Genomic DNA, 72,089 nt, shown 5'->3' with positions numbered 1-72,089 from the left:
AGCATTTACAACCATTACTTTACTATATATTAATAAACGAATTAAAATAAATAATGATTTTAATATTATAATATAATAATATATAATTTTTAGAATACTTTTATTATTTTAATATTATAATAATAGTTATTTTCTTTACCTTTTAACTTTAATCATTTTCTTAATATCAGGGGTTGGGATAAGCTTGGTGTCAACCGGTATCGAACCAGTAATGGTATCGAAAATATCGGTACGGTCCTGTTCAGTATCAGTACAAGAAGGTAAAAACCGGCACTAATACAGAAAACGCCAAAAGTTGGTGCCGAATTGATATTGGAAATCTTTTGGTTCCGGAAATTCAGTGCGGCTACCCGGTACCATTTGCTCATCCCTGATCACGGTTACCGTACGAACAACGGTATCATACAACTATTTTTCTTGATTTTCTTCAACTTTTAATTTTTTTCTTTTGTAGTTTCAGGGGTAGGGATGAGCTCGGTGCCAACCGATACAGAATCGGTACTGATACCGAAAATACCAGTTACGGTACCTGTACATGAAGGTAAAAAACGGTAGTGAACCGGTACCAGGAACGCCAAAAATGGTACCGAATTGGTACTTAAGATCTTTCGGTTTGGTAAATTTGTTACCGGTACCCAAAACAATTTGCTCATCTCTGCCTAAGGGTTTCATACGAACAACATCGTTACCATACAACTTTTTTGGTTGATTTTCTTTCGATTATCTTTTAGTGTTTTTTTCTACATTTTCTTTTTATTCTTGTCAGCAGTTCTGTTCGCAACACGCTCGTAGTGATTTCAAAACACATGTAAACACAGACTAAATAACAAAAAAATTCGCCGCAAAGCGGGGAACTTTTATAAAGCTAGTTGACATAATCACTAAGTTGAATGTATGCCATGGTGGAATGTTCATGGATGCCAAGTTAGATCATAACATCTTTTCCTTTATACAGTAGAAAAAATGTACGTCTTTCTTCTAAGAACCCATAAAAGATGGTCCACAATGTTACTTCAATCCATGTTTCATTAATTGCTGGATCTAAAAACACTGATATATTGGATCTATTCAGACAGTTAGTGGACTATGATAAGTATATCCACTCCTTGGGTCCGGTCCAATGGGCTAAGGCCATCATTGATTAAGCTCATTATGGTTTGGGCGAAGTTCATACTTCCTCACACTCTTCGCAATATATAGGACACCATTTATATATTCATAATTTCATACGATACTATTATATATTCATATGTTTAACGTTTAAAATCATCAAAACAACGATAGCAAAATTCGGTACACAATCTCTTCCATCTACATTCTCGGGTCCAAAACCTTAACTTTGCTTTAAACAAATAGGTTTTGCAGGACCATCGACCAATGGTAAGAGCCCCTTGTATAACGTAGCTAGAACCATATCATATAAGACTGGAGAACTTGTAGAGTATACAACTTCCTTGGGCCTGTTCCAACAGGCTCGGGCCAGTGCTAGTCTAGTCCGCATCTATCAAGCCCCCTGATCAAGCTTATTATGATATATTTTAACAAAGGAGAGTATTTTTATGTAAGGGAGGTTATACACACCGTTACAACTATATGATATTTATACTAGAGGAAGACAACACTTAAAGGCTGAGCCTAGCCAAGACTAGTTATATATATACATATTAAATTTTGAAGTTAATAAATAGTAAAGAACAGTGCTAGGTGCTTGTCTGGCACCTATTCATTGGGTAATAATGTGGTGCTTAGGTCAGATTGGTCCATTTAGGTGGTGGTGACCAGATAACCCCATGCCCTCTATTTGGCATACCCGACAATACCCACAAAAAAACCACCGCCTCTAATGTTTTCACATGGAGAATACATATACCAACCCTAGATTTGCACAAAAGATATATGAGTGACACAGATCTCGTTGGTGGCACTTCTGACAGTGTCTTTCACTTCGGCGACGGCGGTTTGGACCTGAACCAGGGACAACGTCTCCTCCTTCCACTGTCGCTGCTTTTGAAGGAGATGAGTGAGGACGGTGGGTGGGTGCAGATTTTAGAGAGCGCACGAAGGAACAAGTTCTGGTGGCTGCTGATGACGACGATGATGGTGGATGCGGGGTAACAGTCAAGGTTTACAACTGAGACCAACCGACGACAGGCATAAACACAGATCTGGAATGCCGGAAACGAGGGAGATGAACGGCGGTGGGTTTTGCCGCCGATTGCCACTCCAATCGCAGGCCTGGTTAGGGCTCCAATCGAAGGTAGGCGTCTAATTAGGGCTCCAATTTCTGTTCACAACGACCAGGTAACACTTGTTTAATGAATAAGTGACAAAAGAGTTAAATGACTTTATTATGTACAAATTAATAAAACATTCCGTTAGTGGTTAACGATTTGGATTTTGGTTGTAATCGTGTTAATGCAGCTCATCACTTTATAACCAAGTGGCATCTTAGGGGTGGGATAAGACTTTGGGATCAATTGGTCCTGGGTTCGATTCCCACAAGGGGGTTTTTCCCATATTTATTGAGTTTCCTCCTGATTTGTTTATAGGCATTATGTCTAGTGGAGATGGATATGATCGAGTGATTCCGCTGGTGGGACGATGATACTCCAATGGTTCGTCAGTGATCCAAATTTGCCATTAAAAAATCGTGTTAATGCAGTTTATGGTTGTTGTATTTATGTCTATTATTTCTCTGTCTCAAGTTGTATTTATGTTTGTTGTAAGCAGTGTATCCCATCTTCGTAGCTCTTTTTTCAATAAATGTTAGGCTACTTGGTGTGGGGGTTGTCCAGGCCCGGTGACGCCCCCTAACACCATTTCCATAGGGGCGCCGACGTGCTGAGCGGCAGGGAGGAGACGTTGAAGACGGGCCGAGTAATGACAAAATAATGTCGTTGTCAAACGGCTATATTTTTAAAAAAAATCAATTCCCCATTTTTTAAACTGCTACTTTTATAAAAAAAATAATAATTATTTTACCTATAAATACATATCTTTCACCCCATTTTTTAAACACTACAACCAATACTCTCTCTCAACTTTATAAAATTCTTCAACTTTTTATAACTTTTGCCATAGATCCATACAATCCGAACAACCCGAACCCAAACCCAAACATTTTCTCGGTACCCAGCTACTATCCTACGATGGATCCGAGTTGGTCATCCTCACAATTTTCTCTCAACACTTTCTCGGGTTTCCAACAAACCCCAACGCTTTCTCTCAAATGAGCCAAAACCAATCCATGTAATAAATGCAATCGTTGCAACAAACAATGATGCGAAACACGTTCAACTCGTAATTTCAATCGCAACCACAACCTTTGCCAACACCGGTAGATTCGTCTCCCCAACCACAACCCTTAGAGGATGACGTTGAAGAATGTGTTCCGGAGACGCAACCCCAATCCTCGAAAAGGAAAAAAAGGGAAGCAAGTTGCGCGTGAAGCCGGTGACAAAGATCAACCTTCGAGAGCCAAGGAAAAACCTTGGACAAAGATCGAGGAGGAGGCGTTAGCGAAGGCGTGGGTTAACACGTCAAAAAGCCCCATTGTCGGTATTTAAAAATATATAAATTTTATACTAAAAATATATATTACATTTTTTAATATATAGTTTTGTTACATTCTAAAAATATACATAACAACCAAACAGGCGATGGGTTTTAGAAAGAAATATTATCAAAGTTACTTGCAATTATGGAACAAGATCATAATCGCGATCTCGATTCCATCTATTCGAAGTGGCGAAAGATGCATCCGGTCGTGAATGATTTGCCGCGATATATAATAATTTATATACTAGTAATCGTCGTAGTGGGATGAGTGACGAAGATGTTTCTAAAGAGGCGATGCGTAAATACGAAGATTCGCATCGGGTCGTTTTCTCACACGTACAAGCATAGGATGTTTTAAGAACCAATAACAAGTGGGAGCCGATTCCAAACGAGGTTGCAATGGCAAACGAACAAAAACCTCGGAGACCGGAAGTTATAGTGTAGGGGGCTCGGACGCACGATGCCAAATAAATATAAATGACGAGCCCGACAGGGACAAAGCACTAAGTTATGTAATGTTTATTTTGTATCTTGTTAAATGTTACAAAAACTTGATGAATTTAAAAAAATAATAATATTATGTGGGGTAGGGTTATCAACCATTTCCTTGGTTCCATTCTTGGAGGGGCATCCTCCTTGGATGGTCACATGGCACTGAGGTGGAGGGGCATCCTCCAAGGACTTGCCTCCTCCCACACCGAGTAGCCTTATGTGATGTATCTGCAGTTTACGATTGTTATAATTATATGAATTTCGGCACTAAATCTTTAGATATGTGGTATATCTGAAGCGTGGTGGAGCATGACCAAAAGTTTTCGCGGGGGTTGAAAATCTCATACCCGTCACCCTTGACATTGAAACCGGCCACTATACCACGTGGTCAGAGATGTTCAAAATTCAATGCAAAGCACATCTCGTTTTTATCATCTTCAACCTAAGTCGGCTACTACAACTGCTTCTTCGTCTTATAAGGACAAAGAAACGGAGAAAGACAAGTCTTCACCGACCGAGACATGGGAGCGTCTGGATTCCATTGTTCTATAATGGATTTATAGAACTATCTCAATCGATCTTCTACACACTGTTCTAAAACCCGATACCACTGCGTACGAGGTATGGACTACCATTGCAAACATCTTTCAAGACAATAAAGCCACCCGAACAATCGATCTCAACAACAAATTTGCCAACACCTATCTGGACCAGTTCCCGAATATGTCCGCTTATTGCCAAGCCCTTAAGGTAATTTTCGACCAACTGACCAATCTTGGCTCCCCTGTTACCGATGAACAACTCGTGTTGCAACTCTTAATGGGTCTGAATGAACAATACAAGAACACAGCCTCTATCATACAACAGATGAAGCCTCTCCCAGATTTCTATGACAACCGTTCACGGTTGTGTATGGCCGAATCCCGAAAAATCAATCAAGCCCGACACTCTGCTCAGTCGGCTGGTATGACACTCAACACCACTGTTGAGTCGCAATACCGAGACAACCGGGACAAGTCCGATCAGCGGGTTGAAAATTCTGATTGGGGACGCGGTCGCGGCCCTGGACGAGGAAGAAATGGCGGTGGCCGTGGCAGGGGTGGCTCCGGCTCTCAATTTAGTGGTAGGGGTAATTATCCTTCTCTTGGTAATACACAATTTGGTGGTTTTTACTGTCACACCCCAACCGATGACGAAAATATCGGGGCACGACACTGAGCGAAATAGATTGTACAAGAGATTCCATAACAACTACGATTACCAATTATTTAAACATCACGTCCGATACCATGACATAATAAGTAACACAGTTATTACAGACAATTAGTTCTCAAAGACAAATAAAACTGTTCCGACAACTCAGATTTAAATTGTCTGTTTCTAGACTCTCACTCCTACTTGATTCCACAAAAGCAAGGAAAGCACAGCATCCTAGACACCTGTCACATACGTTAACATAGAGGTCAGTACACATAGTGTAAAGGTGAGCATACAAGTTTAATAGTATAATAGATAGCGAAATCGTTTACGCATAACCAACATGTAACATGTAGCAAAGTGAAGCTAGTAGGTTATCGACAATGAAATATGCACAGACATGACTGCGAGTTGTAGAATGCGCAACACATATCACCACTGTGACACGTGAAGAAATAACCTTAACAACCCCTGTCCATGACAGGTGCTGAGTCCAAACTATAGTACTATCGTTGCTAAGGCGCCAGGCAACAATCACTGTGTAAACATAACATACAAGCATTCATCGAGTAACACGTATAACATGAAGAGCGGTTAGCGTATAAAAGTGTTTGCGTTGTGTGATCAATGTGATTTGAATAAGTGACGTATGTAATACCAAAAAGTGCGTAAAGCAAAAAGGGATCGAGTATACTCACAGATAGCGTTTAACAAGTAAACACTCTCTTGGATTGAAGGGAGCGCTGAGAGATTAGCCTGAACAGTTAACGATAGCATAAGCGATTGAACGGCTCGTTAAACGGTGCGAAAAGAACCAAGTGACGAATGGTAATCCGATCAGATGACAATCCGAACGGATGGTCATTCGATCGGATGTCAATCCGTTTGGATGGTCATCCGTTCGGATGGCCATTCGGTCGGATTGACATTCGTTTGGGATGGATGTGTTTGTGTATGATGACTTTGAAGTTTTCGTTGTAGCATTTTGAAAATAGAGAAGTATCTCTACCTTTCAGGTCGTCGATTGAACGGTCGTTCGATTGGAAGGCGATCCGATCGGCGAGACATTTCTAGTGAGAACAAGTTCACAGCAGGATGGTCATTCGTTAGGATGGTCTTCTGATCGGATGGCAATCCGTTAGAAACTAATGATCTTTGAAAATTATAAAAATGTTAAGTGTTGAAGTTTAGGTGCAATCCGATCGGATTGTCGTTCGATCGGATGGCAATAGGATCAGACGGTAATCCGTCCCACAATCGGATCGTTTTGAACTTGAAAAATTTGTTAAGTTTTGGAAGTTTTGCGGTTTACTCGAGACGGTATGACAACGTGTTTAAACAACGGGAACTCCATCAGGCCCAAGTCGTCCGATCGAACATGAATCACCCTAATCCGATCAGTTAATTGTTCGTGACGGTTGTTCATGTTCAACCGAAATCGGTTGTCTCGTTGATAGGAATCAAATCTCAAACCGACACATCACTAGAGAAGAGTGGAAGGCCTGAATGAGCTCCGATTCTATCAGTTTTGAGTGCATTGAGTGTAAAAGAGTTGAAAGAAAGTTGGAATAACATCTTTCAATCCTTTTAACGTTGAAAACGTTTAGATCTATGCGAAAACAATGTTTAATCATGTGGAAATCCTTCAGATCTGAGTTGTCCTTGGTGGAATGAAGCCAAATCTTGAAGTTCGTCAGAACTCCAGGATGACATCACCCTAAAACTCCTCAAATCCGCTGATTTCACGGTTAAAAGTTAAGATTTAAAGGTGAAACTGATGAAGAAGTGCGTGTAGATCATAGAAGTACACGATTCGAGGTAGAAACTTACAAGAATCGCAAGAAATCGAAGGAAAATTGGGCTGGAGGAGCTGGTCGAACGAGAGAGCTGTCACATCACTGTTGGTGATGTGACATGGGCTATTTATAGGTTGCTAAAAGAGGAAAGAGGAGCACAGTGCCGGATCGGATGGCACATCGATCGGATGGCCATCCGATCAGATGGCACATCGATCGGATGGCCATCCGATCAGATGGTCATCCGTTCGGAGTTATTGAGGCAGAACCATCAAACGAAATATTTTCAAACATTCGAAGTAAACCGAAGTCCATCATAATTTGCTAAAATTTTATACCGTTATCTTGAGCAGAAACAGCCAAAAGAGCACCGTCTTTGTTAAAACGGATTCGTGGGCTTGCCTAATTAAGAACAATGATTGGTTGTTAGCGAGTTAAACAGTTTTGATTCTGTTTTTGTTATGAAATGAAGGTATTACCGGAAGACCTCCATCAGCATCAACACTTGTCAAAAGCTGAACGCTATCCATATCCCAATATTTAATTAAAAACTCATCACCAGCTGCTATAAGTCTGTTTTTTTGTTGTATCAGACTGTACGACACCTAAAGATCGTTTACGGAAACCAAGATACGTTCTTTTAACCGCCCCTTCACTCTTGTTCCATTCGACAATGTTTGATTCCCCGTCTTTGCTTGTCCCACATGACAAAAGCCTGAAATAATCCCAAAGCGTTTAAACTTGTTAAAAACCTTTAATAACAGCGAGAACGTGTTGATTAACCTTGTTTCGTCAGCACTGTATGCCATCGTAGTGCACCAATGCCGCCCGGGTGCTTCATAATCGACACGCGATCCCATGTTATGGTATAACCATGCTTTTATCTTTCCATCAAGAGCCGTTGAAAATATAAACTGAATATTATCTTTATAGTGAGGGCATACAGAGTAAACCAGAGCTTCATGGCCTTCAAAAGTGTACTTTTTTACGCCAGTTGTTGCATCCCAAACCTAACTGATTACAGTGATTAAGTAGTAAGTAGATACCTTCTTGCCACTACCTCATTGTTGTCTATACAAGATCCTTGTCAACAAAGGAGGTAGTGAATCCAAGAAATTTGACAGCTCATCAATCTTGCATCCAAACGATCAACAACCAACGTACGATTCATGCTTGGTGATAAAAGATTGCTTTTTTATGAATTAATATAGATTCCCAATTTTAAAATTTTAACCTAAAATCAGAACAGTTTTTAAACTTTGTGATGGGTTTAGCTTTGTTTGACAAAATAGATTCTTTTCACATTTCAATATACTAGTGAATAATTGATAAATAATAATAATACACCTTTTGCTGAAGAGCGAGAAATCGACCGGAATGTATCGGATTTGATGAGAAGGGTCTGCTTCTTGAATGAAATAGCTTCTTTTTCACACTTCAATATACAAATGAATAGGGTTGCTAATGCTAGGGTTTCAGCTTTGAGACATACTTGCTTTGCTTTGTTGTTGTGGAGCAGATTGTTGATTGAAAGATCCAGTTGAGAGGAAATCAATTTAGGATTAAGATAAAAAGTAAAAACTAAACAACTTTAGGGAAGAAAATAAATGGAGAGGAATACTAAAAATTTTGGGGGGAGTTTGAAATTTGGAAGCGGAATTGGGTTGGAGTTTTTAAGGTGTGAAAATGTTAGGAGGGAAACCATTTTCTAATTCTAAAATTTTAACAAACTACTAGGTTTTTCACGCTTCGCGATGTTTTTCGCTAATATTGGTTCGGTTCAACACTTAATGACTCAGACATTTGTCTCTAAACGATTAAGCGTTATAATAAATTCAACACTTAATGATTCAGACATTTGACTCTATACGATCTACTATTGTTCATCGTGATCCATTAAGGCTCAATATGGTTCATTAACACATATGATCCACTATTTGTCATTGTGATCCATTAAGGCCTAATATGGTCCATTAACACATGTATGACCTACTATAATTCATCGAGATCCATTAACACGTGTATGATCTAGTATTGTCCACTGTGATCCATTACGGCCCAATCTAGTTCATTAGAAATATATGATTCACTATTGTCCACATCCATTAAGGCCTAATATGGTACATCAACACATATATGATTAGGGATACGCTCGGTACCTGCACAAAAAATGTTCGATACGGTACAGGTACTGAGATGGTATGAGTATTTGAAAGTAAAATTCGGTAAAATACCGGTACCGTATCGAACTAAAACTACCCGTACTGAAAACACCAAAAACTGGGTACTGAATCGGTACCAAAAACAATTTTGTAGGGGAAATTCAGTACGGGTACTAATATGCATATTAACGTATTATTTAGAAGAAAATGAGTAATAAAAAAGTTGGTTTAAAATATATAATATTTAATAATAGTTTGAATTTTTAAATACGTAGTAAGAATTTTTTTGTTTTTTAATACTAAATAATTTAATTTTTTAAATGATAATATTATTTGAGAGGGAAATTTTTGTATGAGATATTTTAGGGGAAATTCTAGTATGAAATATTTTGGGGAATTTTTAGGATGAAATATTTTAGGGGGGAAGTTTAAATTTTAGGATGAAATATTCTGGTGGAAATTTTTAAAGATGTAGTAAGTTTAACATTTGGTCACACTTTTTTTCCGTGTCATTTGATATCATTTCGTCACACATAATAAACAAAGTGATTATGGTGTGATGAATATCTATGTAAAGCCACATGAAATTTTGTAATTTTAAGTGTGGCTATTGTCTATCTTTGGTCACACAAAATAATATATGTGGTCATTTGTATTAGCTTTTAACAACATTTTCGAACATGTAATGTGGCCATAGATTATATTTGGCCACACTTTTCTAGTGTGACTGTTGTTTATTAACATGTGGCTAAAGGTCTCGAATATATCTGTTTTTAGTCACATGAAACAAATATTGTAGCTGTAGATCATATTTGGCCACACGTTGCTATTGTGGCTAATAAAAGTCATTGTTTCTTTCTTAAAGTGTGGCTAAATGTTTTGAATACATGTGTTATTGGTCACATGAAAACAAATATTGTGGTCGTAAATCACATTTGGCCACACTTTGCTAGCGTGGCTAACAATTGTCATAATTTTTTTCTTAAAGTGTGGCTAAAAGAGTCAAATACATGTACTTTTGGTCACATGAAGCAAAATATGAGGCTATATATCACCTTTGCCCACACATTTCGAGTTGTGGCTAATATTGTCACATAATTTTCTGAAAGTGTGGCTAAATGTTCTGAACTGGTATACAATTGTCACATTAATAATATAATGTGTGGCTAAAAGTGTTTTAAAATGATATGAATGACCTTTAGCCACATAGATTTTCAAATGTGTGACTGGGCGGTTTAGCCAAAAGTGTGGCCGTAGCCTACTTTTGACGTAGTGCAAAACAAACAGTTCTGCCCCAGGAATTTTAGGCCCTCGCCCAGCTCAGTCCTACGTTGCCACTCACACGCCCACTGATGTCAATTATGCCATGTATGCAATGTCACTTAATGATCCTTCTTGGAGCATGGATACGGGCGCTATAGGTCACATGAGTTCTAACTCTAAACTCTCGTCTTTATTTAATAATAGCATTATTCGAAATATAATTGTGGGAAATGGTCAAACCATTCTCGTGTATGGACAAGGCGACCTAACCTTACCGCCTCCCCTCCCACCGTTTAAATTGAACCAAGTTCTTTACGCACCATCTCTAATTAAGAACTTACTTTCTGTTCGTCGTTTTACTACCGATAATCAATTATCTATTGAATTTGACCCGTATGGTTTTTTGGTGAAGGATCTCAAGACTCGGACCCCTATCCTACGATGCAATAGCTCAGGGGATCTCTACACCTTTGATCCATCTCAAGTCACCAAGATCACCTCTCCCACCACCCTCACTGCTATTTCTCAAGACACGTGGCATCAACGTCTCGGTCATCCGGGATCTTTTTTATTACATTCTCTTAAAAATTCCAGTTCTATTAATTATGGACCATTGAAAAACAATGTTTGTCAATCCTGTTTGTTTGGTAAACATATTAAACTACCCTTTCTTGATTATAATAATATTACGATAATGCCGTTTGATATCATCCATCTTTGGACTTCCCCGATTCTGAGTACGGGGTGTAACATCTGTGCTTATAATCATTGTGAACAGTTCAATTATCAATAAAACAATGTATTTGATCCCAATGATTGTTTGGTTGTGTTTTACCTTTTTCATGTTTTGACTTTTGTTCGATTTTAAACTCTACGTCGCTTTCTGGAGAATTATACGCAAACTGGTGCGTAAACGTACTCAGTTTAATGTGACAAATACTCTGGAACATCAACATATACTCAACATACCTTAAATAACCTTTACATAACTTAGAAATAAGTTTTAAAGGCTTTGATATGGCAAAAACAAGTTAATTCGCTTACAGGGACTAAACTTGACAAACTACGAAAGTATGCCAATTTGAACTGTAACAAACATTCCGGAGCATGACCATAAGTTAAACACACCTTAAATATCCTTTACATAGCTTAGAAATAGGCTTTGAGAGGTTCGGTGTGCTAAAATAAACTTTTGGATCATTCAGGGACTAAAAGTGTCAAAAAGTGCATAAGTTTGCACTTTCGCGCATAACTTACGTTCTGAATACATCCGGACATCCAAAAATTCATGTAAGCATTATAATATTATGCCTTAGTGTTTGGCATGAGAAAAATCCATTCGTCGCGCAATTTGGATCGTTTTTCGCACTTATGCGCATTCCGTCGGAATTAAGCGAACATCGCGATCGTACGGCCAAACGAACCAACATCCGGCATATTTTTGAGCATGTTTCATGTCCTCAATGTTTAGGCATCATTTTAGGGCCTTAAAGATGGCTTAACGGGCCTTGAATGTGTCGGAAATGGCCTTAAACCATAACAGGGACCTAAACTGTCATTTCTGAAACTTGGGTTCTTATCTGGACTCCCAGGCGGGGCGCGTAAGACCATGTTGTAGGTCCCTCGGAGGTTGAGGTTAAACCTTATCCTTGTTATGTTTAACACTCTAGCAAGTGCGGAATCCAAGCTAGAGTGCAAACCGATAGTTTAGATGAAAGCACAAGTTACAAAGAGAAAGAGTAGACACGCAATATATCAAAGTTTTCTCTTGTATTTCAGTGGACACGGTTACAGCCCTTGACCAAACTGAAATGCTCTCTGCAAGACCTTGGTTCACTCACACACATATAATTCACTGCTTTCGGATGTCTCTCTGAGAACTGAACCATACATGGGATATATATACCCATAACAGATTGCATGCTCGAAGGATATGATAATCTGGTCGAAGGATCATCTATCGACCAGAATATCTACCGAAGGATTCCGAAGGATCCATACATACCTTGAAGGATGATATATCCTTCGAGGTCCATATGTATCCATCGAAGGCTATCTTTCGAGGTCATCGAAGGATACAAAACATCCTTCGATGACATCCTTCGAAGCACACATAACTTACCACTAAGTGTTGACTGTTTGGCCAAGTCAAACTAGGAGGATGGTTGACTTGGTCAAACATACAGTCAAACACATATACACACCAAACACAAGACGTAAACAAGACTAACAAAAGACATCGTTTTATACATTACAAAATACAGACAAAGTACAGACACAAGTGCACCAACAAACTCCCCCTTGGCTGTAGCTTTGTCTCGGTCTTCGTGTCTTTAAGTCTCGGACGTCCTTTCCACTGTCAAATGATGCGATGACCATGCACTTCCTGCGTTGACCAGGAGATTGAAGCAGTACAAGGCCATCTTTTGAAACTTCATTGCCTGTTCCCGATCCCGAACCAAGTAGTTTATCTCATGATCCTTCAGAACAATAATATCCGATCTGGACATGTTAGTAATCCACATCGGATCTATTATTCTAAAGTTCTCCTGACTATCTCTGAATAGGATCACGGCTTCACCAGTATCCGCGTCATAGACCCAGCAACGAAAATTTCCTAGAAAGTCAGTCTTCATCTTCAGCAAAGGTATCTTCTTCATCACTTTTGGAGGATCATACACCAAACGATAGCGAGCAGTGTTTGTTTCTGGATCAAGTGTAAATCTGATCTGCTCGTATCTGGGAAACTGTGGCTTGTATAGAGGATCCTTCCAACCCCTTCTCCTTTCCAACCTGATTTTCTTAGCAAACAGATCCACCATCTTTTCTTCGTCTCGATTGATAACGTCTAGTTGAGCTAACACTGCAACATCATAGTACGGAAGTGAGAGAATACTGAGAAGAGTTCTGAAATACTGAAGACCATTTTCTCGTTTCACGGCCATGCAGTGAAGGTCCTTAACGAACATCCAACTAATAATGCGACCTCGAGCCCGATTCTTTTCCAGACTCATATAGTTAACCTGATCCAACGGAGCGAGCGGAGGAGGATTCCTAGCAAGGAAATCCACTCGCCATTCATTCACTGTCTTCTCACGGTTTTCTTGAGCTGTAGGAGAATCTGAAGAGAGATTGGCAAACTCTGCAGTCTTTTCTGCCACAAAATCATCATCAAGAGCATTAACCTCCGCATTGTCTTTCCCAACATATACAGGACGTTCAGGATCCGAACCGATGAAGATTTCATCAATGGAAGAGAAATCGGTTTGGTCCTGTTCCAACGGAGTAGCATCAATCATACTCACAACAACATCATCTAATTCTGTCAAAGCCAGTATCTGTTCATCAGACATTTCAGTAACATGTTCTCCCTCTTCTAACAGTTCACCCGTAACTGGATGATACTGAAGAACACCTGAGGATTCAGGGAGATCTGGAAACATTTCTGCTTCCAGACTAACATGCTCAAGCCCTGTAGAAGTTCCCAGAGTTTCTGTCTGCTTAGATGGGCCAGTAGTAGCTGTGGAAGGAGCAGTAGGAGCATCTTGAGATGTACCAGACCCACCTGCAGCCCCGGATGCAGTTGCACCGGAACATGAGGCAGCTGGTTGATCTGGATTTGCTGCATCATCATCCTTGTCATCCTCACGTCTTGAGGGAACAATACCTAAGGCATTGCACCTTTCACTCCACAGCGTACCCACTTTCTGATTAGTCTTCTTGAAGTTTGCGAACACAGGCTTGAAGCTTTCTATTAATCGATCATCGCGATTTCTATAGCGCTCTGACAGCTCTTCATGCTTCTGCCTTAGTGCTTTAGCCTCATTCTCCAACACAGTACTATGCCTTTTCATTATTTCAACCTCCCTGTCTCGAGCCCTGTTCGCTTCCTTTAACCTTTCAATTTCCTCAGCCTGTTCCTTGATCTTAATATTCTGAGCATTAACAATTGAACACAGCATGTTGTGTGCCACCACATCCTGTTTTCGCTGCACACGATACTCTTCAATTGTTCTTGTATGCCGACCAACTATGGAACCCAATTCACTCATTTGTTCAATCAGGAATTGAATCTTTTCAGATTCAGATAAACCAGACAAAGTCTCAGCCAGAGTCGGTCGTGAAGGCTCAGGTCCTGAGGAGCCAGACTGACCAGCCTGACCAGGAGCACCTGTAGGACCAGCAATAACGAGAGGGGGTCGGACATGTGTACCTGAGGCGGGAGTTGCAGGCGGCTGTTGATCAACAGTCACCGTGCGCGTCCCAGAAGACCTCTGAGGAGAAGACATAAGCTCCAGCGTCTCTGATGCAGTCAGTTGATCACTAACAGGAGGAAGCTGTTGCTCAGGAGCAGATGAAGGCTGAATAGAAACAGGAACAGAGGAATCACCAGCAGTTTTCTTTGACGCACGAATACCCTGTCGTTTTGCTTTCCTCTTTCTGATAAAACCCGGAGAAGTAAGGATATAATCCTCATCCCTGTCAGATTCTCCAGTTCTAGCCGTCTTCTCTATTCGCTCAAAACGAGGATTCCCGCGACTATCATAGACCTTTTTCATCCCTGGAGGAGGAGGATTATCATCCTCAGAAGACGAACCATCGTCACCAGAACCTCCTTCCTCTTCAGAAGACGAACTACTATCATCCGCTTGTCTCCTCGGCTCATCTACCTTTCCTTTGCCTTTGTCAGTCGCAACAGTACCTGACTGACTCGCAGGATCACCATCTCCACCTGCACTACCACCTGTTTCAACAACTACAGCACCACCAGTACCAACATGAGCATCAGGGTCGACAAACTCTCCCTGAACTTCTTCAGCAGCAACATTAACGTTAACCTCAACACGTGCTGCAGCACTAGAACTGCCAGCAGACTTCCTTGTTGCTTTGATTCCATGTTTAGCCCCGAGCTGCGTATCAGCCAAAGCGATTAACTTTGGCTCTTCATTATCAGAATCGCTCGCGTCTCGACGCCATCTGTTGTTCTGCGGTGCCTCGTAGTCAGGAATATCAAGATGACCAATAAGTTTCCTAATTGGGTCCGATTCCTTATAGGTGGACATAGACTTGAATATCAGCAGAGTACGCTCATCCATTGGATTAACAGGTAGAACATCTGCTTCAGCCTTTGGAAGATCAGGAATCTGATCATTAATCATCATCTGCAGAAATCTGGGATATAGCCAGAATTTGGTAGATGTTCACTGTGTTGCTGATGGGAGTGGCCTTCGAGCGTTTTCCTTCAGATTGTCGAAGATATAGCGAGATATGTTGAACGGCTTGTTCAGAATCAGAGCCGTAAACAATCCAGTCAAATCGATCGGTGACAGATCATATCCAGAACGCTTGTTGCTCAGGCAATGAATAAGGATATGCAACAAGAGTTTGTATCGAAGCGGCATATACTTCTTGTTGATCTGATTGGCAAGAACGTCGTCGCTGTACCGCAGCCTCATCAGTAACCCCCGCTGACATTGTAAATCTATAGAAGTAGGATCTTCTGGTTGATCTCCAAGCTGTAGACGTTCTCTGATAGTGTTTTCTGTAATAACCACGGGTTTTTCAGCAACTGATGCCCTGATCACTTCCTTATTCTCCACCGTTTCAATCACAGCTGAACTCCAAAACTCCTTGATGTGCGACTGATAGGCAATGTGCTGTGTTGTGATAGCATAATTGATACGAGCACGATGAAGGTACTCCATAATTCCAGTAAACTCCGGACTGATCTTGCCTTCCGGTTGTAAATAAGCAGCCATGTTATGTCTAGATTCAGACATAGATTCAACCTCAGTTTTCTCCTTCTTTGTTGGCTTTGCCCGTTCCTTTCTCACTTTCGGTGCCATTTCTGTTCATCAAACATAGACACGTAATAAGAAAAAGGTCAAACAGTCAACAAGAATTCCACACTTAGAAAAATTTCAATTTCTTGAAAAATTACTAAGTGTTGAACTCTCGAAGGATCCAAATTATCCATCGAAGGATTGAACATGGCTCGAAGGATTGCAGATTGTTCGAAGGATGTCAGTCTGTTCGAAAGATGTCACTTTTCTCGAAGGATGACAACCTAATCGAAGGATCATCTTTCGAAGAATCAAGAATTTTGAAAGATAACTTGATCATTCGAAGGTTTGATCAATCGAAGGATGATCCTTCGACAAATCTAACATCTTTCGAGTCTCAGATCGAAAGATGTTGTCTCAGTTCGAAAGATGTTGTACAGCACATCTATCGAGGTGAGAGTCAACATCCTTCGTGTTGACCTCCGGCATCACTGTTAAACGGCGTATTTTCCGGTGGGTTTTAAGTTTAATTCCGGTGATAATTTTTAGTGGATTTCAAGTTGTTTTTATATCAGATACAAACAACATCAATAACCATTTAAAACATCAACATTTAGACCCAAACCGGACACTAATCCACCCCGGATACACTGATTTAAACCAAAAACCACACACCATGACTCTGTTTTAACCCAACCCAAACCCTAGACAACAAAATTCAACCAAAACCTGTTATGTACATTATACTCATCAAACAAACTTAACATTAACATCTTTATAACATTTTCACATTACACTCATCATATGTCATTCAGTTTTTCAAGAGTTCAAGAACAAAAGAAAAAAGGAATTAAGAACACATGATCAAAGAGGATTTCACAATGTTATTTGTTAAAAGAATCAGGTTTATCCTACCGAATGTTGTTATAAGAATTCTGATCTTAACAAGTTTTGAAAAATTTTGGCAGAGGTTCGGAATGATGAGAGGGTTTTTGTGTGATGAATTTTGAGACTGTTATGAACAAATGAAGAAGATGACCCTTTATATACCCTGACCTCGAAAGTCCAACCGTCTCGAAAGATACATGACCTTTCGAAAGATGTAAAAGTGTCTCGAAAGATCACCCTTGGATCGAAGGATCCATATTTGGCTTGAAAGATCCAGATATTTGAAGGATCTGGATCGAAGGATACCAGATATTTTTGGAATCCTTGAAAGATATCTTTCGACCATTACCATCTTTCAACAAGGTCTGATCAGCTCGAAAGATCAATTTGGTCAAATCCTTCGTTGACCAAATCATCTTTCGACTGAGATGATTGACTTTCATTGACTTTCCTGACCATCTGATCTTTCGAGGGCCATTGCTTCCTCGAAGGATCAGATTTCCACCAACACTTTGGATTTTTTGGGAATTTTCAATTCAAATCCTTCAAATTTTGGAGGTTTTTCAGAAATGACCATTTTGAAAAGTTGTCCGTTATGAAGTTCTGCAAAGGTTAGTTTTATGAAGTATCTCGGCTTGTCAGGTATCGGATCGAGCACCAGCATCAGTTAATCAAAGATAACATTAAATTGAAAATCTTTTTGGATTTTGTGGTTTGATAAAGTAAAAAGGCAACAATTTTAATATCCTTTGAATGTTATCAAACGACATCACCGCTAATGTCGTGCTGATATGCACCAAACGACAAAACTGTTTAAAAATAAAGAAGTAAATAAATATGTACAAACACAACAATATTTTTGCAAGTTTCTGGCGAAGAGAATCATATCAGCTTGCGGTCTTTTGTCAAAACACATTTCCTTTTAAAAATTCTTTTACAGAAGTTGATAAGTATTCTACCACAATTACCGATATTGTTATCCACTTAAACTCAACAATCAAGTGTAATCATAATACAATGAGATACGTTTAAGGTATGATTTATACTTACCGACCGGTGTTCATCCACTCACGACACATTCCCGTATCAAGGTATGCACGAGAGTTCATCATACTGGGGAGTATACCATTTATCATCCGTTTTTAACATATATATATACAATGTGAACAAGTCACTTATTTGAGTTTGAAAACAAGCCCTATGTGATAGAATCACTTATTGATGAGGAACTTGATTTTCGATGCATGAGGGCAGTACTTCCGTACAGCAGAGAGACGAACTTGACTCCCGGATAAATGTGATATTTTATCACTTATTTTGTATGGACATGTGATTGTTTATCACTTATTGAGGTCGAATGCAGTATGAATTATGTACACGTATGTATGGTATCATGGAAGAACTTAGACTTTGTCTTTTATAGAAACAACCATGATACCCAGATGATAAACAGCATAAACCCCGAATATCTCAGAACCTCGGCAATCTATCAAACGAAATTTCGGTACCAAGACCATATGCCAATGAGCGGTTCCCACGCGGTTTTCAGTCTGTTATGTTTATATCTCCTGCATATTTTAAAATGATCGTGAGTCTACCGGTACATCATTAGTAGAGCTACTTATCATTTTCTTTTTCTTTTGATATCTGTAAACATGTTTCAACCGACCTCTGATGTAATATCATTTTCTCTTATATTACCAAGAAACTCACTTTTGTTTTTCTATTGTTTTTGTGTTTTTCTGAATTTTCTCCCCCTTAAATGCAGAAAGTAAATAAATTAAAGACATATTTTTGTATTTTTGTGGTTTTTCAATGTTTTTGTATTTTTCTTGAAACTTTCTCCCCCTAAAATTCAAAAATAAAGTAAAATGAAAATATTTTTGGATTTTTGGTTTTTAGAAAAATATTTACAAAAACGATTTCCTGATGTCGGTTACTCTTGCTTCACCTTAATGCCGTTTACCAAAAGTAAATAATCGAATCTAGATTTATCAAATGCTTTGGTAAAAAGGTCGGCACGTTGGTGATCGGTATGAATGTGAACCACATCGATAAGTCTCTTTTCAAAGCAATCACGTATGAAGTGATATTTAATATCGATGTGCTTCGTTTTCGAGTGCCGTACAGGATTTCTAGTGATCTGTAAGGCAGCCTCATTATCAACATAAATAGGAGTAGTTAGGAATTCAAAACCGTAGTCCCGCATCTGTTGTTGGATCCATAGAACCTGGGAGCAGCAACTAGACGCAACAATGTATTCCGCTTCACATGTAGACGTAGCCACACATGTCTGCTTCTTGCACTGCCAAGTGACTAGGCGATTGCCTAAGAACTGACATCCTGCTGTAGTTGATTTTCCATCTTTCTTGCAGCCGCCGAAATCAGAATCACTGTAAGCCTTGAGATCGAAGTTATCATCCTTAGGGTACCATAACCCGGTGTCAGGGCAACCCTTCAGATAACGAAAAATCCTTTTGACAGCAGCATAGTGAGAGACCTTCGGATTCGCTTGGTACCTAGCGAGAAGACAAGTTGGATACATAATGTCGGGTCTTGATGCGGTGAGATACATTAAGGATCCAATCATAGCACGATAAAGTGAAGAATCCACAGCATCCCCTTCTTCTTCCGGAGTAATCCCGTGATTCTGCGGAAGAGGAGTAGAAATTGGCTTCGAATCGGACATCTGGAACCGGCTCAAGATGTCCCCGACGTACTTGGTTTGATGAATAAAAATTCCAGATTCGGACTGATTAACTTGCAAACCCAAGAAGAACGTCATTTCACCCATCGCACTCATCTCGAATCGATCTTGCATCACCTTTTCAAATTCCTTGCATAACTTATCATCGGTAGAACCAAAGATAATATCATCGACATACACCTGTACCAACAGAAGATCTTCACCTTTTTCCTTGATGAAGAGGGTACAATCGATCAAACCCCGTCTAAACCCATTGCTCAGCAAGTAGGTAGACAGTGTTTCATACCAGGCCCGAGGTGCTTGATGAAGACCATATAATGCCTTGTTAAGTAGTAAAACCCTGTCAGGATGTAATGGATCTTCAAACCCCGGTGGTTGCTCGACATATACTTCCTCTTCGACTACTCCGTGTAGAAAAGCACTTTTAACATCCATCTGGTACACCTTGAATTTCTTAAAGGATGCGTAGGCTAGAAATATTCTAATAGCCTCCAGACGAGCAACAGGTGCATACACTTCATTGTAGTCAATACCTTCAATCTGACTGAAGCCTTGAACAACTAACCTTGCTTTGTTTCGGACAACAATCCCACGGTCGTCCTTTTTGCACTTAAACACCCAGCGAGTTCCGATCTTCTTGTAGTTGTCGGGCCTATCAACCAATTTCCATACGCCCAACTTCTCGAACTGCTGAAGTTCTTCTTGCATGGCTTCCACCCAGGAATCATCTTTCAATGCCTCCTTCCAAGATCTAGGCTCTTCTTGGCTAACATAGCAGGCGAAAGACCAATCATTTTGTTGTCCCGATTCTCGTATCTCAGCATACAAGCCAGCATTTTCGTTATTTCTGATTTGATTCCTTGTCCTTACACCACTGAGAACATCACCTATAATATTCTGCTGAGGATGAATGTTATGAATTCGGGTTTCAGAAACTGGAGGAACTTCAACATTTGACCTCAAGTTATTGATATTTAAATTCCCAATATCATTCTGAAGCTGTTGAGTTGTAGAAGATGATGCATTTTCTTCTTGGATAATTGGCGCAGACACTGGATCCGTTGCTTCTGAAGTACCTTGAACCGGACGCAGTGCTTCACCATCATTTGCATCAACATACTCCTCATCTTCCGATGACAAATTGTAATCGACAGCATCATTAAACACCTCATTTGAAACGAGATTGTTGACAGAAGAAGATGCTTGTGAGTCAACAATGATTGGACGAGCTAACTGAGAGCCAGTCGCGTTCTCGCTTTCAGACAACATTTGAGCAATTGCATTGTCATTATCAAATGTCGGCAGATTGAATGAGTCGAAAAGACCATCATAATCGAACATCCATGGATCTCCAGAAGGCTTCGGAGGATTAGAATATCTTTGAACTCTTACTTCACCCCATTCTTCAATCCTTTTGGTAGTCAGGTTCCATACTCGCAGATTAGGAGTAGCATATCCAAGGAAGTAACCTTCGATAGCTTTGGCACCAAACTTCCCGTCAGGCTCAATCATTGTACATGGTGCACCAAAAGGTTCTAGATATTCCAAGTCAGGAGTCTTCTTATGTAGGAGTTCGAAGCACGTTTTGCCATGTCTTTTCACTGTGAGAACCCTGTTTAACGTGTAGCAAGCCGAGGCAACAGCTTCAGTCCAGAATCGAACTGGAAGCTGAGACTCAACCAACATGGTTCTTGCAGTCTCAATTAAGGTTCTGTTCTTTCTTTCAGCGACTCCATTTTGTTGTGGTGTATACCGAGAGCTGTATTCATGAAGGATTCCTTTTGCAGTGCAAAATTCATCCATAACCCTGTTTTTGAACTCGGTTCCATTGTCGCTTCGAATTCGCCTCACCTTTAGATTATAAAGATTTTCCAACAAGGTGATCAAATTCTTCAGAATTTCTGGAGTCTCACTCTTGTGAACCATGAAGTCAACCCATGAAAATCTTTCATAGTCATCAGTAACTACCAAGCAGAAAACTTCCCCATGCACACTCTTGTGTTTGACAGGGCCAAAAAGGTCCATATGCAGACGTTTAAGTGGCATGTTGACAGTGTTAACCTTCTTCAATGGATGTGATTTCTTGATCTGCTTCCCTTTCTGACACGGCACACAGACATCTTGAAGTTGAAAGTTCTTCACATTGACACCTCTCACCAAATTGTTTTTGACAAGGTGATTCATTTTTCTGAGGTGAATATGACCCATCCGTCTGTGCCAAGAGATCGTCTCCTTTTCAGTGGCTTTTGAAATAAAGCAAGTAACTTGTTTTGACTGAGTTATTGCTTGGCTCATATCAAGGACATACAAATCATTGACTCTTGGTGCTGATAAGAGAATCCATTCAGCGGGAATCTTGAATCCTGGCTTCAGCACATAACAACCGGCATCATCAAAATGCACGGTGAACTTCTTGTCGCAGATTTGAGAAACACTCAGGAGATTGTGATCCAACTGTTGCACATAATTGATTTTGTCGAAACTCACAATTCCATTTGAGATCATTCCCTCGCCGGTGATATACCCTCCTTTGTCTCCAGCAAACGCAACATATCCTCCTCTTATACTTCGCACATCGAAAAGAGGACGATAGTCGCCCGTCATGTGCCTGGAAGCCCCACTATCAACAATCCAAAGACTATTAATAGTTCCTCCTGGAGCTGCCTGCACATGCAACTAACATATCAGTTTGAGAGGGGGACCCAAGCCTTTATGGACTTGGGTCGTCCTTGATCATCAAGGAAAGTGATCTCAATCACTTGATGATTAGGAAATAGAACCTGTGGTGCTCCCCCTGACTGAATTACCTGTTTTTGTTTCCAAGCTGTTTGTCCTTTACCAGTATTTGTATTAATTGTTTTTGCATTTACTGGTTTTACAGTTGTAGATTTTGCTTGTACAGGTTTTTCTTCTTTGACCTCTGATTTTAAGGCCTTCTCAATTACCTTTTGATTCTTTTGTTTTAACTTCTTTTCCCTTTCTTTCAAGACACGTGGGTCTTGTTTCGGGGAAACAGGTCGTTTTTGGTAATTGGTTTCTTGGGGAGCACTCGTTTTTCCCTTCAACTTTTGCAGGTATGGGCAGTATCTTACAATATGCCCAACTGTGCCACACTCAAAACACATTCTCCGCTCTACAAACCTCGGAGAAACATGTTGATGACCAGACGGAGAACCAGACAATGAACTTTGTGATCTAGATGTACTTGGACCTAAATCACATCCGTTTGTGTGTTGGGTGTAATTATTCTGATCATTTCGTTTTAAAATTCTAACTTGTTTTATAAAATCAATGTTAGATTTATCCTGAAATGTTTCAAGTTTATCTGTACCCTTGGATCCAACAAAGTTCACTTTTGGTTCTCTTTTCTTAACAGGAGCTCTTTTGTTTTGCACCTTTTGAACCTTAGGTTGCTCAACCTTAGATTGTTGAATTTTAGGTTGTGCAGCCTTAGGTTGAGGAGCCTTAGACTGTTCAGCTTTAGGTTGTTGAACCTTTGGTTGTTCAGTCTTAGGCTGCTGAGCTTTAGGTGCTTGAACATTCTTGTTCTGAGCCTTCTTTCCCTGTACCTTACCCTTTCCGGAGTTGACTTGTTGTTTTCGCTCAATTGGTAGTTTTTGGTTTCCGTATTGTTTTCTAATTTGTTCACACGGAATTGGATCACATTGAGTGACTGTTACTTTTCCACCTTTGTTCCCCAAAAACTTATCAGTGCATCCTTCAAAAATTTGCTCAATTAAATCTTGATTTACATTTTTAATTGGAAAATCTTTGTTAGAATAGATTTTGCTATCTCCTTTGAGCGTATACAACAAGTTATTCCCTTCTGAGCTAACTACAAGGGATTCCATTGTTTTTGACATTTCAGTCTTACTCGGTTCACTGGTGGATCACACAGAATGTGATTCTCGATAGGAATATCTGTTGTAACTGAGTCAGACTGTTGTTTCACAATTTCTTCAGATTCATCATCCGAAGAATCAGCATCCTCAATAATGGGAGGACTCTGTTCCTTAACACATGATGAATCTGTCACATTCTCAGATTCTGATTGACCCGAGGATGATGTACCAGTTGTGAACCCAAGGCCTGCTGCAAAGTCATCTAGACCGAGTGGCATAGTAGGTTCAAAACGGGGCATATCCTCATCATCAGGCAACTTGGAGTAATTGTGATTCATCGGGGGAGGGCATGATTTGTAACCAATACATTTTGCATCCCCCTTTTTCCTTTGAACATCAATAATGTGATCCAAAACATAGCGGGAATTGGAATAGCTTTCCAATTTCTGCTTGATTGTTTCACATTCGCATCGAACTGTAGCTAACTCTACCATTTGTTTTTCAATTGTGTCAATTAGATTATTGTTTGCATGTTGTTTTCTCAAAACAGCCTTTTGTAGTTCAGAAACATCATGTTTTAATGACGCAATTGTTGCTTTAAACTCCTTTTCATTTCTGGTTAAAAACAAGTTAGCTTCAGTTGCTTTAGAAAGATCTACAATCAATTCTTGATTGTGTTTGTGTGTGATTTCAAACTGAATTTCCTTTTCTGCATATTCTAAACATTTAGCACATTCAACAGAAGCAGAATTAGAGTCAGAGTTAGAATCACATACCTGAGAGGTTTGACCTCTACATGAGCCATAAAGGCTGTATGAAAAGAAAAAGATCCGTCTTCAGAGAAAAATTGAGAAAGCTTCTCGGAAGTTCTAGCAGATTTCTGGCAAAGAATAGATCTTCTCTTGCATAATGCTTCAGCGTCAGCCAAGCGCTCATCAACCTCCAAATCTAAGGCATCACTTGATAAATCACCAGCATCAAGTGATTCCCCATCCATGCTCCCACTATAACCCGAGCTATCTTCATCTTCCGAAGATTCACCAGCAGACACGGGTTCAACTACCTTTTCAACCACTTTAGCATAACACGCTGTTCCACCACCATTTCCTCCTTCTCCAAGCTGAAGATTCCAGTTGCAAATCTCATCAGCTTGAACCACTAACCCTCTGTGGGGATTAGTGTTTGTGGATCCAGATGTATTTCCTCTCACGGGAACTATTTGTCTGTCAGAATTGTTGTTCTGTTGTTGTTGAGGCTGTCTTTGATTCCTGAAAGGATTCTGATTGCCTTGCTTAGATGGCTTCTGACATTCCCGCTTGAAATGACCCTTTTCACCACAGTTGAAGCAGGTGACAGCATTCTTATCAAAACCATACTTGGTGTTGTTGTTGCTTTCCAAGTTGGTTCTCCCCGTCCTTTCCATGAACTCTTTTGCTCTTCGAATAGCACTAGCAAGAGCCCATTTGATATCCATCATCTCAAACTCTTCTTTATCCACTTGCTGATAATCTTCATTGGTTAGATTGATATTCCCAATCTGACCTGCAACTAATCCACAATAAGCACTAACCAAGGTATTCAACATCTCCATATGCTCCTTGGCTATTTCAACAGTGACTTTGGAAAAGTTGGAAGTGTCTAATCTGACTGTGTTCGGATTAGAAGTGGCTTGAAAGTTTGAAGAGTTTCCATAAAACCCTTGCTGTTGCGGTTGTTGCTGCTGAGCTCTGCTTGGGTCTAAGAATGGCGGTGGTGTGAATTGCTGAGCTGTCTGTTGTTGTTGTTGTTGAGAAGAAGAATCTAGTCTTGAATACATCATCGTGTATGCTGAAGGATCAAACTGATTCGTTGTGGAAGATCCTGTGTTTGAGATGAAAGCTGTTTGAAGCTTAGCATGCTGAGAGGCTGGCTTTTCTCCACTAATACCACCTGCAATCCCAAAATACATCTCTGGATTCTGAGGAGTTATTGTTCTTTTTGCCTTTAGCTTTTCTTCTACATCTTTGTTCTCCAATTTCTGAATTAGCTCATAAACGGTGATTGTGTCCAGAACACCGTTTTCTTTGAGAATCTCAAGATAACCGCTCCATTTTGCTGGTAAGCCATCAGCAAATCTCTTCACCATTTCTTGTGGAGTGGCAGTGACTCTAAAGGCAAACATTTCACTCAACAGATGATGGAATCTTGTAGATAATTCTGCCAAACCCTCGTTCTCCATACACGTGAAACCTTCAAACTCTTTCTTCAGCAGCTCTTGCTTGATCTTCCTCGATTGAGCGTTTCCTTCACACCGTAACGTGAGCATATCCCACAAGCTTTTAGTAGTTGTACAGTAAACGAACTGGTGGTACATGTCTCTGTGAAGAGCTTGTGTGAGAATCATGAATGCTTTCTTTTCCAATTCAAACTTCTTCTTATCATCATCAGACATTGTGCTGTAAGTTTCTAGATTTGATCCTGCAACTTCCAACTCATTTTCAAATGGAGTGAAGAAACACATCCATAGATCTTGACCTTGCCCCTGAACATAAGTTCTCAGCCTTTCTTTCCACCATCCCCAATCATTGATGTGATTTAGCTTTGGCGGTTTTGTGCTTGTACCAGTTTCACTGTCGTTCTGCATCATTGCTTGAATGCTGCTGCTTTGATTTGTGACCAATGCCCATTGATTTGCAGTTATCATCGCAGCTTGAGGTGGGGCAATAGCCTGCATCCATGCAGTCTTGTTGAACTCTGGCGCAGATTGCGTGGCTGATGATTGCGTAGCTGATGATTGTGGAGTCAAAGTTGTTGTAGTCCACGCGGATGGATCCCACTGACCGTTTGTTCCCATTTTATAAAAATTAATATATTAAGTGAAAATTGATTTAAAATTTGAAAAATTAATTTTCACAAACTATGTTAAAATGTTGAAGAGAAACAAACAGCCGAAAGATCAAGGATCGAAAGACCTGAAAAACACAACTGAAAAACACAACTGTTAATCTTAAACAAATAAGGATCGAAGGATAAACACTTGTTCGAAGGATCAACAATGTTCGAAAGATCACTGTTGAGTTTCGAACAATGACTTCGAAAGATTCTCCTACACGAAGGATCCTTATCTTTCGAAATGTAACAGTAGCTCGAACGATGTATCTTTCGAAAATATTCCTTGGCTCGAAAGATTACTCACTGACTTCGAAAGATGTTCGAAGGATGGGTATCTGTCGAACCTCCTTGATCGAAAGATAATCTTTCGACTTCGAAGGATATCTTTCGATGAAATCTGACACACTGACACAAAGTTGACAGGTTGGTGAGAAAGGTGATGGGTTGGTGCACAACTTTCGGCAGAAGGTATGTTCAGACCCAACTTTTCACCAACTCAGATTTGACCTTCAAAATATTTCCCAAAAAGGAAGGCTTCTTATCCAGAAACCAGTACCGGAGTTAGCCGGAATATTGGCCGGAAATAACCAAACTTTTTAGAACACGATTTTTAAGTTACCCAAACCTTCCCTTAACACACCCGGTTAGTTTAGAACACGTTTTTAAGGCTAAAAATACAAGAAACACACTAAAAACGGGTGCTAAACCAAGTGAGTTTTGTCCAAACACTTCCAAAGTCTTGCACAAACCCGGTTTTTAACAAGGAAAAGAGCCACGGCTCTGATACCACTTGTAGGTCCCTCGGAGGTTGAGGTTAAACCTTATCCTTGTTATGTTTAACACTCTAGCAAGTGCGGAATCCAAGCTAGAGTGCAAACCGATAGTTTAGATGAAAGCACAAGTTACAAAGAGAAAGAGTAGACACGCAATATATCAAAGTTTTCTCTTGTATTTCAGTGGACACGGTTACAGCCCTTGACCAAACTGAAATGCTCTCTGCAAGACCTTGGTTCACTCACACACATATAACTCACTGCTTTCGGATGTCTCTCTGAGAACTGAACCATACATGGGATATATATACCCATAACAGATTGCATGCTCGAAGGATATGATAATCTGGTCGAAGGATCATCTATCGACCAGAATATCTACCGAAGGATTCCGAAGGATCCATACATACCTCGAAGGATAATATATCCTTCGAGGTCCATATGTATCCATCGAAGGCTATCTTTCGAGGTCATCGAAGGATACAAAACATCCTTCGATGACATCCTTCGAAGCATACATAACTTACCACTAAGTGTTGACTGTTTGGCCAAGTCAAACCAGGAGGATGGTTGACTTGGTCAAACATACAGTCAAACACATATACACACCAAACACAAGACGTAAACAAGACTAACAAAAGACATCGTTTTATACATTACAAAATACAGACAAAGTACAGACACAAGTGCACCAACACATGTCCAAGTCTTACGCGGGCCGCGTCAGCCCTGCAGATGCAGAAACTTGTTTTTTTGCTGTTTTTGGCCATTCAATCACTCCATAGAGCAATGCCCCTTCACAATCTCTGGAGTTAGGGTCATAATGTGATACCACAACATCTTGACAAGTGTACGAATGAGATCATGGCACGAAATTCAAGAAACGATCCTAACGGTTTTGCTTTTCCTATAAATACCCCCCATTTGGTGTAAAACCCACAAAACTGATCAAAGAGCTCTAAGTTGATGCCATTGCTTCATACCTGAGCTCCTGGATCAAGTTTAGCTTTTGGGGACCCTTCGTAAGTGTTCTTTCGTTCTTTTAATCGCTTTCTAGTGCTAAAGTCAAACTTTGTTTGACTTTCTGCGTTGACCAGCTTATGGTCCACGCGAAGTTCGTTGGAACTTCATAACGTGAGCGTGATCACGATGGTTATAGTCTGTAGTGACTATACCTACTGATTACCACGTTATCTAGGCTTAGTGACGAGTCGTAGTTTTGGCCAAAATGCGCATTCTTGCGTATTTTGTAACCAAACTACTCGTGAGTCTCAAAACCGTTTGTTTTGATACCAAACCCGTTTTCTAAACTTAGTTAAGCATGTTCTAACATGCTTAGCTCGTCACTTTTAGTTTAGTGCTTATATAGAGTCGTAAGGTAAGCGATCTAAACAATCGCTTACACTTTCGAACCCGACCCATTTGGTCGATCATTAGGATCCGACCAAACACATTAGGTGACCATAGCTGTAACCTTCTGAGGTTATACCTTATGGTCATGATGTTAGGCGTTCCAAACGCGTTCTACGCGAACGACACGTTAAGGTAGTATAAGCTACCTAAACGGGTCGTAATGGGTCATAAGCACTTAGGTTAGGTTTCATTTTAGTATGTAGGCTTTGTTAAACCATATTACACGAGTCTCCATACTCGTTTGGTTTACGAACCCGCATACTATCCGATCCTCCGAATTTGGTCTGGTATATTAATATAGCTACCTATTAGGTGCCGTTTGATATTCCGTGATCTCTAGCATTGTGTGATTATTACACAAGGACTTCAAAGCAATCTCAGGTGAGTACATAGTCCCCTCTTTTACTGTTTTCCATACCGTTTTGGGGAGAAACACATGTGCCTACTTGTTACTTTCGTGCTTTCCTGTTTTCACATCATATACTTGCTATGCTCATTAGTACACTATTAGTACATGATTTACATTACATTGTTTCGCTATGTATGTTTACTTAGCATACTTAGTACATTGATTTACGTTACATTTCCGCTATGTGTGTTGACTGATAGCATGCTAGCACATCGATTTACATGACTTTTATGCTATGTATGCCCATTGTGTGCGTACTTAGTACATCATTTTACACTACATTTTATGCTATGTATGCCCATTGTGTGCATACTTAGTACACCATTTTACACTACATTTTATGCTATGTATGCCCATTGTGTGCGTACTTAGTACATTTATTCATCACATGCTCACATTTTGGTATGACATTTGGTTTGTTCAAATTATACAATGTACATTCATTAACACCGATCATGCCGCCCGTTAGTAGGTAATGGTACCATAGGACTTGACAACTCCCATTCCTGAAATCTCGGGTTTGTTTGGATTGGAAGGAATGACCGAATACGATAAACATAACACATATAGACCTTTAATTTGTTTAAAGGTCTATCACCACAGTCACAAAGGCTTGAATGTATGCATTTTCACAATACCGCATAAATGTTTGTATCAGTATAGCATGCATTTGTTCCACAAAACATAACTTTGACTTAAACTATGTTTAATTCAATACCCTGTTTTTGTGCATTTTTACCTATAGCCTAGTTGATATATTTCACATGCCATACATGATATTTTGGATACACATTATATGATTTACAGTAAACATAAACAATTTGACAATTATATACACACTTGGTGGTTTACATTAGACATGGACATTTTGATATGGTTTACACAATAACACTTGACAATTGATTCATACATGAACAATTTACATGGTGGTTGGTTTGGGTAAATGGTTTGAGTAATGTGGCGTATGTAATATGATACAAACATGGTGGATACGTCGCTGGTACTTCCTATATATAAATGTTTGTATAATATTACCTATCGTAGCATTATGTAAATCATTTCAGTTTAGACATATTACGTTCTACACAAATATCATATTCTTCACAAGACATTATTTTTACAAACAGCTTATCTTATACAAACTCATTTTACTAGGTTATTCATTTAACCTTACATTTTATCTATACATATCATCTGATCTTATCGTTTTTCATGTGATTTACAAAACAAAACAATTTACAAGGTTCATGACTGACTGTTATTAAAAGTTTTCTTTAAACTTAAGTCATGAATCCCATTTTCACAAAACCTATGTATCTCACAGGCATTTTTATGCTGACGTACCTACTTTCACATGTGTTTTCAGGAGCTGTCGCTTAGGACGATGATTGTGATACTAGGGCGGACCTGTGCCTTAGAGACAAAAAACGAAGATAGACTTAGTTTGAATATGTTCTGAACACTTTATTTCCTGTTTTGAAACAATGTAACACCCGTGTTTGATAAATAAAATATAACTTTGTATGCCATGGTTGTGAAACAATTAATTCTGTCCCAACACTCCCCGATGTTTCCGCCGCGGTTGCATGTTATACGCGGTCGGGGTGTGACAGAAGAGTTGGTATCAGAGCCAATGGTTATAGGGAATTAGGTTATTAGTAATGCTTTGACCTAGACTATAACTTTCTAGGACCCTAACACAATTTATCTTGTGTTTAGATTTTGAAACATGCACTTCACCTATCCTTAGGTGATAACCACAACGAGAATTTCGATTCCGAATCCGCTTTGAAAACTAATCATCTGTTCTAGGATGATTGATTACTAGGTTTTGAACCCTCTGTTATATGGTTTTGAACCCTTTTGAATTTTCAAAAGTCTCGTCAAGGTTTTCGGGTTTTAATAGTATGAACACGTGCGAACTGGAAGAGTGAATGCCTGTACCCTGGGTTTTCTGTCTAAGGCTAGAGTGTTCGTACAAATCCACATAATCGGACCAGTCACTCTTACCTGGGAACTCTTGGGGTGAGTGTTCACTTATAGGCGAGCATGTCTTCGCAATACATTATTTTCGACCCATTTACTTTGATTAGACATTGTGTATCGCTTGTTTGCTTAGTGATGCATAACCATCATCTTTGCTTTTGTTGACTTTGTTTCATCTCATTCTCTTCATCCAATCATCTCACTCGTTTCCTTTCATGTTTTCCTCTTCTAGAATGCCTCCTCGACGCGACAATCAAGTAGCAAATGCCGATCTGGCAGAAATTATTGCACAACAAATGGCTGCTGCACTTCCAAACCTCTTTGCTCAATGGAACCAAGCCAACAACAATAAAAATGCTCCATGCAATTTCAAGAATTTTAACTCGGCTAAACCACTCAAGTTTAGTGGTTCTGAGGGAGCAACTGGGCTTCTTCAATGGTTCGAGAGCATTGAGAATACCTTCCATCACGTGCAGTGTCCCGACAATCGCAAGGTCGAGTTTTCTTCAAGTGTGTTTCAGAAGAGGGCTCTTACGTGGTGGAACGGGGTAATGAGGGATCGCGGTGCAGAAGTTGCTCTAGCTCAGACATGGGCTGAACTTAGGGCACTAATGATGAGGGAGTTCTGTCCTCGTCATGAGCAGCGAGCTTTGGAGAAAGAGTTTGACGACTTAAAGCAATACAGTGGCGAGCACCGGGCATATACTGATAGGTTTGAGGAGTTGAGTCTGCTTTGCCCGACAATGGTTGCCCCACTCGACAAGGCAATCGAAAGGTACACCGACGGCCTACCTGACTCGGTACAAGACATTATTACTGGTAGCAACCCTACCACACTCCGTCAGGCAATCGAGTTATCAGCGACACTGACTGAGTCGCAGATTCGAAAGGGAAAACTGCACAAGAAGGGTGACAAGGGAAAGAAGCAGGCGTCTGACAACGAGGATAGCAAGAAAGGTCAAAACAAGAAGGGAAAGGATTCTGGTTCTACTAGGGGGTCAAGGAAGCGTAAGGCTTCCCAAAACTTTGCTGTCACTGCCCAGGTTAACCAGGCAGCTCCCAACCAACCCGCACAGCCTCCAGCCAAGAAGCCTTATCTTGGCAATACACCTTTGTGCAACAAGTGTAACAGCCATCACCCACCACAGGTTCAGTGTCGTCAATGCACCAACTGTGGAAGAAATGGTCATTTTGCTGCCACCTGCCGCATTCCTGCTAACCAGAACCAAGCTCAGCCTCTTGCTCAGCAACAAGGTCAAGCTGCACGACCTCATTTTCCTCCTGGTTCGTGCTACAATTATGGGGATCTGACCCACTACAGAAATCGGTGCCCAAGGCTAGCCAACCAGAATCAAAATGCCAATCAGAATCAGGCTCAGGCTCGAGGTCGAGTTTTCAACATGAACGCACAAGAGGCATAAGCAGATGATAATGTGGTGAACGGTACGTTCTTTATTAATAATCAGCCAGCATCTGTTCTTTTTGATTCGGGTGCCGATAAGAGTTTCGTGTCGTTATCTTTTGAGCCATTGCTTCGTGTGCCTAGAACGAAACTAGGTAAGCCTTTGACAGTAGAAGTTGCTAATGGAGAACCCATTGTTCTTGATTCGGTTCTCCGCAACTGCCATTTGAACCTTAACAACCATCTTTTTCCTATTGACCTCACGCCTATGCAACTTGGAAGCTTCGACATTATTGTGGGTATGGATTGGTTAGCCAAGTATCACGCAGAGATAGTTTGTTTTGAGAAGATCATTCGCATGCCGCTTTCGTCAGGCGAGATCCTACAGGTTCGTGGTGAGAAACCTGCTGGTGGTCTCAAACTCATGTCTTGTTTTAAAGCTCGGAAGTATCTGCGGAAGAACTATGTGGCCTTTTTGGCACATGTTGTAGCAGATAAGGGCAAAGGTAAATCTATTCAAGATATTCCTGTTGTTCGGGATTATTCTGAAGTATTCCCTAAAGATTTACCTGGTCTACCCCCAGCACGCCAAGTCGAGTTCCGTATTGATCTCGTACCTGGTGCAAATCCCATTGCCAGAGCTCCATATCGTCTTGCACCATCCGAGATGCAAGAGTTGTCTAAGCAGCTGCAGGAACTCTCCAACAAAGGTTTTATCCGTCCTAGCTTTTCACCTTGGGGTGCTCCCGTTCTTTTTGTCAAGAAGAAGGATGGATCTTTTAGGATGTGTATCGATTATCGTGAGCTTAACAAGCTTACCATCAAGAATCGATATCCCCTACCTCGCATCGATGATCTATTTGATCAATTGCAAGGCGCTTCTTATTTTTCAAAGATTGATCTGCGATCTGGATATCATCAACTCCGTGTGCATGAAGAAGATATTCCAAAGACAGCATTCCGCACTCGTTACGGGCATTATGAGTTCACAGTCATGCCATTCGGTTTGACTAATGCTCCTGCTGTTTTCATGGACTTGATGAATAGGGTCTGCAAGCCTTATTTAGATAAGTTCATCATCGTTTTCATTGATGACATTTTGATATATTCTAAGACGCGAGCTGATCATGAGCAACATCTTCGTCTTACTTTAGAACTCCTAAAGAAAGAGCAACTTTTCGCCAAATTCTCCAAGTGTGAATTCTGGCTTAAAGAGGTTCAATTCTTAGGACATATTGTCAACGAACAAGGTATTCATGTAGATCCCTCCAAGATCAGTGCGATTAAGGACTGGGATACACCTACTACTCCTACTGAAGTTCGTTCTTTTCTTGGTCTAGCGGGTTATTATCGCCGCTTCATTGAAAATTTCTCGAAGATTGCAGTTCCTCTAACTGCTCTAACTAAGAAGAACAAGCCATTTGATTGGGGATTCAAGCAAGAGGAAGCGTTTCTGACTTTAAAACAAAAACTTTGTGACGCGCCTGTCCTAACTTTGCCTGAGGGCAATGATGATTTTGTCGTTTATTGCGATGCATCTAAACTAGGTCTTGGCTGCGTCCTGATGCAAAGAAACAAAGTCATAGCATACGCATCAAGGCAATTGAAGATACATGAGAAGAACTACACCACTCATGATCTTGAGTTGGGCACAGTTGTCTTCGCTCTTAAGATTTGGAGACACTATTTGTACGGTACAAAATGTGTGGTTTTCACAGACCACAAAAGTCTCCAGCATATCTTCAATCAGAAAGAACTCAACATGAGGCAACGACGTTGGGTGGAACTTCTAAACGACTATGACTGCGAAATTCTCTACCATCCTGGTAAGGCGAATGTCGTGGCCGATGCTTTGAGTCGCAAGGAACGTACTAAGCTTCATTGTGTTCGTGTCCAATCTGTTATTCAAGCTCAATCCGATATCCAAGCCCGTATTTCTCAGGCTCAACAAGCTTGTGTTTCACAAGGTTTAATGGATAAGGAATTTCCTTATCACAGAACACCTGCTCTAGAATTGAAGGACAATGGATCGTATTACTTCATGGACCGTTTGTGGGTCCCGAGCCAAGATAATCTTCGTACCTTGCTTATGGATGAAGCCCATAAGTCTCGTTATTCTATTCATCCTAGCTCAGATAAGATGTATAAGGATCTTCGTATTCCGTATTGGTGGCCTGGTATGACGAAAGACATTGCCTTATACGTATCAAAATGCCTTACTTGTCTTAAGGTTAAGGCTGAACATCAGCGTCCTTCTGGTTTATTGGAGCAACCAGAGATCCTAGTTTGGAAATGGGAAAACATTACTATGGATCTCATTACTAAACTCCCGCGCACAAAGAAAGGTCACGATGCCATCTGGGTAGTTGTTGATCGTCTTACTAAATCAGCGCATTTCTTGCCAATCCGTGAGGATTTTTCTGCTGACAAACTTGCTAAAATCTATGTGGATGAAATTGTAGCTCGACATGGTGTTCCTTTGAACATCATTTCTGACAGAGATGCTCGTTTCACTTCTCATTTTTGGAGAACCATGCAATCTGCTATGGGGTCCCAACTTAATCTGAGCACAGCTTATCATCCGCAAACGGATGGTCAATCTGAAAGAACAATCCAGACACTGGAGGATATGCTTAGAGCTTGTGTGATCGATTTTGGTGGTAGTTGGGATTCACATCTTCCGTTGATTGAATTCTCCTACAACAACAGTTATCACTCCAGCATTAACATGGCTCCTTTCGAGGCTCTCTATGGTCGAAAATGTCGTTCACCAGTCTGCTGGAATGAGATTGGTGAGGCTCAACTTACTGGACATGCCCTCATTTTAGAGACAACTGATAAGGTAAAGAGAGTTCGTGATAACCTTCAGACAGCTAGAAGCCGTCAAAGGAGTTACGCGGACCTAAAACGCAAGCCCTTGGATTTTCATGTCGGTGATCGTGTATTACTTAAGGTCTCACCTTGGAAAGGTGTGATCAGATTTGGAAAGAAAGGAAAACTTGCACCTAGATACGTTGGACCATTCAAGATCGTCGAAAGAATCGGTAAGGTAGCCTACAGACTTGAGTTACCTCCTGAACTTGGAAATGTTCATCCAACCTTTCAAGTGTCCAATCTCAAGAGGTGTTTAGCTGATGAGAACCTCCACATACCGCTTAACGAAATTCGTGTTGATAAAACACTGAAATTTGTTGAGAAACCGGTGGAAATCATGGAACGTGAAGTCAAGTGGCTTAAACGCAAGCGCATTCCTTTGGTCAAGGTTCGCTGGGAATCTAAGCGTGGACCCGAGTTTACTTGTGAACGCGAAGATCAAATGAAGGCAAAATATCCGCATCTTTTTCCACGAGTTTCCTCTAAATAAATTTCGGGACGAAATTTCCACAAGTAGGGGAGACTGTAATATCTGTGCTTGTAATCATTGTGAACAGTTCAATTATCAATAAAACAATGTATTTGATCCCAATGATTGTTTGGTTGTGTTTTACCTTTTTCATGTTTTGACTTTTGTTCGATTTTAAACTCTACATCGCTTTCTGGAGAATTAAACGCAAACTGGTGCGTAAACGTACTCAGTTTAATGCGACAAATACTCTGGAACATCAACATATACTCAACATACCTTAAATAACCTTTACATAACTTAGAAATAAGTTTTAAAGGCTTTGGTATGGCAAAAACAAGTTAATTCGCTTACAGGGACTAAACTTGACAAACTGCGAAAGTATGCCAATTTGAACTGTAACAAACATTCCGGAGCATGACCATAAGTTAAACACACCTTAAATATCCTTTACATAGCTTAGAAATAGGCTTTGAGAGGTTCGGTGTGCTAAAATAAACTTTTGGATCATTCAAGGACTAAAAGTGTCAAAAAGTGCATAAGTTTGCACTTTCGCGCATAACTTACGTTCTGAATACATCCGGACATCCAAAAATTTATGTAAGCATTATAATATTATGCCTTAGTGTTTGGCATGAGAAAAATCCATTTGTCGCGCAATTTGGATCGTTTTTCGCACTTATGCGCATTCCGTCGTAATTAAGCGAACATCGCGATCGTACGGCCAAACGAACCAACATCCGGAATATTTTTGAGCATGTTTCATGTCCTCAATGTTTAGGCATCATTTTAGGTCCTTAAAGATGGCTTAACGGGCCTTGAATGTGTCGGAAATGGCCTTAAACCATAACAGGGACCTAAACTGTCATTTCTGAAACTTGGGTTCTTATCTGGATCCCCAGGCGGGGCGCGTAAGACCATGTCCAAGTCTTACGCGGGCCGCGTCATCCCTGCAGATGCAGAAACTAGTTTTTTTTGCTGTTTTTGGCCTTTCAATCACTCCAAAGGGCAATGCCCCTTCACAATCTCTGGAGTTAGGGTCATAATGTGATACCACAACATCTTGACAAGTGTACGAATGAGATCATGGCACGAAATTCAAGAAACGATCCTAACGGTTTTGCTTTTCCTATAAATACCCCCCCCATTTGGTGTAAAACCCACAAAACTGATCAAAGAGCTCTAAGTTGATGCCATTGCTCCATACATGAGCTCCTGGATCAAGTTTAGCTTTTGGGGACCCTTCGTAAGTGTTCTTTCGTTCTTTTAATCGCTTTCTAGTGCTAAAGTCAAACTTTGTTTGACTTTCTGCTTTGACCAGCTTATGGTCAATGCGAAGTTCGTTGGAACTTCATAACGTGAGCATGATCACGATGGTTATAGTCCGTAGTGACTATACCTACTGATTACCACGTTATCTAGGCTTAGTGACGAGTCGTAGTTTCGGCCAAAATGCGCATTCTTGCGTATTTTGTAACCAAACTACTCGTGAGTATCAAAACCGTTTGTTTTGATACCAAACCCGTTTTCTAAACTTAGTTAAGCATGTTCTAACATGCTTAGCTCGTCACTTTTAGTTTAGTGCTTATATAGGGTCGTAAGGTAAGCGATCTAAACAATCGCTTACACTTTCGAACCCGACCCATTTGGTCATCATTAGGATCCGACCAAACACATTAGGTGACCATAACTGTAACCTTCTGAGGTTATACCTTATGGTCATGATGTTAGGCGTTCCAAACGCGTTCTACGCGAACGACGCGTTAAGGTAGCATAAGCTACCTAAACGGGTCGTAATGGGTCGTAAGCACTTAGGTTAGGTTTCATTTTAGTATGTAGGCTTTGTTAAACCATATTACACGAGTCTCCATACTCGTTTGGTTTACGAACCCGCATACTATCCGATCCTCCGAATTTGGTCCGGTATATTAATATAGCTACCTATTAGGTGCCGTTTGATATTCCGTGATCTCTAGCATTGTGTGATTATTACACAAGGACTTCAAAGCAATCTCAGGTGAGTACATAGTCCCCTCTTTTACTGTTTTCCATACCGTTTTGGGGAGAAACACATGTGCCTACTTGTTACTTTCGTGCTTTCCTGTTTTCACATCATATACTTGCTATGCTCATTAGTACACTATTAGTACATGATTTACATTACATTGTTTCGCTATGTATGTTTACTTAGCATACTTAGTACATTGATTTACGTTACATTTCTGCTATGTGTGTTGACTGATAGCATGCTAGCACATTGATTTACATGACTTTTATGCTATGTATGCCCATTGTGTGCGTACTTAGTACATCATTTTACACTACATTTTATGCTATGTATGCCCATTGTGTGCGTACTTAGTACATCATTTACACTACATTTTATGCTATGTATGCCCATTGTGTGCGTACTTAGTACATTTATTCATCACATGCTCACATTTTGGTATGACATTTGGTTTGTTCAAATTATACAATGTACATTCATTAACACTGATCATGCCACCCGTTAGTAGGTAATGGTACCATAGGACTTGACAACTCCCATTCCTGAAATCTCGGGTTTGTTTGGATTGGAAGGAATGACCGAATACGAGAAACATAACACATATAGACCTTTAATTTATTTAAAGGTCTATCACCACAGTCACAAAGGCTTGAATGTATGCATTTTCACAATACTGCATAAATGTTTGTATCAGTATAGCATGCATTTGTTCCACAAAACATAACTTTGACTTAAACTATGTTTAATTCAATACCCTGTTTTTGTGCATTTTTACCTATAGCCTAGTTGATATATTTCACATGCCATACATGATATTTTGGATACACATTATATGATTTACAGTAAACATAAACAATTTGACAATTATATACACACTTGGTGGTTTACATTAGACATGGACATTTTGATATGGTTTACACAATAACACTTGACAATTGATTCATACATGAACAATTTACATGGTGGTTGGTTTGGGTAAATGGTTTGAGTAATGTGGCGTATGTAATATGATACAAACATGGTGGATACGCCGCTGGTACTTCCTATATATAAATGTTTGTATAATATTACGTTCTACACAAATATCATATTCTTCACAAGACATTATTTTTACAAACAACTTATCTTATACAAACTCATTTACTAGGTTATTCATTTAACCTTACATTTTATCTATACATATCATCTGATCTTATCGTTTTTCATATGATTTACCAAACAGAACAATTTACAAGGTTCATGACTGACTGTTATTAAAAGTTTTCTTTAAACTTAAGTCATGAATCCCATTTTCACAAAACCTATGTATCTCACAGGCATTTTTATGCTGACGTACCTACTTTCACATGTGTTTTCAGGAGCTGTCGCTTAGGACGATGATTGTGATTCTAGGGCGGACCTGTGCCTTAGAGACATAAAACGAAGATAGACTTAGTTTGAATATGTTCTGAACACTTTATTTCCTGTTTTGAAACAATGTAACACCCGTGTTTGATAAATAAAATATAACTTTGTATGCCATGGTTGTGAAACAATTAATTCTGTCCCAACACTCCCCGACGTTTCCGCCGCGGTTGCATGTTATACGCGGTCGGGGTGTGACATGGGGGGTCACCGTTATTACATCATTTTTCTTGATGATTTCTCTAATTTTCTATGGACTTACCCTCTCACAAACAAATCTCAAGTTTTCTCTATCTTCACCACCATCTATAACATGATTCATACTCAATTTGAATGTAAAATCAAACAATTTCAATGTGATAACGGCAAGGAATACAAAAATCAGATGTTCCAAAACGGAAAAACAGAGAGAAAAATAAGGTCCATTAATAACATTATTAGAACTCTTTTAGCTCACTCATCCTTACCAAACACATATTGGCAACATGCCTTGAAGGTAGCAACCAATCTTCTAAACATCCTACCTAGCAAACTCCTCCACAACATTTCCCCTACCCAAAAATTATATCAACGCATCCCATCGTACTCGCATCTTTGAAATCCCAAGAAATACTAGAAACAGTTATTTTTGTCAATTAAACGTGTTACACACACGTCTAATCTCTCCTCTTTTTGGACCATTCTTAACTCCAATGCGACCCATTTTCACCATGGACTTGACAAAATCCGCTTCAAAAGATGGTTTGACTGATTGGTTGGTAACCATGAAATAGGAGTCCAAAATTCTTTTGGTCACTGGATCATCCATGAGCTTTGCATCGGATTGTAGCACTGCAAAGCCATTCCTAATGTTTTCTAGGATCTGAATGTCAAAAGTATCACCACTATCATGATCAATCGGCAACCTGAAGTTTATATCTCCGTTTGGAGGGCAAGTTTCCATCAGTTCTAGAAGGAGATCCTTATCTATACTCGGGTCTGGACCCTCACGAGATGAGAAATTGTAGAGCCGGTCCATAAGGAAGAAACACGCAGTTGTACCGATAGTATGTGCACCTAAAAATTTGTCATCATGACTCATGAAGTAAATAAATAAAACTAAATTTCACCATCTCATATGTTAGAATAGCAAGAGAGACTAAAACCATATTCTCTTACATTAAATAACTATACTTAATTTTTTTTATATACAGAGATTACAACCGGATTATTATGAAAGTAAAGTTGTACATATAATAGTGCAATCATATTCATATTAAAATATTGTCTATTTTATTTGACATTTTGTATGTATTAAAGCAAATATTTTAGCTGAAAATGTCTTAACAAAAACCTTGCATGTACATACAAAAGATGAACATTGTTTACCTTTAAAAAAATGATAGGACGAACGTATTTATTAAATAGCCTATAACGCATGTTGATTTTATGGCCGTTTTCCATGAATCTCGAGTAGGACCTTAGCCTTAGGTTTTCAGTCATGGAACCATTATTTAATTACCACTTTGAGAAATCTTAAGATAACTAGTTTTTTTTTCGTTGCGCGTTACGGCGAAACCGAGCAAATGATAATGTAAAACAAACGTGATTTGCAAAAAAACATGTTGTTTAGAAAGCGAAACCACTAGAACGATTTAATTTATCATCGTACTGTTTTATGATACCAAATAAATACTTTATTATAAGTACAATTTCGTATTTAACAAAACTTATAAGAATGTCCGGAAAAAATCAAACATAACTACGTACTTAAGTTTTTAGTAAAATGTAATTAATCGATAATATATGTTCTAAAAAAAGAAAAGTGAATTATTAAAAAAATGATATAGGAAATATATGATTTTAAATAACGAAAAACAAATTAAAAATATGTTATTAAAATAAAAAATAATAAAAAGCTGTATATTATTATAAAACTAAAATTACTATTCATCATCCTTAATTAACAATATATATATAATATAATGCTTGAAATGTCACTAAAATATTAATTAAATAATTAAACTAAAATATTAATTATATATATATATATATATATATATATATATATATTGATTTCGAGAGACGATGAATATTAACTTTATTTTTATAATAATTAATATATAGTTTTTTATTATTTTATTATTTAATATATTATAATAGTTTATTTTTATATTTACTTTTAGTAACACATTTTTATTTTTTTAAACATCTATTTCCTTTACCTTTTTTAATAATTTTTTTCTTTTTTTAACATATATTAATTTATCGATTAATTTGATACTTCTTTAATAAGTAACGTTTATAACTTTTTTCTAAAAACTTAAATATGTAGTTGTGCTTGATTTCTTTCCCTAACATTCCGTTATAAGTTTTGTTAAAACGAGGCAATACTCAAAATAAAGTATTTATTTGGTTTCATAAAATAAAACGATACGATGATAAACTAAATCGTTCTAATGATTTGACTTTCTAAACAGCATGCTTTATTTTCAAATCACGTTTGTTTTACGTTATCATTTGCTCGGTTTCGCCGCAACGCGCGATATAAAAATCTAGTTATTATAATTCTACACTGAGTTTGTTGATGGAAAATGTCATCAAACTTCTCCATGTTCATACTTCTCAAAATGTACCGACTATACATGATCACTTGATCTGCATGAGATATATCCATACATTATTATATACTGCTAGTGAGATAGATATAAAGATGAAGAGTAGAGTACCACTGAGAACCACGAGGTCTTTATCATCAAGCCCTTTCTCAAAGAACTTGTGTTTTAGAAGCTGAATTGAGTCTCTAAAATCCGGCATCTTGTCCGCCAATGTTTTATTTGAAATAAATCCATCTCTTCTACCAGTTTCAACTTTATAAATTGGTCCAGAACTCTATCAACAAAACACACAAAAAACTGTAATTGCATGACATTCGGAACAAAAAAGAAAAAAAATGCAAAATATAACATACAATAGCAACTGCATCTCTAGCAGCAATGGCCACAATATCAGCACAAGAAACCACACCAGGGCACATTAACTCCAACAGGGCTTTTGCACCCTCTATCACATCGAAACCCTTCAATCCTTGATGCGCAGGTGCTAGTTTCTCCGAAATCGGCCCATTAGCTATCAGAACTGATCCATCACAACCCTGAAAATAAACTGGTTGTCATTAAATCCATAAATTTATGTGCCTTTAGAGTGAGAGAAACTAAAGAACCTGAACAAAACAGTCATGAAAGTGAAGCCTGAGTAAGAAAGCGGGAACTCGTGGGTCAAATTCAGTTGCACTCCTAACAAAGCCACCAACAATGGATTCTGCATCTGGGCACATCTTGTTGTAAAACCCTACTTTGAGACGAGCTTCTGAAATCCCAGTTAATATATAACCTGGTATGATCATGCCAAACATTACTATTAGCATGTTATTCATTCTTCCTGTACGTGTGTTTTTTAACCTTGGTGTGTGTGTGTGAGCACTGATGATGAAAGTGCATATATAAGAACTCAAACAAAATGATCTTTTTTAAGTAATTATATTTGATTAAATTATACCAATAACTATTTAAGGAACACTATAAATGTAATAAATATATTATTATAATTAAAATATGCCAATAATTATTTAAGGAACAATATACATGTAATAAATATATTGTTATATTTTTTTCAATAAATGCATATATATAACTAAAATTTTTATATAATGCGGATACTTGCAAATGTGATACATGCCTTATTTATGAGTTTTTGTGTACAGTTGATGAAACTTATTGCCTAGCTACCATTTTTGTACAATCTGTTACAAGAAAACACCAATTACGGGGCTGTTTGTTTATGGATTCAGCGTTTAATGTTTCAGATCTCTTACTGATTCAGCATTTAATGGTTCAGACTGCTTGTTTCATAAGCAAATGTTTGAATGGTTCAGACATTCGCCTCTGAATGGTTAAGCATTATACCGAGTCTGAATGGTTAAAACCTCTAATCTGAATTTGTTAAACATTTGCCTTTGAACGGTTAAGTATTATACTGACTCTTAATGGTTCAGACCTCTTACTGGTTCAGCACTTAATAACGCTACAATATGTAATACCACAATATGTAATACCACACAAACACTTATATATAGGAAGTACCAGCGGCGTATCCACCATGCTTGTGTCATATTACACACGCCTCGTTACTTAGATCACTTACTCAAACCAATCCATCAAGATCAAATGCATAACAATTGTAGAAATGTTTATGTATAGTCAAATGTCTATTGTCAAATGTAAATCATGTCCACAGATACAACTGGTTCACACGGTTCAATGGTTACAAACGGTTCATGTAATCAAAGGGGTAAGGCGGTTCACATAGTCAAATGGTTACAACGGTTCAAAATGTAGTATAATGTGTTCATATGCTGGATGAGCATATGCAACGAAAATGTAATGTAAAACAATGTACTAAGTATGCGCACAATGGGCGTACGTAGCATGAAATGTATTGTAAAGTGATGTACTAAGTATGCACACAATGGGCGTACGTAGCATGAGATGTATTGTAAAGTGATGTACTAAGTATGCACACAATGGGCATACATAGCATAAACACAATGAAATCATGTACTATATATGTACTAATGAACATAGCATGTATATGATGTGGAAACAGGAAAGCACGAAAGTAACAAGTAGGCACATGTGTTTCACCCCAAAATAGTTTGGAAAACAGTAAAAGAGGGGTTCAATGTAATCACATGAACTCCTCGAAAACATGTAAAAGATGGGGTTCTATGTACTCACCTGAGATTGCTTTGAAGTTCTTGTATAACAACCAAATAATGCTAGAGATCACGGATATCAAACGACACCTAATATAGGTAACTATGTTAATATACCGGACCTAAATCGGAGGATCGGATAGTATGCGGGTTCGTAAACCAAACGAGTATGGAGACTCGTGTAATATGGTTTAACAAATCCTTTATACTAAAATGAAACCTAACCTAAGTGCTTGCGACCCACTACGACCCGTTTAGGTAGCTTATGCTACCTTAACGCGTCGTTCGCGTAGAACGCGTTTGGAATGCCTAATATCGTGACCATAAGGTATAACCTCGGAAGGTTATTCCCTATACAACTATGGTCACCTAAAGTGTTTGGTCGGATCCTAATGATCGACCAAATGGGTCGGGTTCGAAAGTATAAGCGATGGTTTAGATCGCTTACCTTACGACCCTATATAAGCACTAAACTAAAAGTGACGAGCTAAGCATGTTAAAACATGCTTAACTAAGTTTAGAAAACAGGTTTGGTATCAAAACAAACGTTTTTGATACTCACGAGTAGTTTGGTTACAAAATACGCAAGAATGCGCATTTTGGCCGAAACTACGACTCGTCACTAAGTCTAGATAGCGTGGTAATCAGTAGGTATAGTCACTACGGACTATAACCATCGTGATCACGCTCACGTTATGAAGTTCCAATGAACATCGTGTTGACCATAGGCTGGTCAACGCAGAAAGTCAAACATAGTTTGACTTTAGCACTAGAAAGCGATTAAAAGAACGAAAGAACACTTACGAAGGGTCCCCGAAAGCTAAACTTGATCCAGGAGCTCAGGTATGAAGCAATGGCATCAACTTAGAGCTCTTTGATCAGTTTTGTGGGTTTTAACTCAAATGGGGGGGGGGGTATTTATAGGAAAAGCAAAACCGTTAGGATCGTTTCTTGAATATCGTGCCACGATCTTATGCGTACACTTGTCAAGATGTTGTGGTGGCTCACAATGACCCTTAACTCCTGAGATTGTGAAAGGGCATTGCCCTTTGGAGTGTTTGAAAGGCCAACTTCAGCCAAAAAGCAAGTTTCTGCATCTGCAGGGGCCACGCGGCCCGCGTCAGCATGCAGGCAAAACTCAGGTGGGCCGCCTGGGCATGTCTGATCTGCACAAACTTTCAGAAATGGCAGTTTTGGTCCTTGTTGCATATTTAAGCCATTTTCGACACTTCTAAGGCCCGTAAAGCCAACTTTAAGGCCCTAAAATGATGCCTAAACATTGTGGACATGAAACATGCTCAAAAATATGTCGGGTGTTGGTTTGTTTGGCCGTACGAATGCGATGTTCGGTTAATTATGACGGAATGCGCATAAGCGCAAAAGACGATCCAAATGACGCGACGAATGGATTTTTCTCATGCCAAACACTAAGGCATAATATAAGGATGCTTACATAAATTTTTGGATGTCCGGATGTATTCAGAACGTAAGTTATGCGCGAAAGTGCAAACTTGTGCACTTTTTGACACTTTTAGCCCCTGAATGATCCAAAAGTTTGTTTTAGCATACCAAACCCCTCAAAGCCTATTTCTAAGCTATGTAAAGGATATTTAGGGTATGTTTAACTTATGGACACGTTTCGGAATGTCTGTTACAGTTCAAATTGGCATACTTTCGCAATTTGTCAAGTTTAGTCCCTGTAAGCGAATTAACTTGTTATTGCCATACCAAAGCCTTCAAAACTTATTTCTAAGTTATGTAAAGGTTATTTAAGGTATGTTAAGTATATGTTGATGCTCCGGAGTATTTGTCGCATTTAAACTGAGTACGTTTACGCACCAGTTTGCGTATAATTCTCTAGAAAGCGATATAAAGTTTGAAATTGAACAAGAATTGATATGTGCAAAAGATACACATATTTATACAAGATCCCAAGTATGAAATACAATATTTCATTGGCTTGGTATTTGTTTGATGGTCGCGGTGACATAGGTGTCACAGTCTCCCCTACTTTAGGAAATTTCGTCCCGAAATTTATTCGTAGGAGTCTATTAGTGACTTTGCCAAATACCCACCAGCGATATGCAAGGCAATATCCTGTCATTTCCTTGACGGTCATTCTTCAGAAAAGAAAATGAACAGACGGAGTCATTTTCCTCAACGAGTATTCTTTAGAAATGGAAATGACGGAATAAGCAAACAGATGTTCATTTCCTCAACGGATAAATCTTCAAAAACGAAAAATGAACAGACGGAGTCATTTTCAATGGTTGCTTCATCAGAAATGGAAATGAAGGATTACACAACGGATATTGATTTCCTCAACGGATAAATCTTCAGAAACGAAAATGAACTAACGGAGTCATTTTCAACGGTTGCTTCATCAGAGTTGGAAATGAAGGATTACACAACGGATATTCATCTCCCCAACGGATAAATCGTCAGAAACGAAAATGAACTAACAGAGTCATTTTCAACGGTTGCTTCCTCAGAGTTGGAAATGAAGGATTACACAACAGATATTCTTTTCCCAACAGATAAATCTTCAGAAACAAAAATGGACTAACGGAGTCATTTTCAACGGTTGCTTCCTCAGAGTTGGAAATGAAGGATTACACAACGGATATTCATCTCCTCAACGGATAAATCGTCAGAAATGAAAATGAACTAACGGAGTCATTTTCAACGGTTGCTTCCTCAGAGTTGGAAATGAAGGATTACACAACGGATATTCATCTCCTCAACGGATAAATTGTCAGAAACGAAAATGAACTAACGAAGTCATTTTCAACGGCTGCTTCATCAGAGTTGGAAATGAATAGAGTTAACTCTAGACACATGACAGAACCTGCTGTGATTTCTGTGCGCTAAATTCCATAATTATGTATGCATCCATAATTACGTAATCCCTTGCACAGTCCGCACAGTTTGTTTTGTAATGTTTTGGGGAAGGATATCAAACTTGTGATGAGGGTGACTAGACTTCCATCGGTTCCTTTTAATTAGATCGACAGGGGATCTTCTTAGTTAGGCCACCAAGGAGTCCTTTCAGCTATATCATCACATGATATCCCTAGCCAGATTTTTGGATCAATCTGTTTATCTAGACCACTCAAGGGGTCTAATTATGAAGTAGTACTTTATAATCCAAGGGACTTAACTATAACGTAGAAGTCCATTGAGGATTTTTACGTAGTACCTTTGGGTATCCTACTATGAATCCTTTATATGAATGATATGGAAGATTCTACAAGGATTTGGATAACATAATTTGGATCACACAACAACACATAAGGGAACACATAAGCACAAAGTCACATAATTGTTTAACTTGATTATATTTTGTTATTAACTTGTTATCGATTGAAAACGAATATGGAAACCAGTCGATGGGCTACAATGTCCACTGGGATCTATCTGAGAAGATAAGAAGATCTCCCAAAATTTGATTTTTGTTTACAAGGAATCACCACATTCGAATTAAGGCATACACAATTGAGGACTTACGGGAAATCCTTAGGTACCCTATTAAGGATTTATAGTGGTACTTTGGGTATTCGTCATGTGTTGTAACTTGCGCCTTGTACTTCGTTTTTCTTAGAAGAAACGGGTACTTAGGAATTACGTGGAAGACGCAAGAGATCATTAGAATGGGAGAATTTTGGGGGTAGTTTGTTCTTCAAGGAATACGGTTTCTTGATTGTCGGTATTGTAAGGGATATGTCGTTTATACATGCAACCACAGAAATACATTGCAATGTAAATAAAAAAAAATTTATTTATAAACAACGATAACAACTGTTTCTTGGACCTTGACAACAAAAGAAAATAATACATAAGACGTGATTATTTCTAAACGATGTTGTCTTCTAGTCAGTCAGATGCTCATCCCTGTGCTGGATTTGCATTAGCAAGCTTTGGGCAATTTCTTCGGAAATGACCCATCTCGCCACAGTTGAAACAAGAGCCTGGTAGAAAACGACCTTGAGCAGGATTGTTGCCAGCTTGGTTTGGCGCAGCTGCAGCTGGGCAGACTCTTGCTGTGTGGCCTATAAGTCCACAAGTTTGGCATTTGCGGCACTGTACATTGGCGTGATGATGGAGGCTACATTGGTTGCACAAGGGTGCAGTTCCATTGTATGGTTTTCTAGCAGGGGGTTGAGCTGGTCGGTTGGGGACGGCTTGACCATTGTGAGCGACCACGGCGAAGTTCTGAGAAGCCTTTCGCTTCTTTGACTTCTTAGGGGATTCAGTCTGTTCATCCATGGTCTTTGATTCCTCGATTGGGTTCGATTCCCCGACCGGTTTCTTGTCACCTTTTCGGAAAAGTTTACCTTTCCTGATCTTTGATTCAGTCAAGGTTGCAGATAGCTCAATGGCCTGTCTAACTGTAGTAGGGTTGCTACCAGTCACAATGTCTTGTATTGAGTCAGGGAGGCCATCAATGTACTTTTCGATTGCCTTATCCAAAGGTGTAACCATATCCGAGCATAACAAACTTAACTCCTCATAACGATCCATGTAGGCTCGATGCTCACCGCTAACTTGCTTAAGATCGTCGAACTCCGTTTCCAAGGTCCTGATCTCGTGACGAGGACATAATTCCTTCATCATCAGAGCTCGAAGCTCTTGCCATGTTTGAGCCAGTGCCACATCGGTACCCCTATCTCTCATCACACCATTCCACCATGTCAAAGCTCGTTTCTCAAAGACGCTAGATGCAAATTCTACCTTTCGCTCGTTTGGACATTGGACATGTCTGAAGGTGCTCTCTAAACTCTCGAACCATTGCAGAAGTGCAGTCGCTCCTTGAGACCCAGAAAACTTTGATGGCTTAGCCGAGTTGAACGTCTTGAAGTTGCAGGGGGCATTATTGTTGTTGTTGGCTTGGTTCCATTGATCAAAGAGGTTTGGGAATTGAGCAGCCATTTGCTGCGCAATGATCTCTGCCAGTTCTGCAGTCGCTATCTGGTTTTCGCGTCGAGGAGGCATTCTAAATGAGAGACAAGAAAGAAAACAAATGAAATGGCATTGGGTAAGAATAGGATGTTACAATTACCGACCATAATCATGGTTGATGGTCATTTGTTTGAACCACGAAGCAAACAAACAACACCAAGGCTGAATCAAAGCAAATAGATCCTCATAGTGTATCGCGAAGACATGCTCGCCTATAAGTGGACACTCACCCCAAGAGTTCCCAGGTAAGAGTGACTAGTCCGATTATGTGAATTTGTACGAACACTCTAACCTTAGACAGAAAACCTAGGGTACAGGCATTCACTCTTCCAGTTTGCACGTGTTCACACTATTTAGGACCCAAAACCTTGACGAGAGTTTTGAAAATTCAAAGGGGTACAAAACCTTATAACAGAGGGTTCAAAACCTAGTAATCAATCATCCTAGAACAGATGATTAGTTTTCAAAGCGGTTTTGAAATTTATGTTCTTGTTGTGGTCGTCGCCCAAGGATAGGTGACGGTATTGTTTTATGACTAAACGCAAGTAAACTCGCGTTAGGGTCCTAGGAAGGTTATAGACTAGGTCAAAGCATTACTAATAACCTAATTCCCTATAACCATTGGCTCTGATACCAACTTTTCTGTCACACCCCGACCACGAAGAACATACAAATCATGGCGGAAACATCGGGGAGTGTTGTAACAGAATTTATTGTTTCATATCCATGGCAAATGAAGTTTCGTTTATTAATCAAATATGAAAGTACACATTGTTTAAACAAGAACCAAAGAGTACATAACATAAATTAACTAGTTCTTGTCTCGTTTTAAGTCACTAAGGCACAGGTCCGCCTAAGTATGTCTTGATAAGTCCTATGCATCATCTCCTGAAAACACATGTGAAAATAGGTACGTCAGCATAAAAATGCCTGTGAGATACATAGGTTTTGTGACAACAGAATTCATGATACATGTGAAAATACTTATGTTTGAGAAAATGTTTAGTCATGAACCTTGTAATTTGCTTTGTCTTGTAAATCATTGGAAGAACGGTACAATCAGATGATATGTATTAATAAGAGAATAATCTATGGTTAACTGAATAACCATGTAAAATGAGTTCGTATAGGATAAGTTGTTTGTAAATCGAGGTCTTGTGAAAAGTGTGTTATTTGTATAAAATGTTTTATGTCTCAAAATGAAATGATTCAAATAACGCTACAATATGTAATACCACACAAACACTTATATATAGGAAGTACCAGTGGCGTATCCACCATGCTTGTGTCATATTACACACGCCTCGTTACTTAGATCACTTACTCAAACCAATCCATCAAGATCAAATGCATAACAATTGTAGAAATGTTTATGTATAGTCAAATGTCTATTGTCAAATGTAAATCATGTCCACAGATACAACTGGTTCACACGGTTCAATGGTTACAAACGCTTCATGTAATCAAAGGGGTAAGACGGTTCACAGTCAAATGGTTACAACGGTTCAAAATGTAGTATAATGTGTTCATATGCTGCATGAGCATATGCAACGGAAATGTAATGTAAAAAAACGTACTAAGTATGCACACAATGGGCGTACGTAGCATGAAATGTATTGTAAAGTGATGTACTAAGTATGCACACAATGGCGTACGTAGCATGAGATGTATTGTAAAGTGATGTACTAAGTATGCACACAATGGGCATACATAGCATAAACACAATGAAATCATGTACTATATATGTACTAATGAACATAGCATGTATATGATGTGGAAACAGGAAAGCACGAAAGTAACAAGTAGGCACATGTGTTTCACCCCAAAACAGTTTGGCAAACAGTAAAAGGGGGGTTCAATGTAATCACATGAACTCCTCGAAAACATGTAAAATATGGGGTTCTATGTACTCACCTGAGATTGCTTTGAAGTTCTTGTATAACAACCAAATAATGCTAGAGATCACGGATATCAAACGGCACCTAATATAGGTAACTATGTTAATATACCGGACCTAAATCGGAGGATCGGATAGTTTGCGGGTTCGTAAACCAAACGAGTATGGAGACTCGTGTAATATGGTTTAACAAATCCTTTATACTAAAATGAAACCTAACCTAAGTGCTTGCGACCCACTACGACCCGTTTAGGTAGCTTATGCTACCTTAACGCGTCGTTCGCGTAGAACGCGTTTGGAATGCCTAATATCATGACCATAAGGTATAACCTCGGAAGGTTATTCCCTATACAACTATGGTCACCTAAAGTGTTTGGTCGGATCCTAATGATCGACCAAATGGGTCGGGTTCGAAAGTATAAGCGATGGTTTAGATCGCTTACCTTACGACCCTATATAAGCACTAAACTAAAAGTGACAAGCTAAGCATGTTAAAACATGCTTAACTAAGTTTAGAAAACAGGTTTGGTATCAAAACAAATGGTTTTGATACTCACGAGTAGTTTGGTTACAAAATACGCAAGAATGCACATTTTGGCCGAAACTATGACTCGTCACTGAGCCTAGATAGCGTGGTAATCAGTAGGTATAGTCACTACGGACTATAACCATCGTGATCACGCTCACGTTATGAAGTTCCAATGAACTTCGTGTTGACCATGAGTTTGACTTTAGCACTAGAGAGCGATTAAAAGAACGAAAGAACACTTACGAAGGGTCCCCGAAAGCTAAACTTAATCCAGGAGCTCAGGTATGAAGCAATAGCATCAACTTAGAGCTCTTTGATCAGTTTTGTGGGTTTTAACACAAATGGGGGGGGGGTATTTATAGGAAAAGCAAAACCGTTAGGATCGTTTCTTGAATATCGTGCCACGATCTTATGCATACACTTGTCAAGATGTTGTGGTGGCTCATAATGACCCTTAACTCCAGAGATTGTGAAAGGGCATTGCCCTTTGGAGTGTTTGAAAGGCCAACTTCAGCCAAAAATCAAGTTTCTGCATTCGCAGGGGCCACGCGGCCCGTGTCAGCATGCAGGCAAAACTCAGGCGGGCCGCCTGGGCATGTCTGATCTGCACAAACTTTCAGAAATGGCAGTTTTGGTCCCTGTTGCATATTTAAGCCATTTCCGACACTTCTAAGGCCCGTAAAGCCAACTTTAAGGCCCTAAGATGATGCCTAAACATTGTGGACATGAAACATGCTCAAAAATATGTCGGGTGTTGGTTCGTTTGGCCGTACGAGTGCGATGTTCGGTTAATTACGACGGAATGCGCATAAGCGCGAAAGACGATCCAAATGACGCGACGAATGGATTTTTCTCATGCCAAACACTAAGGCATAATATAAGGATGCTTACATAAATTTTTGGATGTCCGGATGTATTCAGAACGTAAGTTATGCGCGAAAGTGCAAACTTGTGCACTTTTTGACAGTTTTAGCCCCTGAATGATCCAAAAGTTTGTTTTAGCATACCAAACCCCTCAAAGACTATTTCTATGCTATGTAAAGGATATTTACGGTATGTTTAACTTATGGACACGTTCCGAAATGTCAGTTACAGTTCAAATTGGCATACTTTCGCAGTTTGTCAAGTTTAGTCCCTGTAAGCGAATTAACTTGTTTTTGCCATACCAAAGCCTTCAAAACTTATTTCTAAGTTATGTAAAGGTTATTTAAGGTATGTTAAGTATATGTTGATGTTCCGGAGTATTTGTCGCATTTAAACTGAGTACGTTTACGCACCAGTTTGCGTATAATTCTCCAGAAAGCGATATAAAGTTTGAAATTAAAAAAGAATTGATATGTGCAAAAGATACACATATTTATACAAGATCCCAAGTATGAAATACAATATTTCATTGGCTTGGTATTTGTTTGATGGTCGCGGTGACACAGGTGTCACAGTCAGAGACGACTGTTGGTCAGAAAACGTGAAATTCCGAAAAACACTCTTCTGGTAACAAATATGGTGGTGGCCTGATCTATTTGGGGCGCTAAATCAAAGCTCGCATTTGGTGCCCTAGCTTTGGGCGCCGGTGCTGGTGCCGCTACCGTTGCTAAATCTGACGATCCTGCCACAGCTCTCACGCTTTGCACCACTGTTCCCGTTCGCCTCTTCCGTCTATCTGTCACCGCTATGACTATTGCATTCGGTAAGTTTCGTTTATTAAACTCCGTTTAATATCGTACAAGACACATGAGTAGATCCTTGAGGATATGTTTTGTTATTATAATTTCTGTGTGCAATTTGTCTAGTGCCACACCCTCAATACAACGCCTTGAGGTCGTGATACATCTTGTCAGAGCAGGGATGTATCGAGTAGCAAGACTTGTGTGCTTCGTCCATCACAAGCTCTAGGAGGTTTCCATAAGACGAAACCCAAATACGTTCCATGAAATAGTGTAAGCCATCGTCCTTGAGTTCAAGCTGCTTTTCCATGCCCCGCATGGATTCGGCTAGGAGGTTTTCCGCTTTCAGTGCTTCGACTTGAGTGTTTCGGATTTGGTTAGGGAGGTTCGAGTGAATAGTAAGTTGTAATGCATGAACACGCTTAGGTTTGGTTTCTTTTTGGCTAAGGGCATCGGCCACAACGTTTTCCTTGCCCAACTTGATTGCGCACTCGTAGTCGTTTAAGAGTTCGACCCATCGACGTTGCCGCATGTTCAACTCCTTTTGATCCAGTATGTGATGAAGACTCTTGTGATCGGTGTAAATCGTGCACTTGGTACCGTACAAGTAATGTCTCCAAATCTTGAGTGCGAAAACTACTGCTCCCAGTTCCAAATCATGTGTTGAATAATTCCTTTCATGAATTTTAAGTTGTCGAGAGTGGTAAGCTATAACTTTCTTGCACAACATCAACACACAACGGAGTCCTTGAATCGACGCATCATAGTAGACAACAAAATCGTTGGTACCTTCAGGTAACGAAAGAATAGGAGCACTATAGAGTTTCTCCTTTCGCTTCTGGAATGCAGACTCCTATGCTTTGTTCCATTTATAAGTGACACCCTTTTGGGTTAGAGTTGTGAGGGGTTGAGCAATCTTCGAAATCCCTTGATGAATCTCTGATAGTAACCTACCAATCCCAAGAATTGGCGGATTTCAGTTGGAGTTTTCGGTGTCGGCCAGTTCTTGATGGAGTCAATCTTAGCTGGATCAACGTGAATCCCAGCTTCATTGACCACGTGCCCAAGGAAATGGACTTCTCGAAGCCAGAAGTCGCATTTTAAAAACTTGGCATAGAGTTGTTCGTTGCGTAGGAGCTCCAGTATAAGGCATAAGTGTTGCTCGTGTTCCTGTCGATTCTTTGAGTAGAACAAGATATCGTCGATGAATACGATTAGGAACTCGTCTATCTAAGGTTTGCACACTCGGTTCATGAGATCCATGAAAATCGAAGGTGCGTTTTTCATTCTGAAAGGCATAACAAGGAATTCGTAGTGACCATAACGGGTTCTGAAAGCAGTTTTAGAGATGTCCTAATCCCGGACTCTCAACTGATGATACCCTGATCTCAGATCGATCTTAGAGCAGTAACTCGACCCTTGCAGCTAGTCGAACAGATCGTCGATATGTGGAAGTGGATAACGGTTCTTGATAATTACTTTGTTCAGCTCGCGATAATCGATGCACATACGAAAAGTGCACCTTTCTTCTTGACAAAAAGTACAGGGGCTCCCCAAGGCAACGAGCTTGGACGAATAAAACCTTTGTCCAAGAGTTCCTGCAATTGCGAGAATAGTTCTTCTAGTTCAGATGGGGCCAGTCGGTAGGGTGCACGAGCTATGGGCGCAGCTCCAGGGGTTAGCTCGATTTGAAATTCAACTTGACGGTGACGTGGGAGGCCAGGTAATTCCTTAGGAAATGCCTCGGGAAAGTTATGTACGATGGGAATGTTTTTCAATCTTCTTTTCTTTCGTCTAGGTGTCGGTGACGAGTGCTAGAATAGCGGTATGCCCCTTTCGTAAACACTTTTAGGCTTTTAAGAATGAGATGATGCCTGTGACAGCACCACTTTTGTCGCCTTGAACAATAAGAGGTTCGCCAAAAGAATGAGGAATACAAACAACTTTCTCTTGGGAGAGTATTTCGGCTCGATGTTTGGATAACCAATCCATTCCGATGACAACGTCGAAGCTTCCAAGAATGATGGAAAAGAGATTGATGAGGAAGGTTTGACCAGATAACACAAGGTTACAATTGTTGATAACGTGCGAGGCCTCGATGTTTCTACCATTAACTAGTTTGACGACGTGTTTGTCACACCCCAACCGATGGCGGAAACATCGGGGTGCAACACTGAGCGAAATAGATTGTCTAGGAGAAATCCATAACAACTAAATTACCAGATAATTAACATTATGTCCCATACCATATGTTATGGGTGAAATTCTGAGCCCATATCCTGGAAAATATCTTGATATATATCTTGTTTATATTGTATCTGTTTACATCCGGGATGCTGATTCAGGATATTGGTAACATCCTGAATGGTATCCTCAGGATCACTAACGGATTAAATGCAGGTACGTGGGTTAGAAGCTAGCAACGTTCATGAAGACCTTTTCTACTGAAGACTCGGTCCAAGTCGTTCACAAGAAGCCGTTGAAGCCGCATTACTCGGTCTACAACGTTCACATTGGAATATTCGAAGCATCCCATGTTTATAGGAATTTTAGTTTGCATTTCGTTACTATAAATAGATGGGTATATCAGATCGAATAGGACATCACAATCACAATCACACTCTCTACACTCTAACACTTGCTCTCTCGCAACTTTCACATAAATTCATTGTAACACTTAGCAATCTGATCTATATCCTGCACTGTATCCTGAAGTTTAAAGCAATAAGAAGAACAAGGCAGCTGCGATTGTCAGCTCCCGAGGTTTTGTGCCGGCGATCTAGATTGATCAAGGGCTTTCCTCGTACATCTCGTGTCATTTACTTTACCTTTTTGTTCATTGTTTGATCGTAGATACAACTCAATATCCTGAGTCGTATCCTGAACACTGTTTTTCCAAAGAACATAACCAACATATTTTCAACACATTTTTCAGCACACTACCTCACTTAAGTGATTTGATCACTTAATTGCTTCGGTAATTTTTGACCAAAACAATTTGGCGCCCACCGTGGGGCGAGTGGTGCTTTCTTTACTAAAGATCTTTGTGAAATCGTTAATCAGTTTTCTGTTTTCACAACTTTTTGCCACATTGTTCACAATGGCCTCAAGATCAAACATGAGCTCTTCTACTGTGTCTGCTACAACTTCTGCAACAGTTGGTTCGGTGCTTCCACCACCTCCTCCAAGGATGCCAGCCTCTACACAATCTCAAGATGTTATCCCTACTCGGAGTGTCTAGGGATCTGCTCCTGTCTTAGCTTCTAACGATGAAATTCTAACCTTATTTGGAAGTGTGCAGGAACAAATGAGGCAGCAACAGGAAACAAACCAAATGCTTTTAAGGGAAATACAACTCCTGAAGTCTGGCTCGAGCAGATCTGCTGAGGATAATGTCACTCCATTACATCCCAGAGCGTTGAACTTTAGTTCAGCTGTGTATACTGAGGATAACAGGGGGAATATCGTGCCCAGCCTTCCTCAGAATCATACTCCTGAAATACCCTCCTCGGTCAGGATATCAACTGTGAGGAGCTCAGGATATGCTTCAGGATATGGGCAAAATCCTTTAACGGGTAACGTATCAAATAATAATAATGCTATTGCCACTAACAGTGTTGGATCTCTGCAGGATACAACTGTAACGTCAGAATTATCCAGGGAGCTTCAGAAATTAAAGGATATGATATCCAGTGTACCTGGGGTGGTGCAGCCAATTCCTGAAGTATCCCAGGATAGCCACAGGATATCTCGGTTCGTGCATCCCATATGTGATGCTGAAATTCCAAAAAGATTCCAGACTCCAAACATGAAGCTTTACGACGGAACCACGGATCCTGAAGAGCATATTGCCCAGTATAGGGAAAGGATGGAGATCAACCCTATCCCTCCGGAGCTCAAGGAAGCGTGCCTGTGCAAGGTTTTTGGTTCAACCTTGACAGGATCGGCTTTGAAATGGCTCTTGAATGTTCCTCCACATTCGATTACATCTTTTGCTCACTTAGTAAATTTATTTAATAGTCAATTTTCTTGTAGTAGAAGCTTTGAAAAATTAACAAGTGATCTCTACAGGATAACACAAGGGCCTCAGGAATCCCTTAGGGATTATGTGAATAAGTTCAGCCGGGAATCACTAGACATTCCCCATCTTGATGTTGCAACAGCTGTGCAAGCTTTCAAGATGGGGCTGCAAAAGGATTCTCAATTCTATCAAGACCTTGTAATGAACCCGTGCAGGAACCTGGATGAAGCCCGGAACAGGGCTCTAAGATATATTCGGTTGGAGGATGACAGAAAAATGCAAGAAAGGATGAATGCATCCTCAACATATGAATCGACTAACAGGAAATCAGAATCCTCATATAGACCATATCGCTCTAAGCCATATGGCAGAAATGATAACAAGAGAGTGAATGCTGTTGAAGACGAGGATCCTGAAGAATATCCTGAATTATCTGAATATTGTTTTTCTGTTAATATACCTGAACTAATGTATGCTATGCAGGGTTTGGGAGATAAAGCCAGGTGGCCTCGAAAGAATCAACAAAAAGCAGATTGGAAAGACAAGTCAAAATGGTGTGCTTTCCACGAAGATTTTGGACATATGACTGAGGATTGCATCGCTCTGAGGAAAGAAATCAGCTACCTTCTAAGCAAGGGATATTTGAAAGATCTCTTAGGGAGAAAGAAGAATAAGGGTCTGGATACTGAGAAGGATCCTGAGCGAGCGGCATCACCTCCCGCCGATGCCAAGATAATCAACCTCATTTCAGGAGGATCCGACATTTGCGGAACTTCGTATTCGGCGGCCAAGAGACATGCAAAGGAAGCTAAGGCCGAGAGGGGAGACAAACCTATCAGGATGACTACGCTCACAACTGACAAAGTGATCACTTTTGATGCAGATGATAGGGATACTGTCCAGGATCCTCACCATGATGCTCTGGTAATAACATTATATGTAGCTAACCATTTTGTACGCAGGATATTGGTTGATAATGGCAGCTCCGTCAACATAATACAACTGGAGACTCTGAAGAGAATGAATGTGTCTCCGATGGATATCACTTCGAAGTCTACTGTGCTCGTTGGTTTCAGTGGAGAAGCTAGGAACACAGTGGGACAGATAAGGCTACCCGTATATGTTGAAGGAGTCAACAAGATGCAGCGTTTCTGTGTGATGGATTCTCTATCCTGCTATAACATCATCCTAGGAAGACCATGGATCCACGATATGAAGGCCGTTCCATCAACGTATCACCAATGCAGCAAGATCCCTACCCCTTGGGGGGTTGTCAAGATCAACAGTGACCAGCAGGAGGCAAAGGAATGCTACTCATCCTCGATGAAATCCTCAATCAAACCTAGTGCAGCATAGCAATTAAAGACGCGGGCCCAGGATATCGTGGAGGATCCGGAGCAGGATGTGAAGAAAATTATCCTAGATCAGGATAATCCTGATATTTCGGTGCTCGTGGGAACCAATATCCCTCAGGATATTGAAGAACAATTAATTAACTTTTTGAAATGCAGGATGTCAACGTTTGCATGGAAGCATGAGGATATGACAGGTATATCTAAAGACATTATTACTCACAAGCTTGGAATTGACAGGTCATTCAAGCCTATACAACAAAAGAGAAGGAAATTCGCCCCTGAGCGAAATACGATTATCCAAGAGGAAGTTGAAAGATTATTGAAGTCCAAGATGATTAGAGAAGTCAAATTCCCTAGATGGCTAGCAAACGTGGTTGTAGTACAAAAGAAGAATGGGAAATGGAGAGTCTGTGTAGACTACACAGACCTGAACAAAGCTTGTCCAAAAGACCCATTCCCTCTGCCTCATATAGACTCGATGGTGGATGCCACTGCCGGTCATGAAATGTTGACCTTCATGGATGCATCCTCAGGATTCCAGCAGATTCAGATGGAACCTTCAGACCAGGAGGATACCGCTTTCATGACACCAACAGGTATTTATTGTTATACTGCTATGCCTTTCGGTTTAAAAAATGCAGGTGCAACGTACCAGAGATTGGTGAATATGATGTTTAAAGACAAACTGGGGGACACCATGGAGGTGTACATTGACGATATGGTGGTTAAATCCAAGAAAGCTGAGGATCATCTTCATGATATTAAAGGAGCATTCGATATCCTGGACCAGTATAATATGAAACTTAATCCTGCAAAGTGCCATTTCGGAGTAGGGGCATGAAAGTTTTTAGGATACATGGTGACAAAAAGAGGGATAGAGGCGAGCCCGGAGCAGATAAAAGCTATCTTGGATATAAAGTCTCCCTCAAATATGAAGGATGTTCAACGGTTAACAGGACGAGTGGCAGCCTTAAACATATTTATATCAAGATCCTCAGAAAACTGTAAAGAATTCTATGATATCCTGAAAAAGAATAAAAAGTTTGAATGGGGTGAGAAGCATGAAGCAGCCCTGCAGGATTTGAAGCAGTATCTCTCAACTGCACCTCTGTTGATGAAGCCTGAGGATGGTGAACCATTATCCTTGTATCTGGCAGTATCAGGGAATGCAGTAAGTGCAGTACTCGTAAAAGATCACGAAGGTCAGCAGTATCCTGTTTATTATGTTAGAAAAAGTTTGTTAAATGCTGAAACTAGATATTCTCACCTAGAAAAACTAATACTGGCTCTAGTAATGGCATCAACAAAGCTTAGACATTATTTTGAAACACATAGGATTCATGTTAAAACTAATTATCCTGTCAAAAATGTGCTTAGGAAACCAGAAATGTCAGGCAGAATGGCTAAGTGGTCAGTAAAGTTGAGTGCTTATGATTTAGTATATGAACCTAGAAATGCCATAAAGTCTCAGGCTTTAGCTGACTTTGTGGCTGATTTTAGTAGTGACATTCAGGACGAGGTAGACCTAGAAGTTCAACAGTTAGGAGAATCCTCAGGATCCTGGACATTATATACTGATGGTGCATCTAATGTAAGAGGAGTAGGATTAGGAATACTACTAAAATCGCCACAGGGGGACATAATACCCCAGGCAGTTAGATGTGAATTTCCTGCTACTAACAATGAGGCAGAATATGAAGCTTTAATTGCAGGATTAGAATTGGCTAAGAGTATGAGTATAAAAAATTTGCAAGTATATGTTGACTCTTTGTTAATTACTAACCATTTTAATGGATCCTATGCAGTCAAGGGTGAGAAACTAATGGAATACCTCGGTATTCTTAAAAAATTAGCAGGATATTTCGATGTTTTTACACTTGAACAGGTACCAAGAGAGGATAACGCTGAAGCAGACGCATTGGCAAATCTGGGATCATCCATCAGGATATCGGAAGGAATCCCAATACCGATATTACATGTCCTGTATCCTGCAACGGATCCTCAGCATAAGGAGGTAGCAAGTATTCAGGATCCTGAAGTGGTGTATCCTGAACAGGATCCTAAGTCCTGGACAACTCCAATTATGAGATATCTCAAGGAAGGACATATCCCCGAAGATGAAAATCCTAAGGCATTTAGGATGAAGGTATCACGATTCACTATTATAAATAATATTTTATGCAAGAAATCTCTTGCAGGACCATACTTGAGATGCTTGGAAGATCCTGAGGCCAAAGAAGTACTTCAGGATATACATGAAGGGGATTGTGGTAACCATACCGGGGGCAGGTCATTATTTTCGAAAATGTTGAGGACAGGTTATTATTGGCCAACAATGAGAAAAGATGCCGCATAATATGCTCGAAGATGTGATGCATGTCAGAGGCATAGTAACATATTGCATCAACCAGCTGAACCACTATATCCTGTAGCATCCCCTTGGCCGTTCATGAAATGGGGGATGGATATAGTAGGGAAGTTACCAAAAGCTCCGAGAGGAAAAGTCTTTATGCTGGCAATGACGGATTATTTCTCTAAGTGGGTTGAAGCTGAAGCATTTGTGCAAGTTAGAGACCAAGAAGTAGTATCCTTCATAAAGAGGAATATCCTGACCAGGTTTGGAGTACCAGCTGAAATTATTTATGATAATGGGTCCCAGTTTATAAGCAAAAGGACTACTGACTTTTTCAAGAGTTGGGGAATCTAGATGATAACGTCTACTCCGGTGCATCCTCAAGCGAATGGACAAGCTGAATCTTCAAACAAGATAATAGTGAATAACTTAAAGAAGAGACTTGGAGCCAAAAAAGGAAGATGGGCAGAGGAATTACCCTTTGTGTTATGTGCTGACAGGACAACGGTAAAAAATGCAACCGGCCAAACCCCATTCTCCTTAGTATTCGGAGCAGAAGCAGTAATTCCAACGGAAATGGTGATACCTACTGCAAGATCTATCCTACAGAATCCTGAACAGAATCCTGAAGCCTTATGTCAAGATTTGGATACCATAGACGAAAAAAGAGACGCAACAAGGCTAAGGATGGCAGCATATCAACAAAGAATATCCAGAGCATATAACAAGAACATAAGGACTAGGAGATTTCAAGTTGGTGATTGGGTGCTAAGGAAGGCTTTTCAGAATACTACTAATCCTGTCGATGGCAAGTTAGCTCCAAAATGGGAAGGACCATACGAAGTTGAATCAGAAGCAGGGAAAGGAGCATACAGACTCAAGAATATGGAAGGGGATATGCTACCAAGGTCTTGGAATGCAATACACCTAAAGCTCTATTTCAAGTAAGAATAGAATTTAAATTCTATCCTAGAGTGGTATGTATTCTATCTCTTTTAAATTTATTATCTTGAACCCAATACTGACTTAGGCATCGGAGGGGTGTTAGCCAAGCTAACACCCACCTTAGTTTACAATTGTTTTGCAGCATATGCTCCAGGATATAGCTCCAGGATGCGTACTCAGGGTAACTCGGAAGATTAGAGGATTGGCCCCCTCTCTCACGTTTAAGGGATACTGATCCCTTCACAGGTTTAAAGGTATTCACCTTTCTCCCGAGTTGGGTTTAAACACCCCGCCTGAAGCGCAAGTTATTCAGGGATAGTTCAAGGTGGCGGGACCAGTCCATGTAAAAGTGGCTGACAATTTCGTTACTGTTGGCTATATCCTGAATTCTAAAGGTATATGAGGATTGATCACCCTCTCGCACGAAAGGGTATTTTCATACTCTCTAAGGTTTAAAGGTTTTCACCTTTCTAAGTCTTGGAGTTTATACACTCCCGCCTGTAGCGCATGAAACTCAGGGTTTATCCCCAGTATACTAAGGGTTCATTTCAAGATATCAAGGGTTTTGCCCTGGGGTATTTGGAATTCATTCGAGTCAAAAATATGAATACATTTGTGTTTCTATGTTAAGTACAGGGGACATACGTTATACTATTCTGAGGATGGATTCAAGTTTATAAGTATGCACTGGGGACAAGCTTATAATGAAGAATTGAAATTGATTCACTAAGAATCTCTGGTATGATCTTTCCTTTTTTATTTAGACAACTAATAGGTTGTATTTTAATCAGAATATCTTTCAGGATATTTACCGGAATACATTTATAATGTGTTCTCAAAAATGTTCAAACAAAACAATTTTCACAAGTGAAATTTATATATCAACGACAACAATGATAAAGCCAAAAAAGGGTTATATTATTAACATAGCAAAAGATTATGCTCTTGGCTTCGTCTCAAATCGAGACCCATCCACCAAAAGCATAGTTAGTTTCCTAACATATTTACTTAACAAATGAATGCTTCGTCTTGGAACCCAAGATACCTCCACCTTCACTTGTTAAAAGCGTTCAAAACAAACCATACTAACTGATGACCAAGGGCTTCGTCCTGAAACTCAGGATCCTTCCACCTTTGGCCATCATATTGTCTACGTGCAGGAAATTGAAATTGTTCAACAAACAAGAAAAATAAATTGTTCAAGACATCAACCATTAAACCTAAAAAAGTGGGCTCCGGCCTAGGCATCAATATCCATCATCGCCCACTCAGCTGCCCTCACACAGCGGCATCCTCTCCTGCTTTCCCCGGCTTCTCAGCACCAGCATCCTCACCAGCATCCTGTCCAGCATCCTCACCAGCATCCGCTCCGGCATCCTTCTTGTCTCCAGCCTGATCCGCCGCCTCTGCTGACTTGGAAGATTCACCGGCTTCAGATGGGAGTGGCACAGCTTTGCCTCTGAGCTCCTTCAACTTGGCCACCCAGGATTCAATTGGCCAAGATGGACAAACAAGACCCGTCTCCTTGGCCTCGTAGGCCATCTTGATGCGTGCTTGTAGCAGGGAGACGATAGCAGAAGTCTTGATTCCCTCCCGGAAATTGATCATGGCTTGATCATGATCCATTTGAACGGTGGCAAGTTTGACCTCAGCTTCTTGGGTAGCCTTCTTCAACAGGCTTTCGTAGTGCTGGCTCTTCGTTTCGGCGATGGCACCTTGGTCAGCAACGGTGCTTTCAAGCTGTTTGATCCTGGCTTCATGGAGTGCAACAGTACCACATGCATCATTGTACAAGTTGAGCAAATGCTGGAGGCCCTGCACATCAATAACATGTACAAGTTAGAATATATATATATATATATATATATATATATATATATATATATATATATATATATATATATGTTTTGGTCAAAAATCACACAAGGATAATGCAACCAAACTCTAAGTAAATGGGGAATGATGCTTGGTTAATTGAAAAAGTAAAGGATCACTTCAGTATGAAATATGCAAAGACACAATGATTTATACGAGGAAAAAGCCCTTGATCAATGTATGATCTCCGGCATAAAAAACCTCGGGTGATGGCAACTACCGATCACCAACTTCAATATATCAAAATATGGTTACAACTTTGGATGATAATGAGCTGAGTACAAGGATCACTATCGTAACGTGTGTCTAAGCGTGTGAGAATTGTGTTGTGTGTTCTTCCGAATGGGGAAGAGTTTTATATACACAAGTGTAGGTGACCTATTTTAGGTAAAAAGACTAATAATCAGCTCATTACCCCTTTAGAAATAAAAGTAAATCTAGCCTAAATTGTTGCCCTTAAATCATGCCAAGTTTCCATATCCTTTGCAACGTCTATCTCCGATTAAGCACATGCTATAATTGTAAAGACGCGTCCTTTGATTGTGATGCTAAGAGCGGATCCTGCTAGATGTTCCTGCAAAAATAACATTTAATTCAATGAAGGTAACTGTTAGCATGAGGATCCTATAATAGTCCATGATCCTGATCCTGAAGTCCTGCTGAGGATCACTATCTGCTAAAGAAACAAGGATCACTGGTTAGGATCACATGTAAGGATCATATATCATAAAAATCCAGCCCTAACAATTGCCCCCAAAATATAAGGAGTTTATTGTAAATTAACGAGTTATATTTTGCTTTGATCTTATCTGCAACGGGCGACTCGGATAACTAGCCGTTATAACCGGACTAGCCGTTGCAACCTTTACGTCATTGAAGTGACATCCCTGCAAATCATGATTATAAATAGGAGATAGGGTTAGGATCAATCTGCATTTAAATTCAAGATATTCTCCCTTTATAATCTCTACCGAAGATCGATCAGGTATTCTCTTCTCTTCTCTTTCTTCCTTTGCTCTGTTTTTCTGCTCCCTGTTTTTATTCTGCCAAGAGTATGTTGCTCCGAAATTCCCCTCACAAGGATCACAAGAAGAGCAGTCCCCTGAAAAGCCAAGGGATCATTAAAGACTCTCCTACTGAGAGGTGCTGCTTCACCGATGCTCATGTTGATAGGATCCGTCACTGTTTTCCGGCGGATGCTATCTTCAAGTCATTCACTTCCACCGCTTTAAGCGATTTTGTTTCCGACACCTGGGTGGCCTTTCCTGCAACTCCGTTTACCATAGGATATTCATATCCTTTTCCAGCTTTCACCCAATCCTTCTTCTCCTTGACCGGCATATCTTATATCCAAGCCATGCCGATGATCTGGAGGGTTTTATATACCTTCGAGAGGATCATCGAGCAGGAGGGGATTGACCTAGGGATGGTAGAGCTGGCTGAGCTTTATGATCTTACCACGTTTGGTTCCTATCGATACTTGCTGAAACGGAAAGCCGGGGAGGATCACCCTGTTTTTAAGGTTACCAAAAATGACACAAACTGGAAGCGACGTTTCTTCTTTGTTAGGAGGGATACCATCCCTAATGGGAAGGATCTGCCCAAGGAGTGGGCCACTCATGGTAGGATAGAGGATCCTGGAAGGATCACTATCAGACTTGTCTCTTATGATGAGGATCACTAATGTCTTTTTTGTCTTTTGTGCAGCTATATCCGTTGCTCATCTCAAGTTAACCCCTGCTGCAAGAGAGAGAGTTTTAGCTTTCAAAAAGCTTGATCCTGAGACCAGAAGTTTTCAAGTCACCATCCAAGATTCACAAGAAGTATCCTCCGCATCTGCCACAATGTCAAGTAAGTATCCTTATCAAAAAGTAAGTTCCATGTAAGACTGTTAAATTAGTTGGGAAACTTATCTTGTTTTGATTGTGTAGGCGCTGGGAAATCTGCTAAGTCTGCCAAGTCTGCCTCCAAGTTCGGGATTGATGATCTTGCCAATGTCAAGTCTTCAAGGAAGAAGACTTCTGCTGCCAGTCCCTCTGCTTCGGCCCCTAAAGCACCTGTTAGGGGTAAGGGAAAGAAGAGAAAGACTTCTGAGGATCTCCAAGGATTTCCCCTGCTCCGCCAGCAGTTTCTTGATTTCGTTAATGAAGTAAGGATCATTGCCCCTGTTGAATATCCTGCTCGAATATCATGCCTGTATATCCTGCCTGTTTGAGGATCACTCGTATCTGACGTCATATCTTGTTTTTCTTGCAGAAATTTACCGAAATAGAGACTTATGTCAACCACGTTGAAGATCAAGATCGCCAAATTGCCGACCTTCAACAGATGGGTGTGCTGAAGGACGTCAAGATAGCTGATCTTGAGAAGGAGCTCCGGGCTACCAAGGATGAAGCTGTCAAAGCACTGATCCACTTCGACTACGAGAAGCGTGATATCACCCAGGATGCTAAGGTCTCTGCTGCGATAACCATGTATAAGATACAATTGCAGATGGCTGCGGAGGCTCAGGATCCTGCCTTCGACAAGAGCTCATGGGATGTGGAGGGTTGGAAGGCAAGGCTGGCGGAATTGGAGGACGATGATGAAGCTGAGGATATCCCTATGCTTGAAGGTGGTGATGCTGGCATGGATCAGGGTGGAGAAGCTGGTGGTGATGGAGCAGCGAAGGTTTAAGCTGCTGGATTGGGCGATGATGGATATTTCGAGACTAGGCCGGAGCCCATTTTTTTAGGTTTGGTAGTGGTTTTTTGTGGTTGTTGATGTTTGAAACAATTTATGGTCTGTACTTAAACAATAGTTTTTAGGGTTAAGGATCCTGGATCCTTTGGACAATAGGTAGGATCGCAAATGGTGGAGGGATCCTCTGTTTGGGGGATGAAGCCTTTGTGATCCTGCCGCCTTTAATTTCCTGCACCTGCTAAGACCGCATAGACAATGGACACCCTTTGCCAACCCATGTGGACGGGCCACGTTTTGCTGGTAGAAATGTGGGTTGGCAATTTTGACAACTTTTAGAAAGGGTTTAAGATCCTTTTGTTAATAATATAACTTTAATTTTTCTGGCTTATCTCGTGTTGTTATCCTTTATTTATCCTCTTATTTTCCAGTTGTTTTTAGAAATATGTTTGTTAGAGTAACAAGAGTTTGAGCAAACCATGTTTAATAAATTTAGGATATGATCCCAGATCAAATATCCTGACACTGAAGATTTTTGAAGCAATCAATTTCAAGGATCATAGGTTTAGTTGTCAAAGTGTAAGGGTTGTTCAGTATAATCAGAATAGTCAAGGATCATACCTGAGGATCCAAGTTAGGATCCTAACCTTTAATCAAGATAACCGTAGATGAGATTTTAATGGATAATAAGGATTAAGGATCCTTATGTGTTTAACTTTGAAAACCTGAAAAATGAAACATAACTTGGGACTAAGCCAATGTAAAAGATAAGTTAGTAGCTGGGGATGTGCCCGAAGGGTAACTGGGGATGATCCCAAAGGATCACTGGGGACAAGCCCAAAGGATAACTGGGGACAAGCCCAAAGGATAACTGGGGACAAGCCCAAAGGATCGTATGTAAACTGGAGTATGGCCCTTACTGGCGACTATCCAAGCTTAGTGACATGAAAATGTCAAAACCTTAGCTAACGTGAAAACGTTAGAAACCTTAGGAACGGATGTATGGTACGTCTACCATTATACGTAGGATCCTAGATATAGCCAGTACGATGAGGTTGTCAGCCCCGGAAGTGGGTACTGGTCCCAAAGACGTGAACTATATCAGGATCATCGTGCGCTGCTGGCGGAAACTGGGGATAATCCCAAGGATAACTGGGGTTGAACCCAAGGATCTGCGTTGCTTTTGAAGATCTTCGACGATATGCTGAAGATACCTGAACTATCATAACTCAAATGGTTCGTGAGAAGAGGATGAAGGATACATGACCCTTATCCTTAGGTAAAAAGTAAGGAAATGTAATAGTTTTAAGATAAGGACATTACCAGAGTAAGGATCACTGACATCACCGGGATCCTTCGAAGATACTTCAATGTAAGGATCATATGCTTGAAGGATCATGTTCACATAAAGTATTTCTTTAAGTGAACAGCATTCCAGGCTCTTGGTAACAAATTTCCTTCCATGGTTAGCAATCTGTATGCCCCCTTTCCTGCTTCAGCTTCAATCAAGTAAGGGCCTTCCCACTTTGGTGCTAACTTCCCGTCAGCAGGATTGATAGTGTTTTGGAATGCTTTTCTCAACACCATATCTCCGACTTGGAACTTCCTTATCCTAACATTTTTGTTGTAAGCACCAGCCATTCTTTGTTGGTAGCTTGCCATCCTTACCCTAGCCAGATCCCTGATTTCCTCAATAGTATCCAAATCCTGAGCTAGGATTGTAGCATTCTCTTTAGGATCACGAGCACTTGTTCTAGCAGTTGGGATCACCATCTCTGTTGGGATCACTGCTTCTGCCCCAAATACTAAAGAGAAAGGTGTTTGACCAGTGGCATTCTTGGGAGTTGTCCTATCAGCCCATAGCACATAAGGTAACTCCTCTGCCCATTTCCCCTTCTTGGATCCTAGCTTCTTCTTCAGATTGTTGATGATGATCTTGTTAGATGATTCTGCTTGACCATTGGCTTGTGGATGAACTGGTGTTGATGTTATCATCTTAATTCCCCAACTGTCACAAAAGTTAGTGGTTGTGCTTCCAATGAATTGGGAACCATTATCACATACAATTTCAGAGGGAATGCCAAATCTAGTTATAATGTTTCTTTTGATAAAGGATATAACTTCCTTTTCTCTGGCTTGAGCAAAAGCTTCAGCTTCTATCCACTTAGAGAAGTAGTCAGTCATGGCAAGCATAAATACTTTTCCACCAGGTGCTTTAGGGAGCTTGCCAACTATATCCATCCCCCATCTCATGAATGGCCAAGAGGATGGTATAGGATGTAGCAATTCGGCTGGCTAATGGAGGATATTGCTGTGTCTTTGACAAGGATCACACTTTTTAGCATATTCTACAGCATCCCTTTTCATAGTTGGCCAGTAGTATCCTGTTCTAAGGATCCTTGAGAATAATGCTCTGCCCCCAGTGTGGTTTCCACAATCTCCTTCATGGAAGTCTCTCAACACTTCTTCAATTTCAGGATCCTCGATACATCTCAAATATGGTCCTGCAAGAGATCGCTTATATAATACATTTTTCAAAATTGTGAATTGAGATACCTTAATCCTGAAAGCTCTAGGATTTTCTCCCATCGGAATCTCCCCGTGTTGCAAGTATCTCATGATTGGTGAGATCCATGATCCTGAATAAGATTGAGCTTCTTCACTAGGGATCATTGCAGTATCCTCTTCTATTTCCATGGCCACCTGATTTTCAATAGCAGGAGCCAGGATATGGATGATAGGGATACTTATATCTTCTGGAATCTTCAAGGATGATCCTAGGTTGGCCAATGCATCAGCTTCTGTGTTCTCCTCCCTTGGTACATGTGTTAAGCTGAAAGAGACAAAAGAGAGTGCCAATTCCTTGACTATCTCTAAATATTTGGTTAGTTTTTCACCTTTAACAGCATAGGATCCATTAAAGTGATTGGTGATCAATAATGAGTCTACATATACTTTAAGATACTTCACCCCCATATCCTTAGCAATTTGTAAGCCAGCAATTAAGGCTTCATATTCAGCCTCATTGTTAGTTGCTTGGAACTCACAGGCTATGGAGTGGGGTATTATGTCCCCCTGTGGCGATTTTAGTAGTATGCCGAGCCCTGTGCCCTTGACATTTGAGGATCCGTCGGTGTGTAGTATCCAAGGATCCTTGGTCTCATCCAGCTGCTGGACTTCCAATTCTGCTTCCTTTTGTAGATCACTACTGAAATCAGCCACAAAGTCAGCTAGTGCTTGGGGTTTGATTGCTGTTCTAGGCTCGTATCTTATATCATGGGCACTAAGCTTTACTGCCCACTTAGCCATTCTTCCGGACATCTCTGGTTTCCTGAGGACATTCTTGATTGGAAAATTAGTTCTAACAACAATAGTATGGGTTTCAAAATAATGCCTTAACTTAGTTGATGCCATGATTAATGCAAGAATAAGTTTTTCGAGGTGTGAGTACCTGGATTCGGCATCAAGTAAACTCTTACTTACATAGTAGATAGGATATTGTGTACCTTCGTGATCCTTAACAAGGACAGCACTTACAGCGGTTGAGGATACCGCCAGATATAAGGATAACACATCTCCTTTTTCGGGTTTTGTTAATGCTGGTGCTGAGGACATATATTCTTTAAGGGCTTGTAAAGCATTCTCATGTTTCTCAGTCCATTCAAACTTCTTGTTCTTCCTTAGGATATCGTAAAATTCTTTATATTTTTCTGAGGATTTTGATATGAACCTGTTTAAAGCTGCTATCCTGCCTGTTAGCCTTTGCACATCCTTAGCATTGGCAGGGGATTTGATATTCACCAGTGCTTTAATTTGCTCCGGACTTGCTTCAATGCCCCTCTGAGTTACCATATATCCTAGGAATTTACCTGCCTTAACACCAAAGTGGCATTTTGAAGGATTAAGCTTCATATTATAATTATCGAGGATATCAAATGCTTCTTCCAAATCCCTTAGGTAATCCTCAGCTTTCTTTGATTTGACTACCATATCATCTATGTATACTTCCATAGTTTGTCCAATTTGATCTTTGAACATCATATTCACCAGCCTTTGATATGTTGCACCTGCATTTCTTAATCCAAAAGGCATGGCAATATAACAATACAAACCGGTTGGGGTCATAAAGGCTGTATCCTCTTGGTCAGATGGTTCCATTTGAATTTGTTGGAATCCAGATGATGCATCCATAAAGGTCAGCAGTTCATGCCCCGCCGTTGCATCCACCATGGAGTCAATGTGGGGTAATGGGAAAGGATCCTTGGGACATGCCTTATTCAGATCAGTGAAATCGACACATACCCTCCACTTTCCGTTTTTCTTTTGGACAACGACCACATTGGCTAATCATTTTGGATATTTTACTTCTCTGATCATACCTGCTCGAAGTAGTCTCTCTACTTCTTCTTGGATAATGGCATTCCTTTCTGGTGCAAACTTCCTCCTTTTTTGATGGATTGGTTTGATAGACCTGTCAATGCCAAGTTTATGAGTTATGATATCCTTAGATATACCTGTCATATCTTCGTGCTTCCATGCAAAGGTAGACTTTCTTCTTTTGAGGAAGGATATCATGTCTTCTTTCATCTTGCCAAGGATCCCTGATCCGATATAGATTTTTGATTCAGGATCACTAGGATCCAAGAGGATTTCGTCCACATCTTGTTCCCTTGCCTCCAAGACATTCCTCGGAGGATACTGTAATTGCTATTGCTCCCTTGGCTTTGAGGTTGGCTTCATGGATGAGGTATAACAATCCTTAGCCTCCTGCTGATCACTGTCGATCTTGATTATCCCCCATGGGCTAGGGAGTTTCACACATTGATGATAGGTGGATGGGACTGCTTTCATATCATGTATCCAGGGCCTGCCAAGGATAACATTGCAACAAGTTAAACAGTCAATAACACAAAATTTTTGATAATTATGTAATCCTTCCACGTAGATTGGGAGTTTGATGTCCCCCAGAGTTTTCTTCGTTTCTCCACTGAATCCGACAAGCACGGAGGATCTTGGTGTGATGTCCGATTCTGGGATACCCATTTTCTTCAGAACATCAAGCTGGATAATGTTCACTGAGCTTCCTCCGTCGATAAGGATCCTGCGGACAAAATGGTTAGAGATAAAGAGAGTAATAACTAAACTGTCATGATGAGGATCCTGGATGTTAATGCGATCATCCTCATCAAACGTTATCATCTTTCCTTCTGAGACACTTGATGTTCGAATAGGTCTCTCTCCATTATCCATTTTTGCTTCCTTTGCATGCCTTTTGGCCGCCGAGAAGGATGTACCACAGATGTCTGATCCTCCGGAAATAAAGTTGATCACTTGTGCATTTGCCGGAGGGGCTGGAGCCTTTTCAGGGATCCTTTCAGGATCCTGAGTCCTTTGCTTTTTTCTTCCCAACAATTCTTTTAGATGCCCCTTGCTTAACAGATATCCAATTTCTTTTCTTAAAGCTATGCATTCTTCAGTTAGATGCCCGAAATCCTCATGGTATGCACACCATTTTGACTTGTCTTTAGTCCCGGATGGTTTATCATTCTTCCTGGGCCACCTAGCTTTTTCTCCTAGATTCTGCATTGCAAGGATTAGTTCATGATTATCAACGGAAAAACAATATTCGGAGATTGGAGGATAATCTTCATCATCCTCTTCTTGGTCAACAGCATGCACATTCTGGTTGTCATTTCTATGGTAGGATTTGAATTTATTGTTCTTGAAGGAGGATCCTTGCTTCTCCTGTTTTGAGGATCCTA

The 72,089-nt window shown here is 40.0% G+C and overlaps 1 protein-coding gene and 1 long non-coding RNA gene across 2 annotated transcripts; both read right to left on the bottom strand.

Moving 5' to 3' along the window:
- Window positions 1–7,299: 7,299 nt before the first annotated feature.
- On the bottom strand, window positions 7,300–7,879 carry LOC110918036. Its single transcript, XR_002581031.2, has 3 exons — window positions 7,827–7,879; window positions 7,523–7,758; window positions 7,300–7,445 (listed from the first exon to the last, which is right to left on the bottom strand). It is a non-coding gene; the product is annotated as an uncharacterized LOC110918036 (long non-coding RNA).
- Window positions 7,880–39,928: 32,049 nt separating this feature from the next.
- On the bottom strand, window positions 39,929–42,703 carry LOC110912326 (peroxidase 43). Its single transcript, XM_022157041.2, has 4 exons — window positions 42,500–42,703; window positions 42,248–42,430; window positions 42,006–42,168; window positions 39,929–40,353 (listed from the first exon to the last, which is right to left on the bottom strand). The coding sequence occupies exons 1-4, from the start codon at window positions 42,701–42,703 to the stop codon at window positions 39,929–39,931; spliced, it is 975 nt and encodes a 324-aa protein (XP_022012733.2).
- Window positions 42,704–72,089: the final 29,386 nt, after the last annotated feature.

Source organism: Helianthus annuus, chromosome 16 (assembly GCF_002127325.2).
Source record: "Helianthus annuus cultivar XRQ/B chromosome 16, HanXRQr2.0-SUNRISE, whole genome shotgun sequence".
NCBI lineage: Eukaryota > Viridiplantae > Streptophyta > Magnoliopsida > Asterales > Asteraceae > Helianthus > Helianthus annuus.
Note: the sequence above shows the minus strand (reverse complement) of the source record. Positions and strands in the feature narration are given on the sequence as shown.

Coding starts and splice junctions, on each gene's coding strand:
- LOC110912326 (XM_022157041.2), bottom strand. CDS start 42,703: ATGCTAATAGTAATGTTTGGCATGATCATACCAGGTTATATATTAACT. Junction 42,169..42,247: donor CTAGAGATGCAGTTGCTATT/GTATGTTATATT, acceptor TTTTGTTGATAG/AGTTCTGGACCAATTTATAA. Junction 40,354..42,005: donor AGACCTCGTGGTTCTCAGTG/GTACTCTACTCT, acceptor ACAAATTTTTAG/GTGCACATACTATCGGTACA.